Source organism: Trifolium pratense, linkage group LG2, assembly GCF_020283565.1.
Source record: "Trifolium pratense cultivar HEN17-A07 linkage group LG2, ARS_RC_1.1, whole genome shotgun sequence".
Classification (NCBI taxonomy): domain Eukaryota; kingdom Viridiplantae; phylum Streptophyta; class Magnoliopsida; order Fabales; family Fabaceae; genus Trifolium; species Trifolium pratense.
In genome coordinates, this window is record NC_060060.1 from 51,793,650 (window position 1) to 51,861,086 (window position 67,437).

General features: G+C 31.2%; 3 protein-coding genes and 1 non-coding gene across 16 annotated transcripts; 1 reads left to right on the top strand and 3 right to left on the bottom strand.

Annotated features, from left to right (window-relative positions):
* Nucleotides 1-3,674: 3,674 nt before the first annotated feature.
* Nucleotides 3,675-3,756, bottom strand: TRNAS-UGA. Its single transcript has one exon. It is a non-coding gene; the product is annotated as a tRNA-Ser (tRNA).
* A 1,069-nt stretch (nt 3,757-4,825) lies between these two features.
* On the bottom strand, nt 4,826-11,116 carry LOC123908594 (histidine kinase 3). 2 transcript variants are annotated; one of them, XM_045959277.1, is made up of 11 exons: nt 9,909-11,116; nt 9,155-9,436; nt 8,908-9,077; nt 8,305-8,517; nt 8,017-8,203; nt 7,872-7,923; nt 7,549-7,778; nt 7,339-7,437; nt 6,102-7,258; nt 5,409-5,701; nt 4,826-5,234 (listed from the first exon to the last, which is right to left on the bottom strand). In XM_045959277.1, the coding sequence occupies exons 1-10, from the start codon at nt 10,386-10,388 to the stop codon at nt 5,512-5,514; spliced, it is 3,060 nt and encodes a 1,019-aa protein (XP_045815233.1). In that variant the 5' UTR covers nt 10,389-11,116; the 3' UTR covers nt 4,826-5,234; nt 5,409-5,511. The 2 variants fall into 2 exon arrangements, with proteins under 2 accessions (XP_045815233.1, XP_045815232.1); XM_045959276.1 differs by having other exon boundaries at nt 7,872-8,203; nt 9,909-11,055.
* Nucleotides 11,117-39,566: 28,450 nt separating this feature from the next.
* On the bottom strand, nt 39,567-43,537 carry LOC123907886 (F-box only protein 6). Of its 3 annotated transcripts, none has more exons than XM_045958316.1 (2): nt 43,174-43,537; nt 39,567-41,122 (listed from the first exon to the last, which is right to left on the bottom strand). In XM_045958316.1, exons 1-2 carry the CDS (start codon nt 43,320-43,322, stop codon nt 39,874-39,876), a joined length of 1,398 nt encoding a protein of 465 aa, XP_045814272.1. In that variant the 5' UTR covers nt 43,323-43,537; the 3' UTR covers nt 39,567-39,873. The 3 variants fall into 3 exon arrangements, with proteins under 3 accessions (XP_045814272.1, XP_045814273.1, XP_045814275.1); XM_045958317.1 differs by having other exon boundaries at nt 39,567-41,125; nt 43,183-43,536; XM_045958319.1 differs by lacking the exon at nt 43,174-43,537 and adding an exon at nt 42,841-42,862.
* Nucleotides 43,538-63,120: 19,583 nt separating this feature from the next.
* LOC123909648 (squamosa promoter-binding-like protein 12) lies at nt 63,121-67,138 on the top strand. 10 transcript variants are annotated; one of them, XM_045960522.1, is made up of 5 exons: nt 63,121-63,405; nt 65,127-65,806; nt 65,944-66,080; nt 66,197-66,406; nt 66,575-67,138. In XM_045960522.1, exons 2-5 carry the CDS (start codon nt 65,175-65,177, stop codon nt 66,904-66,906), a joined length of 1,311 nt encoding a protein of 436 aa, XP_045816478.1. In that variant the 5' UTR covers nt 63,121-63,405; nt 65,127-65,174; the 3' UTR covers nt 66,907-67,138. The 10 variants fall into 10 exon arrangements, with proteins under 10 accessions (XP_045816478.1, XP_045816477.1, XP_045816476.1 ...); XM_045960521.1 differs by having other exon boundaries at nt 63,150-63,405; nt 65,944-66,095; nt 66,578-67,138; XM_045960520.1 differs by having other exon boundaries at nt 63,151-63,409; nt 65,134-65,806; nt 65,944-66,095.
* Nucleotides 67,139-67,437: the final 299 nt, after the last annotated feature.

Sequence of the window (67,437 nt, forward strand, 5' to 3'; positions counted from 1 at the left end):
TGAGTGAAATTCAATAAATAAGGATATATTTGTGGGGAAAATGATGGATTGATATTGACAAAATTACATCTTTAGATTTTAGTTCTTTAACTTTATTTTAGATAAAGATTTATAATTAAGAGATGAAAACTAAATTGTTAGCTGAAATAAAGTTAAATGACTAAAGGTGCAATTTTGACATTGATATTTTATAGCGATAATTATTTTACATGAATTTTTTTTACTTAATTCAAACTTCTAGTTTTAGGTGTTAATGAACTTCGGTTAAAGATGAATCGTTAGGAGAGATTTGAGTTGAGAGAGAGAATTTGAGTCTGAATTATGAATTAATAGACCATCTAAGACCCAACTAGTCTGGAAAACGATCAACTAATAACCACACACGACTAAAACCTAGATTGAATCTTGACCCTCTGGTGACAATTAAGTAGTGATATGTGATTCACATTAGGTATCTATCAATTGCATAACTATTTTGGATTTTGAGTTTCATACAGGTCACCTATATAAAACGGGTATTCCACTCAGTGAAAGCAATGTTTTTCCGTTCAATTAAAGCTTTAGGCTCTCCTAATATAAGGCATGTCAATTTGATATTTAAATGGAGATCCTCATGAGAATTGTCTGGTTTGGCAACCTGAAGACGGGCAACGTTTCCCGTGGGAATGGGGGAGAAAGTCCTCTCGAAAGATGTTTGAGGATGAGGATGAAATTTTATCCTCCGCCCTGTGGAGACTCCGTCCCCAAATACTTTATTAAAATAATACATATTCATATACTTTATATATTATATTTATTTAGATGTTCACACAATATCTATACTATATATTTTGGTGTGGACTTTTCATAATACCGACAATACCCTTGATTTTTTTTTAGTAGCAACAAAAATCTTTTATTAACAAACTCACCGTAATATAAGTCACATTTTTTTTAGCAGCAAACATTTTTATTAACAAATTCACCATAACATAAGACATATATTTTGTTTTTTGGACATATGTTAGACACATGCAGGCGCGGAACCCGCTAGTGTATATAAATTTGTTAACATGAGATATTTATTATTGTCACAAGACTCACATTAAAGTCTTCGATTTTGTATTTGTATTATGAATAAAACTTTATTTTTCTTCTGCAATTAGTTTTATTTAAAAGGCTTAACTACACATTTGGTCCCTTACGTTTATTTTAGGTTTCAATTTGGTCCCTTACGTTTAAAAAGTATCAATTTGGTCCCTTACGTTTATTTTAGGTTTCAAGTTAGTTTTTTCCGTTAGTTTTGTCACTAACACCGTTTGAACAGTACACGTGTCAGCGTGTACAAGTGCCACGTGTCTGTCCACATATGCAAATTGACTGCCACATGTGACAAAATTGACGGAATGAGTAACTTGAAACCTAAAATAAATGTAAGGGACCAAATTGATACTTTTTAAACGTAAGGAACCAAATTGAATCCTAAAATAAACATAAGGGACAAATGTGTAGTTAAGCCTATTTAAAATAATAAAAACTTGATATTTTTTATGCTGATGGATCTCTGTGGGAACTACAGGGCTCCGCGAGGATATGGATTGAGGAATAATAATCCCCGAAGCGGAGAATGAAGATGGAGAACATTTTAGATGACGGAGAATGATGTGGTAAAGTACTCCCCACTCAATATATGCTTCGTTGACATCCCTACCTACAACAACCGTTAACTGAAGTGTTAGAGTCCTTGTAAATGCACAATACCTCTTTCGATGAGCTACTTCCATCCATCATCCAAATCTCGATCCCTAGTTGTCGTCTCTTTTACATAACCTTCGATGAATGGAAAAAGAGGAAAAAAACATTACGGTTACAAAAACCATAGTGATGAAGAGCATCGTCGACAAGTTCCTCCATTGAAGTATGGAGTGTTCTTGCTAGGGTTATTTTATGAGTATCATGCTAACATGATGCATGTTAGGTATTAATATTAGATATTTGGTGAATATAAAATGTATCCTCAATATGGTTAACCTCCATCTATTTATACCCTAAGTGTTTTAGGGAGTGGTTGAGGAGAAATCGGAAGTAGTGGAGTACGTGTTGCTAGCTCGTGGTATTCGCTCAATCCTACCTGCCCAGTCAACCACATGCGGCTAGCTCACCACGTGGTACTAGCCCAATGCTACTAGCTCTGGCATACTAGCCACTCGCCATGTGGTACTAGCCCATGGTCATCTTGATTAGGTCTTCTTTCTCTGACGGGCTGACTTATTCATTGGGCCGCGTCTAATATGGCCTAAACAACCTTTGGTTGGGCCAGAGAATATTACGACGATACAGGGAGTGATGCTAATTTTTTCCTTTTATGCATAACCCGCTTATGCAAGATTCCTCATAAACAATGGTAGAAAATGGCTTGAGGATCTCTTTGTATTGATCTAGCAAACGACCAAAGATGCCCAACGAGCAGAACCATCGTTTCACTAGGATTGAGGGGAAACAAAATTAGATCTAGACAATCATTGCATCTCATCTAAAGTCACAAAGTGTTGTGCAAGAGTGACGCGACATGTTCAGAAAAAAAAAAGTTTGATTTGTGTGTCACTTGTGTGAAAATTTGTATGCCGCAATCGCCACAACCACATTGACCGTGGCAAAAAGTCAACCTAAGAAAATAGGAACTTTAATTTCGAAACTAACTAGATCGCCTATCAAACAAGTGTGCCATTCCCATCGTCGCGATGAGATGATTCTTACTCGTGTTTGCATGGGGAAATTTGGAAATGCAACCTCTCTTGGTACATCTTGTTTGAAATAGCTAATTATAAAATTTCCTTAATTATGTATAAGAAGATTGTTTACGTAAGGCTTCCTTGAAATATATTTGCGGTCATCCGAAGAAAATCTAATGTATTATTAAAAACGAATTTTAAATTTGATTTGAAGATTAAATTATCTCATTGAAATCAACTTATCCTAAAAAAAAATGTAATTAGTGTGTTGTTAAAAAACATTTTTGTTAAGATTATCCTCAAAATCACATATACAACTTTGGAAATGACATGTAAACATCCAACTCAGTAAATTCACCATCCGAAAAATCATAAAAAAACGCATTGAGAATTTGTTAGAAAAATTAACTATAATCTTTGAATAAAGATTACAGTTAATCTTTATTTGAGTTTATCTACCGGTATAAGTTTTGTGTGAGAGTTTAAATTATTTTTTTAAAATGGCTTATGATATAAACTTTCAATCTAATGGTGAATTTTATAAAATTTATATCGGTAAAATGTTATTGAGATGTGTAACATTTAATGTCAAACTAGTTGATGTCATTTGATCTTGACCCTAAGTAAATATCTATTATCATAAGCACTTGTTTTATAAGTTGTGAATGAAAATTGTTTTTCCAAATAGACCCTAAATAAGTAAAAGTTGTGCTTGTCATTTCTGAAAGACCAAGCTGAATTTTGTGGTTGTCTTTTTCATATATAAGTTGATTCGAAAGTTGTAGAAAGATAAGCATGTTATTTTAATTAATTTTGGTCTGATAAACTTTTTGTTATTTTATAATGGTGATAAAAATGTGCATGTCTCCAACTCCTTAATAATAAATAAACAATAAAACAGAAAAAACCAACAAGCAACTTCTACAATCGAAATAAGGAAAATAATTGTCAAAATTATAAAAACGTCGACAGCAGGGTTCGAACCTGCGCGGGCGAAGCCCAACAGATTTCAAGTCTGTCTCCTTAACCACTCGGACATATCGACTTCTTGTTGTTTATACTTCTAACGTTACATATATTCATTGCATATGCGTGGCACGTCAAAACAAAAACTATCTGACGATGAAGAAGAGTCATTGTCCAATTTGTCGGCAAACTTTGTTTTCCTTTAAATGCAAATTTTGGTGTCTGTTTATCTAAAATAAAATTTTGGTACCTTATTTCAAAATTTGGTTAAAATTAAAAATGACATTCCTATTACTCAAAAAATTGGTGATTTTTAACATAAGCGTGGTTTATAATTGCACTGTTACACGATCTGTGTGGGCTGCTGTGTTCAATTGGTTGGGAATTGGGATGTAACATTAATATAAGAGAGGAAGATTTGTGTCATTTAACTTCTTTAGGTAACATGTTAGTTCCATAAAGAGTTTTGAAAGTTAGACATTTGGTTTGGTTGGGGTGGCGGATGACATGACTAGCTCAACTGGACCGATTAACCTAGTTGAGCTAGGGGTTAAGAAGTTTAAGGTCTAAGCTTTAAGTTCTGATAACTAACCTAACATTGTACTATATTACTGATAACTAATAATTTGTCATTAAAAAAAATGGTTTTTTTTTTCTTTAATGGAGTTGAGAATTGAACCTATGACCTTGAGTATACTACTCAAATCTTTCGCAACTAATTTGGTTAACAACATTTGGTTTGGTTAGCTACTACTTGGAGTATTTAGAAATTGATGAATAACATTTTATTTAGAGGGTGATGTTTAACGCGTCTATTTTGGTAGATAACATCATTGCAATTTCTTGGATTTGATAGTTAACACCTTGTAAAAAAATAAATGTTGAAAACAATACAAACTTTTAAGATACTGAACAATTTTATATCGTAAGATGTTTTTATAAAGTAAAAAGTGTTTTAGTGTTTCCTCTTTCTTTTTCTTTTAGGGCATAAAGAGGGCTGAAGCCCATGGGCCTTAGTGTTTTCTGAAAACTTTAACCTCAGTAACCTCATTAATTTAAATTTAAATAAACAAATAAATAAAAAGCAAATGAACTAAATCAAAAATAAAAAGCAAATGAAAATAAATCAAAAAGTGAAAAAGTACAAATGGGCCAAAAAAATTGTGGATCACTCAAATATTACAACTGTCATTTACATGTCTGAAAGCCAAAGGAAGCAAAGCTGGTAGGGCCAGTCATGAACTACCTTGATTATTGCAATTCACATGGACTATAGTGTATGTTTCACTTCATCACCTATTGTCACCAACAACCTAATTTCTTTCTCTAAATGGATTCAATCAATCTCAATATACATATAATCATATACATCAATACACATAATAAACTAAGGTTATTAGAGTAATGTATGTGAGTACTAATATTACATGTACAATATCATGAGACAAAATATTACTAATTCCCTCTCATTCACTTCCAATTTGCAGTTACCATGGAACAGAGTGAATTTAGATGACCTACAAGAATCAATGAGACTTTTTCTCCTATGTACATTTCCTGCCACAATAAAACACAACTATAAGAAACAGCTGAATTTTTAGGTTAATTGAATAACTAATGTATCTGATCTATAATATACACCACGTCCATCAAATATGCAAGTATTTATTATATAGATAAAATAAGTACTATTTATATATGCAATTTTCATAACTGTTGAAATGAACTTACTATGAACTGCAGAGATTTCTGAACCTATATATTCACATCTACGACCTAACGAGGACGCTGATCCTTCCATTGTTTGGTTTATAACAGCTTTTTATATTCTTTCTCAAGATGATTGGAAAAACTTTGAAACCTCTCTATAAAGTTGTTCTGCTTCAAATGGTTTTGAAACATATCCATCCATTCCATGCTTTAAACATTGCTCGTGCGTAGCCTGGATTACGTCTGCGGTCATAGCCAAAATCGGTAGATGAACAGACAATTCTTTGTCTCGAATTTTTTTTGTAGCTTCAAACCTGTTGGAAAATGGTTGTGTATAAGCTATCTTTGTTCTAATATAGAATGATATGTGTTATTTTATACATGGATTGTTTTCGGTGTAATTCGAAGAGTTTGCTAAGTTTTGCAAATGGATTCCCTGCACTTGAATAGTCACATACTCACGTGTTCACATGATCTCAGCCGTCCGATCTTTAATCAGACAGATTGTATAATTGTATTCCAACTTTACAAAATAGGTCCAAAAGACAAAGTCAGAATGTGAATCGTCTAATCAAGATCAAAACGTTCAAATTCACAAAAATGTGAATGTATGACTGCAGGTAATCCATTTTCATCCTAGAAAGAGTTTTTAATGATATTTCCGATTTCGAATTTAATTCCAGACAATAATTAGAAAGAATTTAAGATGCATACCCATCCATTTCAGGCATTTGAATATCCATAAAACACGCGTCAAACTCATGGGGTGGCGTCAGCATAGTGATGGCTTCGATTCCACTGCTTACGCAAACCACACCAGCTCCATATTTTTTTAAAGCGCCAGCAGCTACCGTACGATTCACACTATTATCATCTACAATAAGAATCTTTCGCCCAGAGAGAAGATGGTTGAGAGACAAAGCTTGATGTTCTCCGTTTCGAGGATTCCCTTTGTTCCCAACACCCATTGCTCTTTGTAGTGAAGCAGCTAGCATACTTGCTCTCAAAGGTTTTGTGACGACCGTTGGATTATAAACACACGATGTCGCAGAACTAGCTTTAAAAGAACTACTAGAATTAACAAGAATGAATAGTTTTGGAGGAATTCCTTTATCAACTTCAGCAATTTTCCTAATGTTATTCACAAAGTGTGATGACATGGTTGAGTCTCTTTCCCAAACCTCTTGTTCAATCAGGACCATATTGATAGCTACATTCCCATCGGTTACGGCGGACAAACCTTGTTTCAAATCTGAAACTATTTCGACTTGAACGCCGAGCCTTTGGATGTGATATCTTGACACTTCAGCTCGAACAGGTCTCGGATCAATAACTAGTGCAGCCATACCAAGAAACTCTGAGGATGCAGGATGAGGTTGGTTGTTGATTTGCTGAGTCTTATTCAACTCATTTGAATTAGGACATGCATTGGTGAAAACAGCAGTAAATGTGAAAGTGCTTCCAATCTTCGGTTCACTCACAAATCCGATTTCTCCATTCATAAGGCCAACCAAACACTTGCTAATGCTTAAACCAATACCGGTTCCCCCGTGTTTTCTTGAGATAGATGGACCTACCTGCATGAACGGAGTGAATATTTTCGGCTGAGACTCTAGAGGAATACCGTCGCCTGTATCCTCAACCGATACAATCAAATTGATGAAATCGTTGGAGGAGGATGAGAAAGAACCAAGAGGTCCTTCATGACTAAAAGCTTGGAATCCTTCCCAGCTCCGGCGAGCATCAGCAATTGGGAAACCACTCAACGTATCTTTTGTATCTTTTGAAGTGGATTCCCTCTCAACTTCTATTGAATGGAAAACCTCTTCAACAAGATAGATAGTGACGAAGATATGCCCTTTGTCGGTGAACTGCAACACAACTTCGTAATTCAGTATACAAAATGAATGAGTTTAAAGAGGGTTAATAGGACTTAATGCTGTTATCTTACCTTAATTGAGTTACCCATGAGATTCGTAATTATTTGTCGAAACCGTCCTGGATCACCTATAAGCTGTCGAGGAACCTGATCCGAGACGTAAACTGCTAACTTTGCTCCCAAAAAAAAAAAACATGAAAAGCCTATTAAGTTATGATTCTGGACATTTCAACATGGCAATAGAAGTACATCGGAAAAATAGACAAATATATTTTATTTTACCTCTACTCCTTTTCCTTGAGATTTCTCAGAAAATAGTGATAACACATCATCCATAATTGCTCGTATATCGAACAGCACAGCCTCAAGCTCTAGTTTACCAGATTCAATCTTTGCCTGGTCCAAGACTTCATTTATAATTGACACTAGAGCTTTTCCACTGCCTTGCGCCGTTCTGACATATTCTTGTTGTGTTACATCTAGATCAGTGTCCATTAGCATATTCATCATCCCTGAAAATCCAATTTAAGAGCACGGTCATGGACGAAAAAGCTGTGGGTATACTTCGGATATATTATGTAATAGAAAGTGAGTTTTCAACTCACCTAAAACACCATTCATTGGAGTTCTGATCTCGTGCGAAACAGTAGCAAGGAACTGCAGTGTTGATAATTGATTCAGCTTATATGATTGGTTTAACTGAAGCTTGAATAAATAAAAACTTAAAAGTGACAGCAAAAAATCACATACTTGGGATTTAGCAACATCAGCTGCCTCGGCTCGTCTCTTAAGTTCAATCATCTTGAGGTAATCATCTTCTACATTAGCAATTCGATTCACAGTTACGTGAAATATATGTCCAACAAGGAGTGCAATAACAAGAATTCCGATCGATGTACCCATTGCCATCCATGGCCATGGTGGTTTCTGTTTGAACCTGCATCAGCATCATAAAACTTAAAATATCATTACAGTTCAATCAATCAAACAACTAATAAATAATTGAAAGAAAAAAAAAATCTGCGGCATATCTTTTACCTGCAGTGCATCTCATGTTTCCTGAAAGGATCTCCAAAGTTAAGAAAGCTCACATGATAGAACTCATCACCTGATACATCAGAACCATACATAGGAATTGGTTGTGTGCGATTTGTTGTATCATACACATTAACGAGAACGGTTTGCTTGCTAGCAAGTTGCTGAAGCAATTTCTCCACTAATGACTCTATTTCAAACACTCCACCAAGATACCTGCATAGCAATTATTTAAAACATTAGAAAGCTTCTCAATAACATTAAGTAGTTTAAAGTTGTACTAAATTATTTACTTGAACTAGAAGTTAACTAGTTTAGATATGAAGCACTTAAAGCATAAACGCTAATCATATAAGTGTTTTATTTATAAGCTATATCTATACCAAAAGATAAAATAAAGTCAAACCATTTTCATATATGCTTTAAGCTATTTTCATAAGTCATCTACGATAGCTTATGAAAATACGCTGAAAACAAATTATATTCATGTCATAATTTGTTCCCATAAGCTCTCAAAAAACAATCTCACAAGTTCTTATGCAAGTAGATAAGCTCAAATAAGTGAATCTAGATAGACCATTAACAAATTCCAAAACGTATACACACCCATCAGTTGCTTGAATCCTTTCATTTGGGGTAGCATTTGATGGAAGATCTCTCTTATAAACAGCAAATGTGAGGATAACCCCTAAACGATTTGTTTTCAACAACCTGAAAGGAGCGGTTAAAACCCCTTTGCCTGATTCTCTTGCACGCAACACATTTTCACGGTCTTCCTGTTGATGAACAAGTTAACAACAGCAAAGACAAAGTATAAACTATAACTCCACATTTAATCTCACAAGAAAATTACCTTCCCAGAAAGCACGTCGATAGATATGACGTGTGAAATTGTATCCTGTGCAAAGATAACAGGAGCATATTCTTCATGAATAGGGGATGGTTCCAATGCATCTGCGACATAATCATCCTCATGAACCGGATTCTGTTCCAAAGTATCCATCCTCTTAATACTCCACCCTTGTTGCTTCTCAAATTGTTCCCTTTCGGATTGAAGCACTCTTACAGCATATGCAACGCCACTTGTAAGTGGCCTCTCAAAAGCAGTTCTTTCTGTATACTTTGCAAAAGTTTTCTGCATATCCAAAGATGTTTTGTTCATTTGTTAACATCACACTACCGATATCGGATTCAGAGAAAAAAAATATACAATCACTGCATTTCTATTCAAAAACAAAAATTCAGATTGTAATGAAGACTTAAAAATTGAAAATCAGAACGAAAGATAAAGCTACTACATACTCCCTCTGGTCCTAAATATAAGAAACAAGTTACTTTTTAGATTCATTGAACAACTAATGTATCTGACTTATAATATAGACTAGATACAATATATGGTTAATGAGCTCCAATTAAGGACAAATTATTTGGGAGAACCCGAGTTCAAATCCTCACCAGAACAATATATGGTCAGACTTTACTTACCCCTTGATTGAACACTAAATTACTAGACCTCCTTTTTTAGGGTACAAGAGGATGAAGACAAAAAAATAGTACACAATTGAATAAGATCCTTAATTGCAATACAGTGAAGAGAAATTATGTACCTGATCAATGGCAGAAGGAGTTTTGGCATGATGAAAAGTTGAGATGAGAATAGACATAGCTTGAATATGATTCATACTAACATTAAACTGATCTTGTAACATCCTAGCTCTTTCATCACACATACTAGCTAAAGTCTCTTTCCTCTTCTCAGTAACTTGTAAATTCATAAAACAAAAGATCCACAAAGACACTATAAACCAAATCAAAACCCATGCCAACAACAATTTCCTCCACAAAACTCTCCTAACTCTCTTAGACCCAATACACTGATAATACTGTTGATGAATTTTACATGTACTTCCTAAGATCTTCTCCCACCATTTAAGCCACATCTTTCCACCATCTCCTGAAAATCCCATCTTTGTATTGTCCATACTAACGAACCAGTTGATATAAATTACAGATACAATCCAACAACATAGCACTAAAAGTAGATGCCCAACTTTTAGACCAAAACCAATTACATGTAACAAACTCATCCACAATAGTAACCAACACAAGAACTTAACTACAAATCCAAAGAATCTTCTTCACACACAAGTTGTGATGGAAGCTCAATAAATAAAGTAGTGATTAGTGAAGAAAAACCACCTTGTAATTCTTGAAAAAACAACTAAATTTTCAAGGTGAATAGAAAAAGAAACATGCTTGAATAAGATGCTATCTTATCCAAGCTTCAGAGTTTAGAACACTAACAACACTATAGAATATGAAATTCAAATTCACACACGCCTTTAAAAGAATCAAAGAATCATTAAGAGTTTCTAATTCCAAACATAAAAATTGATACTTGTTGTTATCTTGTCAGCCACAAGTTACCACCAAACCAAGACGTGGAACAAAAAAGAAGGGCCAAAAAAAAACCTATAAAGATTCTTTTTTTTTTTAGAGCTACTAAATCACACACACAGTGAAGAAACCAACCAACCACTACCTTTGTAGTGTGTTTCTTAGCTGAGATTTCCAAAACCAAACAACAGAAACAAGGGAATGCGTGTTTTGTTGCAAAGGATGTGTTGTTTTGTTTTGAAATAAAGAAAGAAAGTGAAGGTTGAAAGACATAGAAGTTAGAAGCAAGAACTCATTGGAGAATTTGGAAAAGACAGATAATAGGAATATGATAGCAACAATGTTTTCTGGTATTGGCCATTATCTCTTTTCAACTATCCACTCAAAAATAAATAAATAAAATATAAAAAGAAAAAGATAAATAATATTTTAACAAAATGCTCATTGTTGATATAATAAAAAGTATATAATATAATAGTATTATTATTTTTTGTTTTGTTTTCACCACCTGTATTTGATCCACTGAATCGTCTAATCTGATTTAGAAGTCATTTCTGGCATCAAATGATTCTAGCCACATCTTGATCGCAGTTGCAGGGAATTGAACTATGATCTCGTACTAAATTCAGCGTCAATCATCACTGACCCAACTAATAATTGGTATAGTATTATTATTATAATATAGAAGAGAAGAGAACCAAAAAGGTTGGGTTCCACTTCCACTGAGTAGAGAAAACAGTGCTTTGTATTGCTTTGAAGTTGTGTTCACATATCCCTATCCATCCATCCATCCATCCGTGGCACTCACTAGACAAATCCTACACGCTAAGTGTATGTTTGGTTTCAATTCTGGAGCATCCAGAATTGATTCTGGACGTGTAGAATTGATTTTGACTTGTTTGGTTTCTCAAAAGTAGAATTGATTCTGCCTCCAGAATTGATTCTACTTGAAGCTAGAAATCGTAGCTTCTGATTCTAGAATTGATTTTTACACTCAAATTTTTTGTTCAACTCACTTTTTCATGAATATATCCAAACATAAACCACTTCAGCTTAAAATCAATTTTGGCCAGAATCAATTTTACAGAATCAATTCTGCCAAAATCAATTCTCTCCGCCGCAGAACCAAACACACGCTAAGTCGTTAACTCTGAGCCTTCATCAGTGTGGCTTTAGCTTGCATAGCTGTAATTTTTGTTGACAGAAATGCCACTGCATGGAACAAGAATTTCAACAATCAATGAGCATAAGCTTTTTTGTGTAGAATGGCATTAGATACCCTTTACTTTTCTTAAATTGCTATGAGACACATGGTCTATGACTCAAAGTAGGTAGGGAAATAATAATAGCATTGGCATTTTTTTTTCTTTTCATGCTTGGTGTTATTCTCTGAAGGTGTTAGTGTTACAATCTTCATTTTTCATTTTTACTTCTTTTTTTAGTTTTTTTTTCTATATCCTTTAAACTTGGCATTGTTGTGACAAGAAATGGTAAACATCAAGCAATGGACAAAATAGTTGAGTTTTAAATGTGTGCGGTTAATATCGTCTTGTATATAGATAAAATGTTGGATATATAAAATAGGTTTATATATCTAATGTTTTAAGAAAATTTTAAGTTGATATGTGACGTCTCTTTCTCTTATGCTTATGCAGTATTGACTCTCCTGACTTTCCAACAAGTGGTATTAGAGTTTTTGCTTCAATTCAAGCATAGGAGTACTTCATATGCTCTTTAGTTGCAACATTGTCCGATTATTCACGTCAAAAAAGAAAGGTGGTATTGTGAAGTGTTGTGTTGGAAAGGCAAACCACCTCTATTTTATAGTAACTTGATGCATGATACAACCACAATCATAAGTTTTGTTGCTCTTCGTCTCTCTGAATTACTCATATTAGAAAATACACTACCAGAAGATATCTCCCAAGATTTACACTATCGAAAGATATCTTCCGATAAGATTTGCACTACTAAAAAATATCTCCCAATAAAGCTCACAGAGTAATTCTAATAAATTTAGAAGGACAAAGAGCAATATCATCGTTTTTTTACTTGTGAAAAATTCAAATTATGAATCTATTTATTTATACAATTAAAATTACATAAATTGATTAGAACATTAGTATTAATCTCACATCAATGTCATATCATGATATTGTTAGAACATTTTGTGTTGGGGGACTGCTGCAAATACTCGAACAAGAAGATGATGATAAACGACATGATGAACATTGCACAAATTCCAAAGCGTGTGTATCACACTAAACTTTAGGTTCGATTTGCCCCCACCATAAACTGGATGCAAAAGGGTTAACCGGCGAATCCCCTTCAGGATACTTTGGAAACCTTGACATGGATTGCATACACATATCAAGCATATCGATCAATGATATTGTACGGAATAAAGTTTCTTACAATTCCTCTCGTGCACTGGAGAATTGAAGAAATATTTAGAAATATTTTTTAGACAGAATTCTAACTCATGGAAACATAATTTCTGTTATATGTTTCCTGCCTCCTAAGTGTCTCTATTTATAGAGAAACTTATGTCAAATGATGAAGGACACAATCTTTGAAAGGATTTCAAAAATGTAAATTTGAATTTCAAATTAACCATTACAACCTATCAAATATATTTTCGAAAATATCCAACAGAAATATACTACTAATTTCTCTTAAAGATAGAAGTTAGTAAATGGTTGTTTTAATAAAGAGGAGTGTTATTTAGTTACAATTTCATGAACGTATATTTCCTAATTCACAGCAATATTGGAAAAACTATTTCGACATATGCTGTGCTTATAATATTCATTGTCAATTGTTGCAGCTATTCTTCTACATTCATCGTACTTACCCGAATTCTGTCGCAAAACTATACAACTTACATCATTAACGAGATTATTCTAATGTTTAATTATTAATGGAGACAAAACTTGACACTTTATGGGGAGCTTCTTTGTGTTTTGTTGGAAAATTTCACCTTTTTGCCTATGTAAGGAAATATCGGTGTTTATTTTACCAAAAAATAAAAATAGATTTTTTTTTTAAACCATAAAGATGCTAGCTAAGGGCTAGGCATCCCAAAATATATAAATATATAATAACAAGTAGATATAAATGGAGGGGACAATATTTAACTCATGTTCATTGAAATGGTTTGACTCATGTTTCAATTTCTAATTATGAAATTTAATGAACCCATAAGTTGAACTGATATACTTAATAATACAGGACATTCATTCATAAGCCTAAACCAATATACATATATTTTATATGGTGTTATATAAATGGCTATTCATTACCATAATACTTTCGTGCACTAGAGGAAAAAAAAAACAGAAATGAATTTGAAATATTTTAGACATAATTTTATCTCGTGGAAACATGATTATCAGATGATGTCTTTTTTTACTTTAAAGTGTCTTTTGGTGAAGAGAAACAAATCTTGAAGAATTTCTATGATGAGTGTTGAGAACCAAGTAGTACAATGTATCAAACTAATAGTAGTATTTAACCATTTTACAACTGCCATAGATTCCGCTTCATTCGAGTTTTGAACTCCTAGTCCTACTAACTATGCTGCAAGAAGTGCCTATAAATCTAGAGATAACATACAATAAAAATAGAAAGAACTTGTTAGAATCAAAATACACAAATAGTAGGAAAAGAGAAAGAGGGTTGAAGTTTCAATAGAATACCAATAGTTTTTTATTACAAAAAGGTTACCGGAGAATATATAATAAAATCTAATGGACTTTAAACTAACAGGCCCAATAACATAGACTATTATTTTATTATCTAATACCTACTCTCAAACTCACGATGCATCAACAAGAAGCATTGTAAGTTTGTCAAACAAAATACGAAAAACAAACTAAATAACAAAAAATGTTTTTAAGGGACCATTTTATTTGATCTTTAAGGATAGTGCTTAAAGTTTATAGTATTTAGTGATCACCAAATTAAGCTAACGTTTTAGTAATCCAAACACACCAAATAATTAAGATCACCACAAATGAATATTGAAACTAAATCCTTTTTTTTTTCCCTTCAACCACCACCAAAACACCAAAACGTTAGCTTAATTTTGTCTACCAAATGATCTAAAGGTAACTCCACATTATTTTTATTTTTTTGAAGTGTAACATTAATTAAATAAACTATTATTTCTCTCTTTTCGGATAATCCAACATCAAACCACACACACAAGGTAAAAACCAAGACGACCTCTTTCGCAAATAAGTGAAAGCCACAAAATTGAATAGCACGATGGATTACATTGTTAGAAGAAAAAAAAACATAAGAAACCACCAACCAATTAAGAATAACAAACCAAATTACACCAAAAACTCTACAATCAAAGAACAAGTGAGTAGAATTCTCCTCAACCCCGCACCCTATGGACACAACAACAATTCAACATTAGGATACGACGCCTAGATAAAAGAAACTCCACACAAAAAGACAAAGCTTTCAGAAATAATGATTTATTTCACATAATTTCTTTGCAATTAGATGGATCCTCATGAACCGATGTGGTCAAAAAAAGACAAGGCTCTTTGACCGAATAGCTTTCAATGGGATCAAGAGCCCACCTCTATTTTTCATCAACATGAACATGTAAAACAACATTAGCCAACAAAAGTACATCACTCGTTAACTCCCTCCTTCTCACATGCAAAAAATCTCATGCGGCATGTGCTAGGCATGGCAACAGAACCCGTACCCACGGGTACCCGCCCGAACCCACCCCGAGTTTGACGGGGAAAAACCGATTTGACTGGGTTTGGGTTCGGGTTTGGGTTTTCCCCGATTTCAAAACATGGGGATGGGGCGGGTAACGGAGATATTGGCACCCACCCCGAACCCGTCCCCGAACCCGCCCGTTTATATAAAATTACTATATTTTGGAATATTGGTTTGTACCGGTACTATTTTATGGTTTTCATAATTTTGGTTTGATATTTTGGAATATCATTTCATTTGTATGTTTAATGCATTGAAATTTTGGTTTGTACTTTATTATTTGAAATTTTTTGTATTGTATGTATGTCAGCGTTTAGGAAAATTTTGGGTTCGGGTAAGATTCAACAGGGCAGAGCAAGGTTCGGGGATACCCGAACCCATTTGGGTATACCCGAACCCATTTGGGATGGGGATTGGGTTCAATTTTTCATCCCCGTCGGGTAATGGGCGGGGAACGGGTATTTATCAATGATTCGGGTATGGGGAACGGGGAAGGTAAAAACCGTACCCGCGGGTACCCATTGCCATGCCTAGGCATGTCTAACCTTCCCCTCCCACTATCCCACCCTAACTTGTCATTTCTAGACAACCCAAAGAAGAGTAATGTTATGATAACACACTTTTGTTACACAAAAGTGACACACTAGTATAGTATGAAAATAAATGTATAAAAAAAATTATATTATGGTGTCACTTTATATAACAAAAATGTGTTATCATAACATTACTCTTGAAAAAAAAAACTCCTTCCAATCACTTATCTTTTCAAACAACCATGGTTTCTAATCACCACCTGCTTCAATTATCATCAAACTATCACTCTACAACCCTAGTGGTTATTATGACAAATTAAACCACTCCAATGATTGTTGATAAAATATGTACCACTAGTACAAAAATGACAACATAGTATTGACAAAATACCTATTGAATCTAGGATAGTTACTACCTATAGGAAGGGTATTTTATTTTGTTAATCATTGTATTAGATTATGCTGCTCCGTACTATTTTATTTTGCATCACATTTTATTCGCAAACAAATCATAAACTACAATGTAGGAGCCAACTTTTTTAATTAAAAAAAGGAATATAGCATATGGAATTGGGTATAAATTAAATTAAATATGAGAGCTTGAAGGGCAAGATTGGTAGTGGAAAAACAAGTTACGGCAAAAGTGTTGTATTAGGTTGGGTCAGCATCTAAGTCTAAGTAAGCATAAAAATAGTAAATTAGAGATAAAGAGGTGACAAGGAAAAAGTGGCACTTTAATGTGGGACAAATGGGAGGTTCTTGGGGAAGAGTCGTGAACTTGTGAGGAAGTGATTTTTTGGATATCATAAATTCACATCCTTAAATATATTAATAATTAAAAAATATAATGGTTTGTATTTTAAACAAGAATATGACAATTTCATCAAATTGTTGACTCTTATGTACGTAAAACATTATTATTAGAATTTTAGAGGCCTATACTCAACCACAAAAGTTAGCTTGAGAGTTGATGTTTGCACTACACTTATAAAGGCTATCTTTGCCATATCTCTAGCCAATGTGGGACTTCTAACACACCCCCTCACGTCCAGAACTGAACAAGCTGGAACGTGGGATCAACAACAACGGGTGGCCCAAATATGGGAGGTCTCCATAACAAACAACAAATGGATCTAGGATAAGCTCTGATACCATATTAGAATTTTAGAGGCCTATACTCAACCACAAAAGCTAGCTTGAGAGTTGAAGTTTGCACTACACTTATAAAGGTTATCTTTGCCATATCTCTAGCCAATGTGGGACTTCTAACAATTATGTACAATGTTACCAACTTACCATGTTTTAGTTGCTCTTTTTCCAACAAGATCCCAAATGACATGACGATCTTGTGAATAGCGGTGTGTAATTAGGCATTGGTTGATACCATGTATAATTTATAAATTCATTTTGGAAAGAAAAAAAAATCCGATGTTTGATAACATTTTTCTCATGCACTTATTATAACTTATTTTTATTAGCTTATAATTTAATTTGATAATTTAATTCAATTATCTTATATCTTAAAGTTTATGGTTTTTTCATCTTTTCTTCTGATTATTCTCATCTTACTTAAAAAAATTAAATATTAATTAAACATATATTTTTCATTCATATTTATAAGTTAGTTCAACCTTTAATTTTATTAACCATTGGTGGAGCCAAGGCCCAGCAAGCCTGGGTAGTTGCCCGGGCCCTGACAAAAAACTTTGTAGTTTTAGGAGTTATTAGTTTAGGACAAAACGAAGATTTTTAGGAGTTAGTTCATATCAAAATTGAGATTTTTTATTAGATTATTTATATATTATGTCACATGTAATATTTTGCATAGACTCTATAATTTTTGTCTCTGCCACTTAATTCAAGCAACTAGCTCAAGGCAGAACCAACATAATTAGAGGATTAAAGCAGATTTTATTATAACATCTTATAAAATAAAAAATAATTACAACAAGCTTTATGAAAAATAAATAAAAAGTTAAATATTGTTAAGGCCAATGGTTTGACGTTAGTCTTAAGAATTTGTTGCGTCAATTTTACCGATTAAACTAAAATATACTTAAAATTTAAATGTCATATTTTATATTTATTATTAAATTGCATTTTTTTAGATATTTTTTAACCTAAACTTTTAGATCTAAAGTTCTTTCTTGAGTTGTTTGATCCTTGAATCAGCCTTGAACTAACTTATTTTCAATAAACTGACTTTTCAATTATAAAATTATAAATTCATCCATTATAAACTATTTGTTTTTTTTTAACAGAGTTTTTGACGTTCTATTTGGAGTTTTTGTAGTAGCTTAGGTCTTCTTCAATATTGCAAATTCAAATAATAAATGGAAAATGTTAAACAGTGTCTGTCGGAGTACTGTTTAATGAAGCAAATATAGTAATATGACATTGAATTTTGTGCAGTCAACGTTTTGAAAGTCTAAAAAATATTATTTTCAATTTAAAAAGTTCTTTTTTTGGTTTCCTTAACCAGTAACCCGATATACCGGTCAGGATAACCCATAATAAATTGAGTGAAAAGAAACCATTATAACATGAAAAATAATTATGGGTACCACCACACCACCTAATATGATACCTCACCCTTAGACATGGCCCTTCTTTTTGGTGTCGTCCTTCTAACAATACCACGTAAGCTCACTCAGTTATGTCTTTGTTTGTTGTACCATGTTCTTTCTACATTCATGTGTGTAAGTGTAACTTCTTCCTTCATAATGGTTTTCTTTTATGGAGAATGTTAACTTGTGCCCTTAAGGGCACATGTTAAGAAGATAAATGTGGAAAAAATTTATTGAACTTGTGGTGTATTCAATTATCTAAAAATTAAATTCTTTGTATCATTAAATACTATATTTCTATTTTAGGTAGCTTAACATGTGCCCTTAGGGCACAAGTTAACATGACCCTTCTTTTATTTGTGCGACATCTCCTTAGTTGGGCTTATCACATTACATGATTGGACAGACACTCCACAGAGATAGATGTGTTAGCAAATGAAATGACCAATATTAAAAGCTAAAGAGAATGCAGATTTTATGTCTAGCTAAAGCTAGGTAGATCGATCCTACAAGGTTTTAAAGGAATCATATAGAATTTAATGCAGTAACTATGTAACTGTGTAATGTAAATGTGTTCATGCAGTAATAATATCGGTCGTCTAATTTAAATTAGTGGTTAAGATCAATTCATGATAATTTACTCTTAAAAGTTAGACTGAAAAATTGTCTTATAAATTACTGCAGCAAATCTAGATCCGTAAAGACAGTTTGGAGTTAAAATTTTCTAATCAACATATATAAAGAAAAAATCTCGCTTTAAGGGGTTTTTTAACTACTTACTTAATAATTTGAGGATATTTATCCAACAATAAAATAAAAACAACATATATATGTAAAGTAAAAGTTAGTTAAAAATTAGTTGTAGTTAAATACCAGCTCACTATAACGTCATTGTAAATGTTTAGAGGACAATATTTGATCCAAAAACATGTTTAGAGAATATTCTTTTTTTTTTTAATATAAAATGAGTATTTTCCTGTCAATTTATTTGGGTTTTGAATATTATTATAAGTTTGGGTAAATAGGGTTTTACCCCCCTGCAAAATAAGCCAATTTTGCATTACCCCCTGCAAAAAAAAAAAACTTGGGATTACCCCCCTGCAATATTAAGATTCTCTCTTTTTACCCCCTGCTTGACAACTTGGCATAGAATCTTTATTTTTTATGAGGTGGCATGCATATGTGGCATTTAATTTTTTTTTTAATTTGCACATGTCATTTTTATTATTAAATAAACTAAAAATTAAAAAAATAATAATAAATTATTTTCTAATTTCCCCTTCATCCCTACCACGATAACTTTCATCATTCAACAAGAACAACAACATCAACACCACCAAGAACAACAACAACATCAACAAAATCATCAACACCACCAAGAACAACAATTCAAAAAGAACCCAATTTTTTTTCTTCCAAAAATCAATCTCGGTAAACCCAGAAACATAATCATAAATTTCTTTTGTTCTTCTATTCTTCATCCCTTTGCAACAACCCAATTTCTTCCTAACCCAAAAACATAATTCTTCTTCCCAATTCTTCATCCCATCAATTCAATCCCTAACCCATAAATTCAAAAACTCAGTTTCTGCCTTTATAGGAAATCCGGTTCCTAGTTCCTGCCTTTGTTCTTCATCAATCATTTGTTTCGACGAATTCGGCGGAGTGATTCGGCGGATTTCTAGGTTTTATTTTAGAGAAAAATGATTCTGGGATTCTGAGTTTGTGTTAGAGAAAAAATAATTTTGAGTTTTGAGAAGAAGAATGAGAAGGAGAAAGATTTGTGTTATGTTACAGGAAAAGATTGTGAGTTTTTTTTTTTTGCTTTTTTTTTTTTTTTTGCGTTAGAAACAATGGATTAACATATCTTTTTGAATTAACATATTTTATTTTTAATAATTTTTTTTGACACAATATTTTTTATTTTTCTAAAAACTAATTAAGTGGAATTTTTTAAATATTTGTCACCAATTTATTTAATAATAAAAATGACATGTGCAAATTAAAAAAATAAAAATGAAAAAAATGCCACATATGCATGTCACCTCATAAAAAATAAAGATTCTATGTCAAGTTGTCAAGTAGGGGGTAAAAAGAGAGAATCTTCATATTGCAGGGGGGTAATCCCAAGTTTTTTTTTTTGCAGGGGTAATGCAAAATTAGCTTATTTTGCAGGGGGTAAAACTCTATTTACACTATAAGTTTTGATATTTCATACTAAAATTTGTTTTACTTTTTCACCAAAAAAAAAAAATTATTAATTTCATGATAGTCACGTTAAAAATATTCGTTAATTAATTTATTTATTCTAAAAGTGAGACTATACATCTTACATTAAATAAAGTATTTCAAAAAGTGTGCCAATAGTGATCTCTTTTAATAATAAATAAATACTCCCTCCTGTAACCAAAAATAAATAAAAAATACTTCCTCAATCTTTTTTATAAGGAATACATTGAAAAAATTATACAAACCAAGAAAACACATTTTACATAGTTATTTTCATTTAATACTCTTATAAATTTAAATATATTCCATGTATACCCTTATTTAATTACTCTTAATTCAAGTAACTTACTTATTTTTAATATTCTCTCATAATAAATAAGAGCATAATAAGTGAAATTAAACATTAAAAATATTTAAAAATTGGTCAAAGTTTCTTATAAAAATGACCAAATTTTTTCTCAAAGTAAAAATTTGAATATAAAATAATTTATGTTTGATTTTTCCGAGTTTAAAAAAAATGAAGCTAAAAATCAAATATACAAGTAAAAGTTTCAAATACAAGCTTTATATAAAAATAAATTATTGAGACAAAATTAATTTTACTCGAAAACATCAAATTATGTTAAACTCAACTATGCGGCAAAAGTATACACAGTGTGAATATGTTTTATCTTATTACATGATGAGTCAATTTATTAACTCCGGTTCTATATAGATAACTAGGGGTAAACCCGTGCGTTGCACGGGTTCGATTAACTATATAATTAAAATATTTTTATAAATAAAAAATAATAATTGTTATAAATATAATAATATTATATAGTTAAATGATAGATATTAAAATAGCATATTTAACTCATCTTCGATGTATTATTGGTCATAAAAGAATAAGAAAATATGAGACATAAGAGCAATTTAAAGTTCGCTTATAGATATGTCGTAAAATAAATTATAACCTTTAACTTCTAAACTTTTGCATAGGTCATATACATTCAAATTATTTCTAATGTAGTTGAGACATACATTTTTTTTTTTTTACAAAACATATCAAATCCATGGTTTAAATAGAAGGAAAACTTCCGATCAAATGGACGTGCTCCACAATCATCACACTGCAATGACCACATTTATTGCATAAAGCAATCTTTAAACTTCAGTCCTTAAAAAGATGAAAAATGGATATTGAAAATAGAATAACATTCATATATATAGACATAATAATTTGCTAAAATATCTATACATAGAAAACATACAAAATAATTTAAATACAAAAAATGAGAGAGCATGACTAAACAAAAAGTATGTGATACATGTGAATAGATATTAGTTATATAAGGATCATGGTTACATTGAGAAGCATTCCAACAGTCATAAGATTTAATTGTAATGAGTGTTTAGTTATCATTGCATTATATTTTTACAAATTAACTATGCAAATGTTAATTTATAGCATAAGAAATTAGATCTCTTTATGCAAAAACCACAATAACACATGAAGTTTAATTCTTTTCATTTTAGTGTGCTGTTTCTTTTGCAGATAATCAAAAGTCACACTATTAATTGGTGTTTCAAATTATTTGCAATTAAGCATAAAATAAATCTCATAACTGATTTCAATTATTTTTTCTTCTATGGACCAATAATAAACATGTTATTGTTCTCATATTTATCAATTCTCTTTTCTAAAAAGTCCGGTATCAAATATAAAATTATATTCATAGTTATACAATAACTTTAGTAAAATTGCATATTATTAAAAAAAAATCTCTAAGGAAGATTTTTTTATTTTATTTTTTATCAGAAATTTTTTTAGTAAAGTTGGACGCAAAAATAATATGGCGCAATTCAGTTTTTTCTCAATTACATTATATACTATCATTTATCATTATTGATATATTCTCTAAACCATAACCGAGATATAAATTTGTAGGTCTTATAATATTAGTTGGTCACTTTTAATTAAATTTTTCATTTTTCATTATTGATATATTCTTTTGTAAGAAATTCTCTTAGAGGTGCCACATCATCACAAAGAAGGCCTAAAAACAATTCAAGCTTCCTTTTAATAGTAAAAGATGTTATGTCAATTTTCAAGATATAATTTGGCCGATCAATATAATAGATATCCAACCATAAAAAATATGGATTAACATATATGAAGAATATGAAATACAAAATGGATAAATAATAAAAGGGTGAAACTGAATATACAATAGATGATAAAATATTCTTATATGAGTGACTATTTGTTTTACAAATTTCTCGTAAGGATGCATGAAAATCAATAGATACTTTAGTCAATATTCTGCCATAGAAATCAATAAATTAGTGAAGGCATACATGGAAAGTAAGAAAAGAACATAAGACATTATTAAAAGTTGAAGAATACGTACCTAAGAGTTATTTTGGAGAAAGTAAATGATGACTAAAACAAAAAATTTATAAATTAGTAAATACATTTTTCTTCATCTGGTTCTATCACATGGATCTGGAGTAAGTAGACTAAAATAATATAACGTTCTATGTTCTCAATAACAAATGAACAACCAATATCAATAAATAAATGAGAAAAATAAGATTGTTTACTTACAATCATTGTTATAATAAAAAATATATTTTAAAGATAACTTTTAAATGAACAATATAATTTGATAAGAGTAATTGAGTATACCGGCCTTTTCATCCATTAACATTCTATTGTAGTGAAAAATTATTTCTTTCAACCTACACATGAAGAACAAAAACTAAACATTAGTACAAATGAATATTGTTGGATATCAATACATAGCACCATGGTAGAAATACGCTCAAAGATTGAGTGAAAATATCAATTATTAAGATTTAGAAATAATAAGTAGAAAAAGAATGTGGGGTGGTGGTTATAAAGAGTGAGAGTGAACCTATTAGTCACTAAACTTTCTCATTTTATAGTAAAGTGTTTTTCTAGCTCATACCACTTTCTAGCTCTAGAATTTGAAAGAAAAACCTATCATAATACATAGCACATACCACTTTTTTTTTCTCTTAGTATTGAAAGAATATATTTTGTGGTTATATTGGTCCCTTTTAATTCATTTAGGAACCAATTAACTTGCAATGAAGAGAGACACACGTTTTTTTTTTATTAAATTCAGCTCTTTAAGAGATTGATCAAAGAGGTTTGGAATATCAAAGTGACTCACTTGCTTGAAATATAATGATCCCTTTTTTTATTAGTATTAGTATTGAAAGAATTCCAATAGTCATGAATATTTTGTGGTTATATAAATCTTATATATTAGTTGGTCCATTTTAATTTAATAATTTTTCATTTTAGTTAGTTGGTCCCTTTTAAGAAGTTATATAGTGATAATTTGATATATTGATAATTAAAATTAAAATGATTTAATTAAAGATAATTAAAATTAAAATGATTTAATCAAAGGAGATGATGAAAAGGTTTTTTAATAGAGATTGTAAACTTGATAATTTGATATATTGATAATTAAAATTAAAATGATTTAATTAAAGGAGATGATGAAAATGTTTTTTAATAGAGATTGTAAACTTATCTTGTAGAGTGCCACATCATCAAAATACTTGATTGTGAGCAACTCAACATTCCTTTTACTTGTAAACTAGGGGTAAACCCGTGCGTTGCACGGGTTCGATTAAATATATAATTAAAATATTTTTATAAATGAAAAATAATAATTGTTATAAATATAATAATATCATATAGTTAAATGATAGATATTAAAATAGTATATTTAACTCCTCTTCGATGTATTATTGGTCAAAAAAGAATAAGAAAATATGAGACATAAGAGCAATTTAAAGTTCGCTTATAGATATGTCGTAAAATAAATTATAACCTTTAACTTCTAAACTTTTGCATAGGTCATATACATTCAAATTATTTCTAATGTAGTTGAGACATACATTTTTTTTTTTTACAAAACATACCAAATCCATGGTTTAAATAGAAGGAAAACTTCCGATCAAATGGACGTGCTCCACAATCATCACACTGCAATGACCACATTTATTGCATAAAGCAATCTTTAAACTTCAGTCCTTAAAAAGATGAAAAATGGATATTGAAAACAGAATAACATTCATATATATAGACATAATTTGCTAAAATATCTATACATAGAAAACATACAAAATAATTTAAATACAAAAAATGAGAGAGCATGACTAAACAAAAAGTATGTGATACATGTGAATAGATATTAGTTATATAAGGATCATGGTTACATTGAGAAGCATTTCAACAGTCATAAGATTTAATTGTAATGAGTGTTTAGTTATCATTGCATTATATTTTTACAAATTAACTATGCAAATGTTAATTTATAGCATAAGAAATTAGATCTCTTTATGCAAAAACCACAATAACACATGAAGTTTAATTCTTTTCATTTTAGTGTGCTGTTTCTTTTGCAGATAATCAAAAGTCACACTATTAATTGGTGTTTCCAATTATTTGCAATTAAGCATAAAATAAATCTCATAACTGATTTCAATTATTTTTTCTTCTATGGACCAATAATAAACATGTTATTGTTCTCGTATTTATCAATTCTCTTTTCTAAAAAGTCTGGTATCAAATATAAAATTATATTCATAGTTATACAATAACTTTAGTAAAATTGCATATTATTAAAAAAAAAATTCTAAGGAAGATTTTTTTTTTTTTATCAGAGAATTTTTTAGTAAAGTTGGACGCAAAAATGTCAATATGGCGCAATTCAGTTTTTTCTCAATTACATTATATACTATCATTTATCATTATAAGTCCAAATTTAGTAGAAAGCTGAGATAAATAATATAAGAATACATCATTGTTTGTTGATATATCTTCTTGTGAGAATTTCATTTTAGAATTCCAACGATCATGAAAATTTGATGGTCATAGTATCATTTATGTCTCTCTCTAAACCATAACCGAGATATAAATTTGTAGGTCTTATAATATTAGTTGGTCACTTTTAATTAAATTTTTCATTTTTCATTATTGATATATTCTTTTGTAAGAAATTCTCTTAGAGGTGCCACATCATCACAAAGAAGGCCTAAAAACAATTCAAGCTTCCTTTTAATAAAAGAAAGATGTTATGTCAATTTTCAAGATATAATTTGACCGATCAATATAATAGATATCCAACCATAAAAAATATGGATTAACATATATGAAGAATATGAAATACAAAATGGATAAATAATAAAAGGGTGAAACTGAATATACAATAGATGATAAGATATTCTTATATGAGTGAATATTTGTTTTACAAATTTCTCGTAAGGATGCATGAAAATCAATAGATACTTTAGTCAATATTCTGCCATAGAAATCAATAAATTAGTGAAGGCATACATGGAAAGTAAGAAAAGAACATAAGACATTATTAAAAGTTGAAGAATACGTACCTAAGAGTTATTTTGGAGAAAGTAAATGATGACTCAAACAAAAAATTTATAAATTAGTAAATACCTTTTTCTTCATCTGGTTCTATCACATGGATCTGGAGTAAGTAGACTAAAATAATATAACGTTCTATGTTCTCAATAACAAATGAACAACCAATATCAATAAATAAATGAGAAAAATAAGATTGTTTACTTACAATCATTGTTATGATAAAAAATATATTTTAAAGATAACTTTTAAATGAACAATATAATTTGATAAGAGTAATTGAGTATACCGGCCTTTTCATCCATTAACATTCTATTGTAGTGAAAAATTATTTCTTTCAACCTACACATGAAGAACAAAAACTAAACATTAGTACAAATGAATATTGTTGGATATCAATACATAGCACCATGGTAGAAATACGCTCAAAGATTGAGTGAAAATATCAATTATTAAGATTTAGAAATAATAAGTAGAAAAAGAATGTGGGGTGGTGGTTATAAAGAGTGAGAGTGAACCTATTAGTCACTAAACTTTCTCATTTTATAGTAAAGTGTTTTTCTAGCTCATACCACTTTCTAGCTCTAGAATTTGAAAGAAAAACCTATCATAATACATAGCACATACCACTTTTTTTTTCTCTTAGTATTGAAAGAATATATTTTGTGGTTATATTGGTCCCTTTTAATTCATTTAGGAACCAATTAACTTGCAATGAAGAGAGACACACGTTTTTTTTTTATTAAATTCAGCTCTTTAAGAGATTGATCAAAGAGGTTTGGAATATCAAAGTGACTCACTTGCTTGAAATATAATGATCCCTTTTTTTATTAGTATTAGTATTGAAAGAATTCCAATAGTCATGAATATTTTGTGGTTATATAAATCTTATATATTAGTTGGTCCATTTTAATTTAATAATTTTTCATTTTAGTTAGTTGGTCCCTTTTAAGAAGTTATATAGTGATAATTTGATATATTGATAATTAAAATTAAAATGATTTAATTAAAGATAATTAAAATTAAAATGATTTAATCAAAGGAGATGATGAAAAGGTTTTTGAATAGAGATTGTAAACTTGATAATTTGATATATTGATAATTAAAATTAAAATGATTTAATTAAAGGAGATGATGAAAAGGTTTTTTAATAGAGATTGTAAACTTTTCTTGTAGAGTGCCACATCATCAAAATACTTGATTGTGAGCAACTCAACATTCCTTTTACTTGTAAAAGATATTGGAGAATTCTTTTTTTTTTCCAAGTAATTTAGTAATTATAAATTTTAACTCGTATAAATAAGAAAAAAGTCACAAATTTTAAAATACGTATATTTATTTAGTCAAAAAAGAAAATACATGCATTCATGTCTATTAAGTCTTATCACTTTTATACACTTTTGGATATATATTTTTGGTGTTCTCACACAGTGCACGCTTTCGTAAATATAATTTATCGTAAGCAGAATACCAAAAAAAAATAAACACATAAGCATGCATGTAAATTATAGAATTTAAAACATGTTGATCTATCATAAAAATTTAGGGATATTTAAATTCATGGAGAAAACTCTCAATGCAGTATTCAGAAATATATATATATATATATATATATATATATATATATATATATATATATATATATTTGTGCATGCAACGTAGTATTAAAGATATAAAAAGTTAATTTTCTACCATTAAAAAATTGTTGGTACTTTTATTTATAAATGTAATGTTTAAAAAAATGTTTGTTGTAAATAGATAAATAAAATCAAATCAAACCGATTAATTTAATTCAATTTTATTTTTAAAAAACACTAAAAACCAATCAAACTGATGAAACTTTCATCAATTCAAACACTTTTTTTAACTAAAAATTAACCTAAACTAAACCGATTACATCTCAATATCCTATTTTACTTTGGCTTAATTAGTAAAATGGTCCTTAAAGACATTTTTGGTTTCAGATTGGTCCCTTAAAGAAAAAAAAAGTCCGAATAGGTCCCTTAAAGACATCTCCGTTAATCAGTTTGGTCCCTAAAAAGAGGTCTAAATAGGACCAAACTGATTAACGGGTATGTCTTTAAGGGACCTATTCGGATTTTTTTTTCTTTAAGGGACCTATTTGGACCTTTTTTTCTTTAAGGGACCAATCTAAAACCAAAAATATCTTTATGGGACCATTTTACTAATTAAACATTTTACTTTTATATTAATTAATGTGGGTCAAACTGAACCGACCAGCTCAAGTTCAATTGTCTCTCAGACATGGAAGAAGCAGTCAAACTCAAAACACCAAAGATAACCTTTTTTTTATCCATATAAGAATTGTCTTTCACAAAACAAAAACAAAAAAAGACATGTGTTTATATATCATACACCGCCTCCGTCTCATTTTAAGTTTTGGACAGAAATTAAAAAATAATAAGTTAAGTTATTTTTACCTTTAATTTATTAAAAAAAAAAGAAAATATATTTAATTATTGTTTTAATTTTAGTAATGGTACAAATAGTAAAGTATTACTAATTGTGTATTGATTTCTTAAAATGATTAAAGATTCAGACAACACTAAAAACTAAAAGGATAAAAAATTTGGGACGGAGAGAGTATTTATATTATATGCGGCTTAGATAATTATTTTTTCAACTACTCTATATTCTTTTTTTTTATGACAAAACTCTATATTCATAATTTAACCTGTCAAACTATTCTAATTTTTTTCTTCAAATTCGATATTCGATTTAAGAACAGACTAATTCAAAAAGTTTAATTTTAACATAAGGTCTCGTTTGAAGTAAAAGCTTTGTTCTGTAATGTTTTAACAAATATAAATTTTTAAAATATACAATTTAACTGAAAATTTATACTTACACATATCATTGTTGTTAGTTGTATATAATAATTAAACATTTATCCATCGATCATCTCATGCGTCACTATTTTTTATGAAGCATACTTCTTTAAGAAAGCAATCTAAATTCTAAAGACTTCAACATTTAATTATTCTCTGTTTCTTTGATGGAATATTTATTCATTCTTTGTACAAGTATTAACAAAAAAATTGAATGAACCACGTGAGATGCAACGAACAACCGTTTGCCACAGCGTCACCGACCCATGACCGCCGTTAAGGGAGCTTAATGTGTCCTTAATTAGTGCGACAATACCCTTAAGATCATGCAGCTTAATTTGACTTTCAAACGATAAAAACTGAAAACAAATTAAACCACCAATTTATACTTTGTTGAGTGAGACATAAGACCAAGTATGTGCAATGGCCACATTAATAATTTAGTATAAGGAATGATGAAAGAACATTGAACTTGTTATATATGGAGAGTTATAATATAACACGGTTCCACGTGACAGTGCCACATTCATACCTTATAGCCACACGTGTCGAACTTACAACTACTCGTAAATTTTAGTTTTCATTTTGCTAAACAATCGATATACATCTTATTTGAATATATTTTGGTATACCGTTCAAATGAATAATTTTTATAGTTTATAAATAATGTTTAATATAAAAAAATAATAAATATTATTTATAAACCTATTAAAATTATTCAATTCGACAGATATATTGATAAAAATGTAAACAAAAAAATTCACTTTAGTTTTTCACAAACAAAATGCATATCAAATTTTTAAAAACAAAAATCCTTATGATTTTATAATATAAACTTTTTAGAATTGATTTTATTTTTATTCACACCGACAAAAGTCTTCATGTCAATATTTTTTGTAGGAGAATGTTAACTTGTGCCCTTAAGGCACATGTTAAGGAAGCAAAAATAGAAATTATTAAATGCTAATTTGTGTATTTTGACTTTTGAAGCATTAAATTTCTTGTATCATTAAATGTTAAATTTCTATTTTGGTATATCTTAACATGTGCCCTTAGGGCACATGTTAACAAGACCCTTTTTTGTATTATACATTTATAAACTCAATATTTTTTATACATATACAACAATAGGACATTCTTATAAATTGTTTGACGCATTGTCTAGGAATATATCCCCCTTATGAATAATGCATTTGAATTTCTAAGTGTGAAAATAAAAATGGATATACAAAACTATATATGTTGTGTCAATCATTGTTGAATACTTTGTGAATCTATAAAAGGGCAGACAAGGTAAAAAAGAAAAAGGGAGTAAGTAAACTAACAAGGAAGCAATGAGTACATGACTTTTTACTGTTTATTAGTATATGACATTGACATAAATTAGTGCTAATTAAACAAAAGGAAAAAGAAGCGTAGTATGAATTAGTATTTGTGTTAGTTTGTCTCAATTAGAACTTAAGTGTAAAAGTCTTTGTTTAGATCGATGTAACATAAAGTTAATGAATGTTTTAAATCATAGTTATGGAAATATTTATAGAATTTGGATTGAGTTATATAAACTATAAATACATTGCCAAGTTATTTCTCATATATAATGTGAACTCTTAACCACAATTAGAAGTTAGAATCATATTGTGCAATTATTAAAAAAATGTTATCAAATATTATGATCCAATTGTAATTGCAGTTTCAATGTAATAATAATAATAAAAAAAAATCCTCATATCATAATTTAAATTATAATTACAAAATGATTCGGATAAGATCGAAGATGAAAATCGAAACAGGTGTGTTACGACAATAGTACGATTCTTTTTTATATGTAGGGTTGTGGAGTAAGTTCTCCATGCACTTAATTGAAGTGTTTATTTGTTGGTAAGAGTTTAGGGCTCGTTTGGTGCGCATGATAGGATAGTGACAGGATAGAATATAAAACAGGATAAGGATATGATAGGATATCAACAGGATAACAATTATTCTCAGTTATCCTATCATATGTTTGGTGCACACATGATAACAAACATGATAACTATTATATCATATTTTTAATACATATTTACTCAAAATTACCCTTGTAAAACAATTGTTATTTTTTTAAAAAATATTTATTAATACTTTCAATTTTATAAATAAAAAATATAAATAAGTAATCAAATAAGTTTATATAATTTTAAATAAAAATCATGAGAAAATAATCAAGTTTAATATTTTATATGAATCATGATCAAATAAATAACTCCATGATATATACATGTTAGATAAGCTAAAAAAATATGTGATATATCTCATACGTAAATAATAAAACTACAATTGCAAAAATATTATATTTAATTTGTTATAAAATTTAAATTAATATTCCTATTTTATAATTTTTTAGTAATTATTTTACTTTAAAATATTGTAATTTTAGTAGAATTTTGATTTTTTAGATTATATAAATTACAATTACCCTTTTGAGAAAATCGCATATATACTTAAAAATTAATTATTTTATTATTAATTTACTATCAAATTATTTTATTAATTTAAATTTTTATTTAAAAATATATTTTATAGAATAAATCGATAATTTTTTTCTTATCCTATCCTGCTGGTAACCCAGCTCAAATTCAGGATAAGAATTTTAACTATGGATGCAGGATATGATAAGCTTCATGATTAATTTATCATATTCTGATGTCTCACCAAACACTGAATTAAGACATGATATGATACAGTTATCATATCATGTCTTTTATCCTGCGCACCAAACGAGCCCTTAGACTTGTAACTTCAAGATAACGAGTTCAAATTCTTTTGGAGATGATTGTCAAACAACTACTAATGTCATTTTAATTAATAAAATTTTCCATCTTCTCAATTTTTATTTATTTTTAATTTAAAATGAACTTAGCCTCTCACCTTAAAATCTCTCCTAAAGAGATCCTAAGTATAACTAAGATGTGGAGTTTTTTTTTTTTTTGTCAAATTAACCGGTAATTAGATTCATATTTTAAGTGTGGAGAAATAAAAAATTTAAAGTATAAATTTCGGTCCTCTATTAATAAATTACATTTACATAAATAAACTTTTTTTTTGTCACAAGAGAGAAAAAGGAAAAACAAACAAAAGCAAAAGAAAAAGGATTACTCCCTAACAAAAGCTACTCCTTGAGCATTAGCAAGGAGGGACAAGTATAATTCAGTCAGAGGTGTATCAAGAATCACAAGCGACAAGTTTGATGAAGCTCCCATCTTGGCCAAACAATCCGCACAAGCATTCCTCTCCCGAAGGATATGCTCAATCACAACACTTCAATCTTTGCTTATCAATTGCCGAATACTTTGGATTTCATTCGCGAAACGATGATGCGGTGACACACCCTCTTTAATCAAAGTCACGACTTGCAAGGAGTCAGAAAAAACAAACAATATTTCTAAAGTCATTCACCCAACACAAATCAAGTCCGTTAAGCACAACCAATATTTCTGCGAATAACACACTTGCTTCAGATGCAGTGCCATAAAAGCCTTTAAAGAACAGTCCGTTGGTATCGCGAATAAGACCACCAAAACCTGACTTGAATCTAAGTTTAGATTAATTGTGATGTAATTCTACCTAATCAATGGTGATTTATTGACAAGGTCCTAATTAATTTGGCAAAAAAAACATCTCACAAAGTTCCCTTTCCTCCAAAAAGGGTTAAGTCATTGACCAAAGAAGCATCCAGGTGTAAGTAAAATCCCCAAACAAGTAAAAAAGGCCAGCTTGTTTGCATTGAAAAAAAAAGTTATTATTATTATTATTATTTTATTGATTGGTTACCGTATAGGACAAAACATATTGGACAAAAAGTGTCAACATTATTGAAGAGCTTTAACATTAGTGCAATGCAAACTGGCTCCAGATGTTGATGTTTGAAAGATGAAAACATCAGCACAAAATTATTAAACTCTTTCTTACTAATCTTTCTCTATATCATTATTATTTAAAAATAACAATAGTACTAATTAACATCATGTATTAGGCCTTAGGCTAAATAATTACAAATTTTGTGACATAGACTTTAAATAGTAATTGCCAGCCACGAAAGTCCTAATTAATCTTCACAAACTCATGTTAATTAAGGTTAATTATATTTTCTCCAATTTTGTTTTAGTGGGTTTTGTGTTGTATTGATTGATATGTAAGTAAAGTTTGGCTTACGTGCATAGCGAGCTGTAAAATTAGGCACGGCACGGAATTGAAGTGGGTCAGAATTATTATTATTATGTGATGTGATGTATATAAGTGATTAGGTGCACTCACGGCTTGCTTTTTAGTTTTAAAGTTTACTTTAAACCATAATAATTATATTTAATATTTAAAGACCAAGTATTGGCTAATCTTACTACTTACCAATAATGAAGTAGTGTTTGGTAAGAATTAAGGTGAATTTACAAGCAATCAGGAATAATGAAACTGCTTATGTTTGATCATACAGCTGTGTTCTCTTCTATGTTTTACCTTATTAAGAATCCAATATCAATATGGAACATTCTACCTAGGTAGGACTACTCATATAAGGTTTTTTTTTACATCCATGGATAATTTGAAGATATTAAGTAAACAATTAATGAGAATAAAAAGATAAATATTTTAAAATTATCGTACGTACTGTATTAGATAAATATTTTTAAATTATCGAAGGATAATGTAAGTCTCACACTATCATATATAAATAATCGGTAAAAATTGCAGATAAAACTCAATAGTTTAGACACACATATTGATGGACATATATGATAAATGAATAAATTAAACCCATTTTTTCTTTACATATTACACCGCTTAGAATTGTAATAGAAGATATATAGAAACTAAGGCTATATAAGCACTAATTTTTCGTTATTAGATGCATTGGTCAAGTGGTCGGAAACACTTTAAGTGTGTATTTTACTTTTGCTTTTATCTTATACCCTTATTTATTTTGAAAAATGTGAGATTTAAATAGTTTATGTCTTGAAACAATTTTTACGTAATATTATTCTCGTATGTCATTAGACAATAATCATAGTGTGTTCTCTGATTTTAAATTTGCATGTTATATTATTATATGTACTTTATCTTCTATCTGCAATTGTTTCTGAACAATATCTTATTATCTTTTAAATATGATTTTAATTGTGTTAAAATTATTTTTATTTAAGTTAAAGGTACTAAACCTAACTTCAAAATATTAATAATGTGGTGATTAAAGTACTAAGTTAAATTCTAAAAAAAAAAGTACTAAGTTGAACGTTTAAAATATGTTCGTTTAAAATGTTGTTAAATTGATTTTTCTTTTACTTAATTTCAAAATAGTTTTCACTTCAATCTCAAAATATAAGATAATTACACTTTGATGAAAGACAAACGAACAATAAGTTACGCCGTTAGCCACCAATTTGATCATTTTTAGCCACCACTCTAACCATCGGTCATCGGTGACCACCTATTTGGTCATCGGTGACCACCACTTTCACCACCTATGCCTAGCACTATATATGACAATCATTGATGAACACTTCATCCATCTCTAATCACCAATACATCCACCACTTACTATCACTATAACTGCCACAACATCCACCAATCAATGCTTTGAACGCCATTACAACATGTTCATTGTCACTTTATCAACCTCTAATCTTCCATTTAACCACAATCCACTACCGCTCTAACCACCACTACGACCACCATCAACCACCACTATGTCCACCACTCAACAATCTTCTGATGCCACCTCCGACAACCACCACTTTAAACTACTATTACTACGTTAGATGGAAAAAAATCACGGAATAGGTGTATTTAATTCTTAATGTGCAATTTACATTTTAAAATATAAAATATAATTATGTTCCCGCATAAGAGAACACTAATCTATCCCAAAAACAATACACAATAGTGACAAAAAGAACAACTTGAAAGACAGACAAAGCTATTGTGAACTTAAAACTATGGATGTATTATTTTCAAGATCACACTAATATGTCCAAAAAATATATACACATTTATATATAATGACAATAGTAAAACAATTTAAAAAACAAACAAATCCAAAATGTGACTTAATAGCCGTGCCCACTTCCTGATAGAGTAGGCCTTAGGTTTATGAATGATTGAGTGTCGTTTGTGATGTTTTGTTACATCCTAACTAAGTTTCAATGGTTTTCTTCTTTTTATTTGTCTTAGCTAAGGGCCTCTTCAAGTTAGGATACCCTTTTATATTCCAATGAAAGATGGTGACATAGCCTTGTGAGCACTGACCACATTGGTTTAATTTTGGTCCAAAACACACAACTAAGCTTATCTGTTTTTTTTCTGACCCAATTCATGCATTTAAGCAATTGAGTTGTAATATTTGGACTTGACGAATTAAAAGCTTATCAGTACGTACGGTACCATTTTGTTTCAAATGTATAGTCCAATACATATACTATCAACATACACTTCAAATTTTCAGTCCCAAAACAATGTATATGAAATTATATTGGACATTATTGTCATGAAACCTATCAAATTTTTCCTTAATAATTTTATTTTATTTTTGAAAAAATTTATGTGTTACTAAGTGATTCTTAAAAGTAAGTGGTCAATCTCAAGTGACTAATGAATTTTACGGTGTCATAAGTTGTTGTGTTTTGTTCAACATACGAAGCATGAGGGATATTTTAATGGAAGATAAGTGTAAATTTATTCTCTTTTTCATCCTTTTATTATTAATATCTCATTAAACAAAATGATATATATAGTGAAACTAAAATAACACTAACATGTCATGAATTCATTGCCATCATTGGATCTTTTGTGGCGGAAAACATGGACGATTGGATAAAAAGAAAAGAGTGTGCCGTGGTTGGTTGCAAGTTACAACAAGGCAATGATGTTTCGGTGAAAAAAAAATTGTGATAAGTAGCATTACTCTAAAAAAATCACCACCTTTAAATTCCTCCAATTTTGCTCCTCGTTCTATCTCCTCCTGCACAAAATATGTAAACTAAACTATTAAATTCAATTTCCCCTCCAATCAATACTTACCATCCGATTAAAATTCAAATTACAATAGTTATTTTTTCAGAGAAGTTAAGAAAACAAGTTTTATAATTGTTGGTATCGGTCTAACAATGACAGAATTATGGGGTATGAATATTAGTTGTAGGGGTACACTAATAGATTTACATATAGTGTTTGTTACCATTGCTCAACAATACAGCCCAATAGAGCAGAACTAATGCTGAACCAAACAAACTCATTGAATCACATGCCCACAATATCTTGGCCGATAAAAGAAGATAAACCTTTGATGTTTTCTCTCCCGACCCCCGGTGATTCTTTTATACCCCCAATATTCCAATTTTGTCCTTGCAGAAAAATTCGGTTCGCAAAAACCGAATCTTTTCTAGTGAAAATTCAGAGTAAATTTCGGTTTTAAAAAACCAAAATTTGTTTTCAAGGCAAAAAAAAAAAACTTCTGTTTCTACAAACCGATGTTTTTTCAAGAGCAAAATTGAAAATTCAGCGTATAAAAGGCACACGAGGTCGGAAGATAAAACATCTAAACCTTTTCGTGTGTCGCTGCGGGTTCATTCGCGCGTTCTTTTTTATGTTTTGTTCAAAGTAATCTGTTATTTACAGTGAGTAAATGTGGAAAATTATTCATTGTAAACAATTGTTGAAGAATAATAATTGTTCCGACGCATACTCCAGTTAAGATGTACAATTGTTGAAAATGTTTGGTGTTAAACTATAGTTTGTGGTTAACAATGCCGGTTATAGGATGTGGTGATGGAAGAAGATTAATAGCCAAACTTAATTTTCTGACATTATAAAATTGTGAGTGGTGGTAAGGGTGTTGAGTGTTAGGGTATACACCTATCAAAGTTCACACTATGGTACTAGTAAAAAGTCACAACATAAAAAGATTAAAATTGGAGGTTTGAGAGGTGAGTTTAGATGATTTTGAGACAATAAAGCATAAGATCCATAAATTAAAATTGCATGTGCTCCGATTTAGATAATTTTGTGTCATTAATATAAGGAAAAAAAATACGGTGTCACAGTAGTAGATCAATAGATGTGATATGATAGAAGAAATATGATATTGTGTTATTTAATATATGAAAAAAGATATAAGGTCACAGTAGATCAGTAGATGTGATATGACAAAGAAGAAACATGATACTGTGTTATTTAATATATTAGCACCGCTATTTCTTACGAAAAGTCAAACGACGAAACACAAGAAATGTTATATTTCATAAAAAGTCAACAAAATTTTAAATTGGTGTTGGATGTGCCTTGAAATCTCAGTTACAAAAATTCAGAAAAATTTGTGTTGAATCTTTGCATCTTTGCAGATTTTGTGAAAAAAAATCTTTTCTTGGAGGACACTCTGACTTGGATTTGTTTTATTTTAAAAACAGATTTGTTACTAATTTTTAGGTATATATTTTTCTATAATTTGGGAGTGCTTTATTCATAGAAAAATAAGAGAGTAGAGATGTAGAGGCAAGGATTAGGGTTTGCCACCACACAAGGGCTAGAGTTTTAGAGAGGAAAAAGAGTTTTTCTCTTGGTACAACTCTAGGGTGGACGAACTATCTTTGTGGTACACCTTGGAAGATATTCGGGTTTTGGGTAGAATTAGGATGAGAATTTCTTTGTAAGGTTACTCTTTGATATAGTGGAACAGAGGGGTTGCTCTCTCCCCCATACTAGGTCATTATTGGACCGAACTGAGTAAACAAACATTGTGTTCTTTCTTCTCCTTTATCTTTTATCTATTGTTATTATTTTTGCTTATTCCGCTTGTTATTGGTTGTCGTTCTATTGCTCCACACATCAAGTTATTTGTTGGTGTGATTTTGGTATTTGAGGAATAGTGTATATATATGTTATTACCATTATACTTGCATTCTTCGCTTTCCTTAAAGTGACATTCATAAAAAAATACTCCCTCCGTCCCAAAATATAAGCAAATATTGGTCAACAAAGTGAATGTATGTGGTCCAAATTCTTAACCAAATACATCAAATTTCATCGACTCATTTTTGCTTATATTTTGGGACGGAGGGAGTAGCATTTTTCTAAAATAATTCTAAATCAATATTTCTAAATTTTTCCAATCGAAATATTGAATGCAAGTCTTGTTAGAGTCACTTAAATTTATCTATCTTAACCTAAACGTCTTAAATTTGTCTGTTTGTGCCTGAAAATATAAAAAGATGACCGTGTAAACCCTAAACTCTAAACTGAAGCATAATGTGTTCAAATGAAATCATAACATTTCGCAGACAATGTCCAAGGCTCAAAATGTCACAATGGCATTGGAATAAGTCTCCATTTCCATATGAATTCTCATCAAACGCATGTTTGATTTTGTGGCAAGTTTAATAGTATCACTGAGGGCGTGGGAGGAGGAGTTGTTGGGGGAGTGTCAGGCTTTTCTACTTACCATCTCTTTGCAGGATCATGTTTCAGACAGGTGGCAGTGGCGAACTGACCTTGATGACGGTTACACGGTTCGTGGTGCTTATCAGCTCTTGACGAGTCAGGATGACGTTACTCTGGATGCTGCGTCAGGTCTTATCTGGCACCGTCAGGTTCCTTTGAAGGTTTCCATTTGTGCATGGCGACTCTTGCGGGACAGGTTACCTACAAAAGCAAACCTGGTCACTCGAGGGATTTTATCTACGGAGGCGCATCTTTGTGTTTTTGGTTGCGGGGAGGTTGAGTCGGCTCAGCACTTGTTCCTCTATTGCAGCTCTCTTGGTTCTCTTTGGTCACTGGTCAGCTCATGGATTGGTTCTTCTTCGGTGACTGCTCAGACTCTTCCAGAACACTTTGTTCAGTTTACGGATTCAGCAGGTGGTTCTAGAGATCGACGTTCTTTCATGCAGCTCGTTTGGCTTGTTTGTGTTTGGGTTGTGTGGACCGAAAGAAATCATTGATTATTTACAGGCTCAGCAAATTCAGTGCATCATATGGTGGATAAGATCAAGACGTTCTCGTATAGGTGGTTGAAAGCGACGAGTATCACTTTAGCTTTGAACTGCCATAGTTGGTGGTCTAATCCTTTGCTTTATTTGGGCCTTGTATAGTTTTTTTTGGTTCTTGTACTTTTGACTCTATTTGTAACCTTGTTTTAGTCTTCTTGGCACGTCTTGTGCTAAAAGACTATTATATATATATATATATCTCATTTTGGCTTGTTCAAAAAAAAAATAGTATCACTGAGTCGCCGTGTGTTTTTGTCAAATCTAACAATGTGATTCCAAACATACACTAAAAAACATGTGCAAAAATCTGTACCATCAAACCACAATTGTACTAAGGCCTTAAATCTTGATGACTGGATCCTCCGAAGAGTCCGAATTTTGTTTCAAAATCTTTCACAGCATAACACAGCTATGTTCTGTTCCAATCTGAGTATCTGACAATCAAACTATTCATAATTTGTTACATGAAAATAATAAAAGTTAAACGGTAACTTTTCCATCCAAGAATCCTCTCACTACCCTCCTGACAGCACATATATTGTATAAGAACAAGAAAACAATTTGCTTACTGAATACAGAAAGAAACTGCAGTTTTATATCACCTTTGCCAAGGTGTTACAGGATAATAAGACATTTGTAAACATGAAACCAAAATAATGTTTACATGCTTGCAAGCATGAAGAAACATGAATCACCACAAACCCACATTATTTTTCATCTACTTTGCTAAATAGTGATGATCGTTGGGATTAGGTACAACAACACTTAAGGCCTGAAAATAGCAAAGAACCACAAGAATGGAGGAGGAAAACGGCAGGCCATTGATATACAATACAATGATAATCAAGCCACAGCAGTCAGGCATGGATAAAATGCAGTGCCACATGCTATCCACTGCCGTTTCTTCCCATGCGGTACCACACATCCGGGAACCTTCAGCCATTCCTTCCTAGCTATGTTGTAAGTAACCAACCTATTCATTTGTTTTGATCTCAAGGACAACATGAGCAAGCCTTTGTTCCCCAGGCAAGTCATTCTAACGTGCTTACCATAAAAGTCCAAGCACCATATATTTGGCATTCTGTCTACCTCCTTCCACAAGAGTGTCATTTTCTGCAGCTCCCATATGCACACGCACGTGGCTGCATTCTTTGTGAGCAACCCCACAAGCATGATCTGACCATCATACTCAGCCAGAGTGTGATCAGTCAGATGCAGCGGCGCTGGGATTATGTACTGTGTCCAAACCCTTGTTGCCACATCATAGGAAACAACCCCTTCTGGATCTGAACGCATGAAGTAAAGCGTGCTGTCAATAGCGACAGCTTGTGACCTAAAGTTAAGGGACAATGGCAGCTTCACACTTCCAGGGATGTTTCCTGGACGATTCCAAGAGTTTTTCACTGAGTCATAAACTTCATACTCTCCATTGCAACCAACCCATAGGATCTTGTAGCCTGAACCAGCTGAATTTCCATTTACCGTCATCCCTACAGCAACGCGAGACCAGACCTTAACCGACCGAGCTGGCAATTCCTTGAAGGATTGAGTCAGCGGGTTACACACATAGAAGTTACGGTGGCCAATGTCAAGAAAGCAAACTAAACCCCCTGCTGAAGCCACTGGCAAAACGATCAACTTTGTGGGCAGTGGTGATATAGATGGGTGATGCCACTTTTTCAAAGAAGGATCATACATGGCTCCTGAATTCACATTTTCATGGGTTATGGTGTAAAACCATGGATTTTCTTGTGGGACTTGGGCACAGTGCTGAGAAAAGCTTTGAGAAGCCAGCAAAGAATCCCATTGACGGCACACAGAGCGGAAGCGGAAAAATGCCGCAATGGGAAGTCGTGCAATTACAGCCTCAAATAAATCTTCAGGAAAATCTTTCCAGATTTCTTGTTCCATAACTTCACTTGAACAGGATCTTCCTAACGATTTGCCCCTACTTCGATCTTTTCGAGGCTTCTTAGCGGGTGGAGGCTTTAGAGGCTCCGATATCCTGAAACTATGAGACTTTCCAGCTGCCATTACAAGGTCACAACAGTCATCTACAGAGCTATCTTCTTCACTATCAAAGGAGGTCCATCTGCAAAATAGACATACAAAGATTTTCGTAAGCTTCCTCATGTGAAGTAGAAAGACCGACATTCATAGGGACATCAACATGATTTTCACCAGATAATATAAAGGTAATATTGAAAAGAAAATTACAGAACAAGACAACTAAAGTACAAATTGATATTTTACTCAAACACACGTAGGCTGAGCCCGTGTGATCAGGATCATTTATAACCAAGTAATTTTGCATGCAAGCTAAAAGATATAAAAGTAAATGACATGTTAGATGAAACTTCATATTTCAAGGATCAAGAAGACTTTAAAGAACATCAATTCAAGCATGCCTAAAAAATTAGTACATGCCTCAATTCAAGGATCAAGATGAAACTCTAATTATTATCCACACACTATATGACTCTACTTAAGGAAAAACAACATAGAACTTTCCCAATCAACCCTCTGATCTGAGTTCACAGAGATTCCCTAGCTGCCAAAACAGACATTTTCAGAACCACCTTTATACAAGAAATATAATTTTACGTTAGTATATTTGTAGCATGTTTGGATTTGTGTTCAAACACGTCAAAATCATGTCTGATCCACTCTACTGTTATTTTGGTATAAATATAAATATTTGGTAACTTTGAAATTAACATTGATTTCACCTCCAAATCTCAATTTGATTTGATGTTGTAAAATATTACTTTTGCATTAAAGGGAAAAATTTTATACTACAACCTTGGTGTAAGAGTAACATATCTAAATTTAAATCACTTCACTTCAATCTCAATTTTAACCAAATTAAATTTTTGTAAACAAGTTAATTCCAAACAACTTTTAGATACGCTCGCCCAAAAACCCCAACTACACATTCAATTTGTAATAAAAGCAAATTTGTTTATTCTCTAGCATCTTATTTTCTAGGAGGAGTAAATGGAAAGTGGTACTCGAGAATCCCATGTTCATTACGACAAGATCAAATGAAATCCACAACTTCAATATAGAGGAAGTTGGATCTGAAAGGATGCTTAGAATGTACAAGTTCCATCCTCCTTAAGACCTCAACACTTGAATTTTTCCTTAAAAAATCAGTAAAAGTTCCATCCAATCATACGAAATTGAGTACACAAGGAATGTGAGTAAGGTACAAAACGGCAATAAAAAGGGTTTGTATGTAAGACATATGACACATAAACAACACATAAAATCGAGTAAATTGCTCTTTATGGAATAATGACAACCAAAACAAGCAAGATACATAGATACTCTAAGATATATGTGACAGACAGTTAAACCAAACAACCAAAGAAATGGACATAATCTAGCAATGATCTTTGATCAGCCAAACAAGATTTTAAAAATGTATCAACAATTGCAATTGTGATTGCCGCATCAAGATTTTTATCTCTGTTCTGTAGCTTTGCAAATGGACACAATTACCATGACATTAAGCAAGCGTAAATGACAGTAATTCTTGATAATATCAAACAAAAAAGGTAGTATCCTAGTTCTCTCTCTCAGTGATGATTATAAAGTATAATAAAAACATGTAATTAGCATCCAACATCCAAGTTCTCTGTTTTTATATCAAATTCTTCTCCAAGTCCAAACCCAAACTACCCAAGAACAAGGAAATTCTGAACCAATAGAAAACAAAGAACAACAAGTAGAAGAATATAAATATTGAAAGAAAAAAACAAATAAAATTGAAAAAGTAATTGCAGATAATTTGAAGAGAAATCTTACAGAATTTAGGGCATCCTTTATTTATTTATTTTTGTTCCGAAAAAGAATGGAATGGAATTATTATAAGCATAATAATAATAGTAATAATGGAAATGGAGAGTTGAAATCCCATAGTGACGCATTAGAAAGCACAAACAACCTAACTTACCTAACTGTTTAATTCGCTTCAAAGATAAATAAAAAATTAACAATAAAATAAAATAAAATAAAATGAGGCAAAAAATATAAAAACGATTCAGTAGAATTAAAATAAAAAAGAATAAGATGATGATGATGAGTAATTTGAGAAACAGTGAATGAATTGAGAGTGAAAATAGATCTAGAGAGAGAGACCTGGTGGTGGTGGTAGTGGGAGGAGGAGGGTGGAGGAAGATGGTGGTGGGAAGAGAAGGTTGTTGTTGTTGAAGAAGTATGGAAGAAGAATCGTGGAAGAGTTGGTGAAGCTGAGAAATGAGGTACTTGAGCATGGCCAGGCCTTCCATCCATATGCCCCTCTCTCTCTCTCTCAAACACCACACCACCCGATGATGCTAGTAGACAGTAGTAAGTAATAATAACACCTTCATCCACTTTTTTCCTTTTTTTTTTTTTTTTTTTCTCTTTCTTCTTTTTCTCTTATCCTATAGACACAATTTTTACCCACTCGCAACCAAAACGGAGTTTGTTTTGTTTTACTCACTCACTCCTCTAAGTCTAAGCTGTGTAACTATATATATAGTATTATTAGTAGAATAATGCTAGCAACACACTCTTTAACAAACACACTCCAACACACTCTCTTTTATTGGTTGAAATTCACATTGGTCCCATAAAAAAATGTGGACCCATATAACTTTTATGGGACTCATATAAATTTTTACCAATAGAAGAGAGTGTGTTAGAGTGTGTTTGTTATTGGAGTGTGTTGCTAGCACTCCTCTTATTAGTAACATATTCCTCTCCCCCGTGCGCTACTGCGTAACTATATAGTACAAACTTTGTAATCATGATATGACTTTCAACAATGGGAGGGAAGGAAAAGAAGGAACGAATGAATAGATTAGATGCCATTCCATTTTTTCTTTTTAATTAATTCTTCAACTTTTCCGTGTCCTTCCTTCCCAGTTACTTCAATACTATCTTTCTTTTTTTATATTCTATTCTCTTTTTTAACTACATTTTCACCATAATAATATTGTTCCCAGATTTTTTTTATCACTTTCTTAAGAGCCTTAGACTTGGTATCAAGTATCAACACTCAACACCACTTTTTTCACTCCACATCATTTTCTCTTTCTTCCATCTACTCATTCAACACTCATTCAATTTTTACCCTATCCAATAGCTTTTTCATTCAACACTCTACCCCACCACTTTGTCTACCCTGTTGGAATATATTAGGAGTAGTACAAAACAAAAAGAGTGTAACACAGATTGGAAGTTTGTTGTGCCGTGAAAAATCACTGCCTTGAAAGCAAAATTCGGCTAGACCTTGATGCAATCTAGATTGCCGACTGCTTCCCAAGGTTAACACAACGAGCCTACGAACACGTGCACTCGTGGCCTTAGGCTATGGAAATCACAGAACAATTGCTCAGATTCTAGAAGTAGAAGATAAGAAAAAGAAGTGAAGTAAAGAGAAGAATGTTCTCCCCTGTCACAAAACTATGACAGTCTTTTAAATAGAAAACCAATGAAAATCGTTCTATATTTTTTTCAGTAAAACAGCTCCTCTTATTCCTTAATAATAGCCAAACAATTGAAATCAATTGACAGTTAGAAATATGCTAATAAATTGGAGGTTATGCAATCTGATTTATAACTAATCAAGAGCAATAAAATGAGAGATTTGTTAAGGAATGAAAATCTTAACTGATGAAAATCAATTAAGGAAAATATGGAATAAAGTAAAAAATATTTTCTACCAATGTGGGACATCACAAAGAAAAGAATGGCTTCAGTTTGCCATTGTCCAACAATCCCCCACCAATGGTAAAACTGGAGGTAAATAAGAACAAGTTTCTGAGCAAAAGAGGGAGTAACACTTAAGTATCAATATCATAATGATTGAATTGATACATAGTGAAGTAAGACAACAAATGTGTCTAGGTAGTGAGTTACTCTTGAACTACCAAGTTTTCAAATGAGACCCTTACAACACATGTATTTCCCTAAAATCTGTGATATCCGCGATAGTATAAACAAGCGCTTTTAATGGCCATGCGCACACCTTGGGTACTAATGAGTGCTCTAGAAAGACAGCCTAATTCTTTCATAGAAGGCGGCCTACCTTCACACTCACGTAGATGAATCCATCAAGTGCATCTCAGAAGCACCACCAAAGAGGCTATGGATTCATTAAGAGCAAAAGAATGCTCATCTTTCAAAATAACAAGCGGTGAGTCCATCAAGTCCAATTCACACGGACCACCCAACAATTAGGGCTATGAACTCATTAAGAACTAAAAGTTCAACCTATCAACATTGTATTACCACATGTCATGGAGATGGGAAATGTAATACAATAGAGCAATCATATGGTTTCGCTTGACCATTGATGGGATCCACCATACTTTCCTCAACACAAAGGCTTAAGCCCCATCCCCCTCGACGATTCAAGTACTACTTTCTTTGTTAGACCTTTAGTGAAAGGATCCGCCAAGTTTTTCTCAGATCTAACAAACTGTAAAGAGATCACACCATTTTTCAACAATTCTCTAACTGAACTGTGTCTAATGCGTATGTGTCTCCTTTTTCCATTATAAACACTGTTCATAGCAACTCCAATAGCTGCTTCAGAGTCACAATGAAGAGAAACGGGTATAGACCGTTTCCCCCACAATGGCACATCTGCCAACAAGTTTCTCAACCATTCAGCTTCTTGACCTGCTAAATCAAGAGCAATAAATTCTGATTCCATAGTGGAACGTGCTATACAAGTTTGCTTGGAAGACTTCCATGATATGGCACCTCCACCTAAAGTAAAAACATATCCACTAGTGGAACTTACTTCATCATTATCAGTGACCCAATTTGCATCACAAAATCCTTCTAACACAGCAGGAAATTTATAATAATGCAAACACCAATCCATAGTACCTTTAAGATACCTGAGTAAGCGACGAAGTGCAGTCCAATGTTCATTACCTGGATTGTGAGTATAAGTATACCTGCTTAGTCTACTTACAGCATATGCTATGTCAGGTCTAGTACAGTTCATGAGAAACATAACACTTCCTATGATTTTAGCATATTCGGTTTGTGAAACACTAGAACCATTGTTTTTCTTAAGATGTATGCTAGGATCATAGGGAGTTTTCACAGGTAATTCATCATAACAATTAAAAATTTTAAGTATCTTTTCAATATAATGTGTTTGACACAAGGAAAAACCATTATCACTTTTTCTCATTTTAACTCCAAGAATCACATCAGCTTCTCCTAGATCTTTCATATCAAAATGAGAGGATAAAAATAATTTGGTCTTTTCCACTACAGTCACATTAGTACCGAAAATTAACATGTCATCAACATATAAACATATTATCACACATTCTTGTCCAAACAATTTAGAGTAAACACAAGTGTCAGATGAATTCACAATATAACCATCACTTACCAAAGTTTGGTCAAATTTTTCATACCATTGTTTGGGAGCCTGTTTAAGGCCATATAATGATTTTCTCAACTTACACACTTTGTTCTCTTGACCTTGAATCACATAGCCCTCAGGTTGTTCCACATAAATTTCTTCTCTCGAGTCACCATTAAGAAAAGCTGTCTTTACATCCATTTGATGCACTATAAGTCCATGAATAGCAGCTAAAGCAACAAGAGAACGGATTGTGGAAATTTTAGTAACAGGAGAATATGTATCAAAATAGTCAATTTCTTTCTTTTGAGTGTAACCCACAACTACTAATCTAGCCTTAAATTTATCAATGGTTCCATCAGTTCTTAATTTCTTCCTAAATATCCATTTACATCTAATTGGTTTACTTCCTTTAGGCAAATCAACCAAATCCCAAGTATGATTCGACATGATAGAATCTAATTCACTATTAATTGCCTCTTTCCAAAAGTTAGCATCAATAGAAGTTACAGCCTCATTATAAGTTTTAGGATCTTCCTCAATGAGAAAAGTAGATACAAATGCATCATTTACTTTATCAACATCATTGTTTTCAATCAAGAAGGCAGTAACAAAATCTGGTCCAAAACTACTTTCTATTCTCTTCCTTTTACTTCTAAGTTCTTTAACTTGTTCATGTGCAACAGAAGAATAAATAGGCAAATGTAAGGGCACTGAAGTAGTATTAGAAGAAGAACTTAATTCATTAACATGTTTAGTTAAAGGAAATTCTTGTTCAAAAAATTCTGCATTTCTAGATTCACAAATAGAATTATCATTCAAACGCAAGAACCTATATGCAGCACTATTTTGAGCATATCCAATAAACACACAATCAAAAGTTTTGGTACCTACATTAGTCCTCTTAAAATCTGGTAAAGCTACCTTAGCTAGACACCCCCATACTTTTAAAAAATTTAAATTTGGCGCAAATCCTTTCCATAATTCATAGGGAGTTTTATCTAGTCGTTTATGAGGAACTCTATTTAGAATATAACAAGCCGACAAAATAGCTTCCCCCCACATTTGGGTAGACATACCAGAACTTAATAACATAGCGTTCATCATTTCTTTAAGTGTTCTATTTTTCCTTTCCGCTATGCCATTTTGTTCAGGAGTATAAGGGGCACTAGTTTCATGGATAATCCCATTCTTTTCACAAAAATTCTTAAGAAAAATAGTTCCATATTCACCACCCCTATCAGACCTAAGTCTTTTAATTTTACGGTCTAATTGGTTTTCAACTTCTGCCTTATATTTTAAAAACATTTCTTCAGCCTCATCTTTTGTCCTTAGAAGATAAACTTTGGCATATCTAGAAAAATCATCTATGAAAGTAATAAAATATGCTTTACCTCCTCTACTAACAGTGTTTTTGAAATCAGCCAAATCCGTGTGAATTAATTCAAGCAGTTCCGTAGTTCTATTTGTGACAGGTTTAAAAGGTTTCTTTGCAAACTTAGCTTCCACGCATATAGGACACTTAGAAAAGTTATGTATATCTAGCACATTAATTAGATTCATATTTCTAAGTTTCTTAATAGAATTCACATTCACATGTCCTAGTCTACCATGCCACAAATTAACATACTCAGCAATATAAACAGAACCAACAGGTGATATAGCATTAGATGTGTTAGGAATGGTGTTCAATACAAATAAACCATCAGCTAGATATCCCTTCCCCACAAAGTTCCCATTTTTAGTTATAACTACTTTATCAGCTTCAAAAACCAATTTTAATCCAGCTCTATTTAGACAACTACCAGAAATTAGGTTCCTACGCAGAGAGGGAACATATAAAACATCACTCAAAGATAATGTTTTTCCAGAAGTAAGTTTAAGGAGAATCTTTCCTTTACCAAGCACTCCAGTTGTAGCTGAATTTCCCATGAAAACACATTCTCCATCAACAGCATCCTCAATCTGGTGAAAAAGCTCTTTGTTGGCGCATAAGTGTTTAGAAGCACCGGTATCTAGAATCCAGTCCACCTTGTTGTCGACCAGGTTTGCCTCGACTACCACAGCAGCTATCACTTCTTCATCTTCTGCTAGATGTGCTTGAGGGACAGATGGAGCAGCAGACTTCGAGTTATTATATTGTTGTCCCTTCCTCAATTGGCACTGATAAGCTTTATGACCTGTTCTGCCACAAACATAGCAATCAACCTTTCTTTTCTGAATCCTGTTGTCAGCTTTGTTGATATTAGTGTGTGTTTTCTGTTGTCCATTTTTCTGTTTCCCATTTTTCTGGAACCTTTTTTCTTTTCCTTTTGACCTGTTTTGATCAGCAAACTCAACAACATTAGCATTAACTGAATTTACAGAATGTAAAACATGCTTATCTTTAAGTCGGTTGGCCTCCTCTGTCTTCATATGATTTATTAATTCTTGAAGTGACAAGTCTCTCTTCTTGTGTTTCAGTTGGTTGCGGTAGTCACTCCAAGAAGGTGGAAATTTTTCTAAAAGCACATTAGCTTGTAATATCTCACACATCTTCATTCCTTCATTTAGTATGTCACCAACTAGATTCTCATACTCATGAATTTGCTCCATGATTGGTTTGTCATCTGACATTTGAAAACGCATCCAATTTCCTACAACATATTTCTTTCTTCCAGCATCGTCATCGCCGTAACGTTTCAGCAGAGTGTCCCATATTGCCTTTGCAGACTTTTGATTAATGAAAAGATCAAACAGATTATCTGCCATATGAGTAAGCAGATGACCTCTAGTAGTTTTGTTGTCCTTTTCATATTTCTTCTTAGCTTCTTCGTCAGCTTTCTTGGTTTCTGCAGGAAGCGGTGTGACGATAGGGGTAGCAGGAGTAGATGATTCAACAGCGTTGACAGCAGTGTTGACATCAGCGGGAGGATCTTCAAATAGCACATAATCAACCTCTAAGGCTTCAAACAAAATCAACAGTTTTTGAGACCATCTCCTATAATTTGAGCCGTCTAGAGGTTCCATTTTCGACATATCCGGAATGATTCTTGATAGACTTTCAGCCATTTTTGTTTAGTACTTGAATAAAAAGGATAATTTTGCTTTCAAATTGTTGGAATATATTAGGAGTAGTACAAAACAAAAAGAGTGTAACACATATTGGAAGTTTGTTGTGCCGTGAAAAATCACTGCCTTGAAAGCAAAATTCGGCTAGACCTTGATGCAATCTAGATTGCCGACTGCTTCCCAAGGTTAACACAACGAGCCTACGAACACGTGCACTCGTGGCCTTAGGCTATGGAAATCACAGAACAATTGCTCAGATTCTAGAAGTAGAAGATAAGAAAAAGAAGTGAAGTAAAGAGAAGAATGTTCTCCCCTGTCACAAAACTATGACAGTCTTTTAAATAGAAAACCAATGAAAACCGTTCTATATTTTTTTCAGTAAAACAGCTCCTCTTATTCCTTAATAATAGCCAAACAATTGAAATCAATTGACAGTTAGAAATATGCTAATAAATTGGAGGTTATGCAATCTGATTTATAACTAATCAAGAGCAATAAAAGGAGAGATTTGTTAAGGAATGAAAATCTTAACTGATGAAAATCAATTAAGGAAAATATGGAATAAAGTAAAAAATATTTTCTACCAATGTGGGACATCACAAAGAAAAGAATGGCTTCAGTTTGCCATTGTCCAACATACCCCACCACTTTTTATTTCATATTTTTATTTAAATTTATATTTTTATTTTTATGATTACATAAAATTACAATTCTCGATTAAAATTAAATTAAAATAATTAATACTTAATGATTTATTTTTTAGTTTTTTGTAATAAAAACAAAATTTGAAAATTGTTGGAATTTTGGTAATTGTTCGGATTTTGATAATTGTTGGGATAATTAGAAGAATTTTTTTCCTGTGTCCAAATCAAATGAACCAAGTCTCTATTTATAGACAAAAAAAATCATGAATTTTGGTGAAAAAAATAAAAAATAAAAAATTAATTTGCAACGAAAAAATTCAGCCAACCAATCCCATCCAGCCACGTGGCTGGATCTTATCAAGTAACACTCTCTCTCCTCGCGTGTGGCACACGCGCTTGCTGTGAGCCACAAGAAACCTGCCGCGTGTCTCTCTTGTCTTCCTTCAAATGTGTTGAACAATTTCATCTCCTCTCCCCTCCATGTCATGTTCAACATGCCTTTCAACACACCATTGGGGCAATTTTTATAGTTGAATGATGTTTCAACATGACCATTGTGGATGGTCTTAGATAGCCCTACTTATTTTTCTCTTTGCGACCTCATCACTTTAAAGCGTAAAATCATTTCTTTCCGAGTCATCAGACAAAGCACACCTTTGATACTTTTAGCTTCTGAACTTTCAATTTTTCCACTCATAAGTTAGATAGCAAATATGTAATAGGAAAAATTGAGGACAAAAAAAAAATTCAATCAGATATATTAATTTCTTTTTTTTTATAAATGATATATTAATTTCTTTAATGTATGTAAAAAACAAGTTTTTTTTTTTTAAAAAAAATATTAACGATGAAAGGGAGCACTAGTAATTTCTTGGGTAGAATTTCCCTCCCGCCGAAGCTATTTTCTTTTGTTAGTGAAACTAGAGCTTCGACCCGTGCGGTGCACCGGTCTAATAACCTAATATGTAACAAAAAAATTATAATATTAAAAGTTATTTTAAAAAAACTTTATTGTAAGCAAATGATGCGAGTTTGATTTCCACTGTAGATATATTTAAAACTGCAATAAAAAGAGAGGGAATATAGAAGAGAAGATTATAAATGCATTTAATATTAGGTTAACATATTAGGATTTTAACTTTAATTACAACTAGAACTTTGACCCATGCGGGCATGGGTCTAATTAGGTGTAATATGTAATAATAAAAAATAAAATACAAAAATTCTAAGAGCATTTTCAATAAGAGTAGTATAGGGAATTTCATGGACTAATTATTCTATATTTGTTTATGTGCTTATTTTATATTTTATATATTTTTTAAATAATTTTTGAACCCCATCGTTTTGTTTACTTATTAAAAAAAAATTGCTGATAACTAAAGGTTCAAAAATTGATGATAATTAAAGGTTAAAAAAAAATTAAAGACGTAATCAAGAACATAAACTTAAGTAGACATCCATAAATAAATAAAAATTGTGATTAATTCCGCCGTTCAAATTTATTGAAAACAGGGTTAACATATTAGGATTCCTAAATTCTTTCATAATTGAAGCACATGTTTTAGCGGTTAAAATGTTTTATTGTAAGTAAGAGATGCAGGTTCGATGACAAATCTTTATATTTTTAATATAAAGCTGCAATAAAAACAAAGAGAAAATGAGGGGAAAAAATTTTGGTTTAGGGTTAACTTATGTTAGCAAGCTTATAATATAAGAGATTATCGGTTTTTAATTGTTTAAATTGTGCAATGAAAATTGATGGTGCTTAATTGTCGTATGAAATCTTTCCTATGAAAGTTGATGGAGCTTAACACTTTGTGGACATAATTTAAATCACAATTGGTCTGCTAGTGCATATTATATCAATTGATCATCGGTTAATATTAAATCTGCAATATTAAAAACAAAATAATGAATGTGATTAGTGACATGACTATGGTTGTGTTTGTTTGTATTGCAAAAAAATTGATTTATTAGAATTGAGTTTGATAATAACTTTTCAAATTACACGTGATAATAACTTTCCAAATCTTACATGATAATTATTCTCTAAATTTATGATCCGGTAGAAAAAAAATCATTGATCAGGAAAGACATAAAAATATTTCGCGATGAATAATATAGTCAACAATAATTTTGATATGATATACTTTTAAAATTGATGGTGCTTATCAATTATTGCACATAATTTTAATCATAATTGGTATACTTGCCATAATGGTTGGAAATATTGCCTTGCATTGAAGGGTTACGGGTTCGAATCCTAGTCAAGACAAAATTGTATTATTTTTTAATAAAAATTGCAAGTCTTGCATTGAAGGGTTACGGGTTCGAATCCTAGTCAAGACAAAATTGTATTATTTTTTAATAAAAATTGCAAGATAAAATGGAGGGAAAACATGGAAAACAAATTAGGGTTTAGAGTTTGCTTGTGTATACAAGCTTATAATATAAAAGATGTCCCTCCAAAACCACTCGATGCCATTCCCTTTTTTTTTCCATTCAATTCAATGGTCTCATAACTCATAAGTATCACGCAATTGAGTACAATAATAAGTAGTGATTATGGTTACACACGCTTCCCTTTTTTTCTTTTTTCTTCTTTAATTTAATAATAACAAAAACTAATCCACTTTGTTTGCAGCCGAAATAAATTAATAAGGATTAATTCATATATATATTTTTTTTTGGTTTAAGGATTAATTCATATTTTAGTTCATGTACTCCTAATATAAGTGAAATTCATATTTTGTCCCGGTAAATAAAATAAAATTTGATTTCATTCTAATAATATTATATTCTTCAAATTACATCATCGATTAACATTGTCATTAGAATTTGATGACATGGCAAGGTGATTTCGATTATTCTATGATTTTTTTCATTTGTTTTATGTTCATGTGCCATCTAAAATGGACTTAACTTAATTTAAAATGTAAGTTTATTATTATTATTTAATTTTCTGTTTAAATTAAAATAAATAAAAAACAGTATTTTCTTCATCATCTTCATCAAATTAAATTTTCAGTATCATGCGACAGTAAAAAATTCATACTTGAAAATGTAGTGTTGAAAAATGGTAAATTTAATTTATTTATTTTAAATTGTTTTTTGCGATAAAAAAAAAAAAACTTTTGTTTTACTTAAGTAGTACTCTTAAAAGCCATTGTTAGTCTGATTAAAATATTATTTAAAAACAAGTGAACAACACATTTAATTTGCATAGGTTCCAAGCTAGCACCCAGAAGGAGCAAGTCATCATGAATTAAACTTAGGATGAACTATAAGTATAAAAGTATAATTTAGTAAACAAAAAATAATTAAATATTGTCTCAGAAGCTTAATTTAGTTTGAGAGTGAAAGTTTTTAACCACTGGACTACTTGTAAAATAAAATATCAAATATTGAATAACATATACTCTTTCCGGTTCTAAATATAAGAGAAAGTCTATTTTTTATATTCATTAAGAATCTAATTTATCTGATTCATAATATAGATTAAATATATTAGATTCTTAATGAATCTAAAAAATAAATTTTCTCTTATATTTAAGATCGGAGGGAGTAATGTAAAACTATTTTATACTAACGTACATTTTTTATTTTCTCTAAAAAAAAATTGAAAAGGTTTGTATTCCATTACTTTTGTTGGTTTCTCTTTTAACTATCCTTGCACTGCACAATTGAAGCTATAGCAAAAACATCAACATCCAACAACCTGAAAAAGCAAAAACCAATGCAACGTATTAAAAAAGAAATTAAACAAAAAGGTGTGGCAGAGTGGGGAATTTGATTTGCAGTTTAGAAAAAAGAATACTACTAGATGATTTTGATAAGAAGGTGTTCATGATGATCATGATAAGAAAGAAGATATTAGAAAGGTTTGGACTAGAGTGGTTTCTTTTGAATGATTAGGTTTCTGAAAACCAAAGAAGGAAAAATGAGATGCATATTTTGCGGTGAGTAATGATTTCATTTGGCTTAGGAAAATGAAGGAAAGATGAGAGAGATTAACACGGTTAAACAACCACATATTAATATAGAAATTAGAAAAGGATGACAACATGTTGGGGATCACATTTCGCACCGTTATCATAGAGTGTTGTAACCGATCTTAGTTGTCCTATTTCTAATTGACGATTGAAATTATTTTGCTTTATAAAATTGTATTTTAAATCTGAACTGTTTGATCTCAAATTAACATCTATGATTGATTACCACATGAAATTGCGATAATTTTTGTTATTTAACATGTGCCTTTAAGACACACGTAGCAGGAGGGTGAGATGTTGTATATAGGAAACTACATTTTTAAGATAGAAAAATGCTAACTAGTGTTTTGAGGACATAAGGAAGCAAATATAGTAACAGTATTTTGAAATTTATATAGGATGTGTTTGGTAACACAAATAAGTTAGCTTATGGTTTATTATATAAGTTTATAAGCTTGTTTCAAAAAATTAGAGGTGTTTGGTAACAAGTTTTTTTTACTAGCTTAGAGTTTTTTTTTTCAGATGTTTTTTCAAGTAGTGTTTGAGCTTATAGCTTATAGCTTATAGCTTTTTACACTTTATTTCATTTTTACCCTTTAATTTAATAACTACCTACTCTAAAAAAGAAACTAGTCACTATCAATTATGTCATTTTATATTTATTAACCACTTTAAAAGCTAATTTTACCAAACACTTTAATTTCAATTAGCTAGCTTTTCAGCTATAAGCTAATTTTTCAGCTATCAGCTAGCTTATAGCTTATTTTTACCAAACAGACTCATAGTCAAATTTTTAAAAGGAAAAAGCTATGTCTCGCGAAAATTATTATCCCGACAGCATCATGACTAGAGACATGGTATTGCATTCAACTCTCTAATATATATCAAACCACACATGTATTCTAATAAAAGGAAGATCTAACGGTGGAAAATGATTCGTGAAGCATTCGTGGAATTGTTTTCGTGATGAATAGCAAAGCCCTTTTTAAAAATATAAAAAAAAAAAAGTTACTTTTAATATAAAATTTATGTTTATTAATTTCTTAAAGAACACTGGTTAACATAATAACCCTTTAAGTTATGATGTGTTCCTAATTTTGTTGAATAACAAAAAACAAAGTTTATGACTAAAATATTAGCAATGAATATATTTACGTATCCAAATCACTAACTAAATAAATATACGAGGAATTCATGAATATAATTCAATTGGTAACAACATTATGATTCAAATTTCGATATTCATGTATTTATCTTGAAAGGTAAAATTACAACGCTTAATTTCTTAAAATAAATAAATATATGAGGATATATGGTTTTAATTTTAATATACTTGGGGGACTATGTCGCTGGAATAGGATTTCCTGCAGATAGTCCCCAGAATAGGATTTCCTGCAGTTACAGCATCCTGCTCTAATTGATCTTAGCTGTCCGATCTAAAATTAGTAGTTGAGATTGATTTGATCATAAAACTATATGAAATATTATAACCGTTTGATCTTGAATGAATGACTGAGATTTAATATTGCGCGAAACAACGTGTAAAATGAACTGCAGCGATTCTCAATCCCTATGTCGCTAACCATTCAGATATTAAAATCACTCTTCTATCTTTGGTGGGTATGTAATGCAGCATCATTGCAAAATGGCCATGATGATGATCATGATTCATGATGGATTCCCTTCTTTTACGTGTGCATAAGTGCTTCCATTTGATTTTCACTTTACTTTTTCACCTTATCATTCATAGTCATACCCTACCGGGTTATATATTATGGATCGATCAATAGATTGAGATTCTATGCGGTTGAACCGCAGTCATGTAGAAGTAGATTTCGGGCCGTTCGATCTTGATCAGACAATCTCGATGTCATTTTAGAATTTTATATTGAACAAAAAAATATTATTTTAAGATTTGAACCATATAATCCTAATCAACCAATCCTAATTGCCTGCAATCATGCGGTCCGACTGCATTCAATCTAATTTCTAGATGAAGTTCCATCGAGCTTCTTCATGTGCATTCACAATCACATTCTTTCTTCTGCATCCTTTGCCCCCATTCTCTAACAGGAGTGAGATTCATTTTCTTTTTTCTTTTGCATATTTAATAGTTATTTGATCTTAATCGAACAATATAAAAAATATAGATTTTTATTTTTACTGAATAATTTAAAATTATAGAATTTAAATTTAGTCATTTTAATCTTGATCAAACGCTTACAGACTTTATGACAAATTGGATATGTAGTGGGAGAATACTTTGAAATATATTTGAGAAGGTTGTGTTTAAATTTAGATTGCAAAGTATTAATCGTCCCATTAATAAAGTGTACACAAATGAAAAAATTATTGGTTTATTTACTAATAATAGCATAAAATGCAATGTACTATATAGAAAATATTAAATTAAGAATGACAGAAGTAAGAGTACGTAGTGTTTTTTTTTATTTTGTTTTGAAAATTATCTTTTTGAAGGAATATTTTGAAAAATATTAACAAGGGTCATTAGCATTGACGAAGATACAAGTTAGCATTGACAAAGATACCGATTGTCGAATGGAACATTAAGTGTGACTTGATCGTGAGACTCCATTAAACATAATAACACACTATTTTTAAAGTATTTGTAGTCAAGTTTTACTGTGATATATGCTTGTTCAAAAAAAAAAAAATTACTGTGATATGATATAGTAGTAAAACATAGAAATTATTATGTGAGTAGACTGATGATCATATGAGTCATGAATATGAGATATAAGTCTTCACATTTTTTTTGAATATATATATATATATATTATGAGATATCAAGTTTTGTTTACTTATTAATGAGCCCGTGATGAATCTAAAAAAAACATTTGGCGGTAGTTATTAGATTTGTTGATGAGTTTGAATATGTTAAGGAGTGTTTCTTGGATATAATTACATGTGGACGATACAACATCATCCACTCTTAAGCAAGGGATTTGTTCAATAATGTCTCATAACAATCTTGGCATTCAAAATGTTCGAGGCCAATGATATAATGGTACTAGTAATATGAAGAGGGTTGAATGGTTTTAAAGTTTTGATTATTTAAGAATGTCCTTATGCATACTATGTATATTGTTTGGCTCATCAATTACAACTTGTTCTTGTTGCATCAGCTAAGGAAGTAGCAGAAGTTCGTATATTTTTTAAACTTTGAATAAGATTGTTAATGTTGTGTGTTCTTCTTGTAAACGAAATGATGAGTTGCAAACTGCATATGGAAAGAATATCATTCATTTGGTTGAAAATTGTGTGATTGAAACCGGAAGAGGGGCTAATCAAATTGGAACGTTACAAAGATCTGCAAATACTAAACGGAGTTCCCATTTTAATTCAATACGTAGTGTTTTACGCATGTATAATGCAACTATTTTAGTTCTTGAAAAATACACAGTTAAAGGATCTAATGCTGCTCAAAGAAGTGATGCTAATTAAATATACTTTTAAATGAGTACTGTCATTTGAATTTGCTTTTATTCTACACGTGATGAAAGATTTTCTTACACCATGAGATTGATCAATCTAAAGGTGTAAAATGTTTACCTAATTTTTTTTTCTGGATTTTCACATATATGAATGAGCCAATCCTGATAAATTTTGTCCAAATTGGTTAATCCGGAGAGAGACAAAATTGGAAAAATAAAAATGAACATTTGGGTCTTCTTTTTTTAAAAAAACAAACATTTGGGTCTTTTAAAAACCATTTGGGTAAAAGGCCTTTCTCTAATGAAATTTATTGACCCAAAAAATAAGCAACATTTAATTCTCACATTTGTACATTAGTGACCCAAAGCATAACTAAACGAACTTTTTTCTCCCGACCCCCTCATTTCTTTTCTACCCCCCAAAAATTCGATTTTGTCCTTTACGGTTTGGAAAAATTTTGTCAACAAACTTCGGTTTTTACGAACCGAAGTTTTTAAACATGGAAAAAAAATTCGGTTTATATAAACCGAAATAACATATACCCCCCAAAAAGAAGAAAAATTTATGTGAAAATTCGTGTAGAGCTACATGTGGTAAATTTAGCATATCTCTCTGAATATACGTCGTATGCTAATGATTTTTAATCCAGTGTAAAGAAGACAAAATTTACTACAAGATTGACACCGGAATTGTTAAATTTCATTAATTATAGTATGCGAAACGCTACCTACAAGTTTGAGAAAAGTTTCTGCAAAATGTTGTAGAGATACATGTGGTAAATTTATCATAACTCTTTGAATATAAGTCGTATGCTAATGATTTTTAATCAAGTGTAAAGAAGACAAAATTTAATACAATATTGACACCAGAATTGTTAAATTTCATTAATTATAGTATGAGAAAATCTACCTACAAATTTGCTAAAAGTTTATGCAAAATGTTGTAGATATACCCGTGGTAAATATATCATAGCTCTCTGAATATAAGTCGTATGCTAATGATTTTTAATCCAGTGTAAAGAAGACAAAAGTTACTACAAGATTGATACCGGAATTGTTAAATTTCATTAAGTATAGTATGAGAAAATCTACCTGCAAGTTTGAGAAAAGTTTATGCTCTGTTTCTGTACCAGTACCCATTATTTGGTCAAACTGAACCAATTGGATAGTTAACCCTCAAAACAAAAATTATATTTGTATTCTTGACACCCTATGCTTTCCAACGAGTGGTCTTTTACTCAAATCGGACATCGTTTAGTATTTCAAATAAATTGTGGAAGTTGAGGGTCTCATACAGAATTTATGTAGGAAAGCTGGAAAAAAATTTGGAACACAATATTTCGGTTTATATAAACCGAAATTTTTTAGCATGACAAAAAAATTCGGTTCGTATAAATCGAAGTACCCCAAGGACAAAAACGGAAATTCAGGGGATAAAAAATAAATGAGAGGATCGGGAGAGAAGAGTTCTAACTAAACATGTCAAAGATTTCTCTTCCCCTATCATTTTATTATCTTTCCGAAACTCCATTTTTACCTATAAAAATAAAGTTCAAAACGTAAATTTCAAACTTTACTTTTTACCGTTATGAACTTTATTCTCACGGGAAAAAATGAAATTTCAGGAAATAAAACATGCCTTGATAAATCATAGAACTCTCTCATTCATTTTGATTCCTAAAACTGTACAAGCATGTGGACTATTTGATCAATTCATTCATTCACACCCACCACTTTATAATGTATACTGTACATGACAATCACTCTAACTTCCAAACGTTCATAAATAGTTAGCTATTAAATTATTAATGTAACTAAATATAAAGGGGAAAAGGACATGGCAAGAGAATTGTACAAGAATTGAAGCCAGAAACATGTGTTTGTAAGAAGAGCAACAGTGAAATTGGTTTTGTAAATTGAATGAATTGTTAACAATAATAAGCACCAATAGGGTAAGAATAATAATCTAAGAAATCAATGCAACCTACATTTTACAATCAATCAAAGAATGCATTTGTTGAGTACAACCTACTAGTTAAATAGTTATAATCAATCAAAGAGTGCATTTGGTGGGAAAAATAATAATACGATATATATATATATATGATATATATATATATATATATATATATATATATATATATATATATATATATATATATATAGAGGTTTTTAAGAAAAACAAGATTTTCACTTTGAAAAAATTTATTGCACAATTTTTGAAACTAATTTTCTATATCAAGTACTTTAACATGTGTCTTTATGGTATATATTAGTTTTCTCGTTGATAAAATCATATAGAGGTATTATTGTATTCACATAGATTTCCTGAATTCACTGTATTCTAAATTTATGGTTTCATTGAAATGTTGATTCAAGTATCAAATTGAAAAAGTGGCTTAAATTATCAAGTAAAAAATTGTGATGGGATTAAATGTTTTCTTGTACTTATTAACTTATGATGTCTCTCTCAATTAATCGATACAATAACATTACGATCCAACATGTACCGTAAACCTAGCCCTATGTTTAGCAACTAGAATTCACATATGAATTTATTTCAAATTCTTTAAATAAAAAGTCTATGTCTTGCATTTTCTAAATTAATAAAAAAAAAATTCAAAATTTAACGTCAGAAAATTATTACATGCAAAAATAAATATCAACATATTGAACATGTATTATATATAACTAGTCGGATCAAGAGTTTACATCCAAATCCTAGCTAACTAAACTTAATTCCAATTAAATAAATCAAGAGTTTACTCATAATAACTAAACTTAATTCCCCCGCCTCCCATGATGGAAAATTGATTCTCCCATGTCTTCAAAACGAGTTCTAAGATACAAAAATTGTGTTTCTCAAATGTTTTGAATCTATTTTTATAAAAGACTAAAAGTGTAAATTCGCTATAAGCGGATGTCTCGCTTAATACATGAACGTTTCTCCAGGTGGAGGAAAATGTCAAATGTCAGCTCATCCTCCAAGTCACTAAATTCGCCTAGATTTGCTAAGCGAAATATGTTCGCTCAGCGAATGTGCCATTGCATGATCCTTGGAACTTCCTGAAACCTCTTGCTTTGAGCTCAGTTCTACATTTTGTCTTGGTTTGCTTCAACCTTGCTATGAACTTTGACACTTTCTATCTTGCCTCACTATTTTCTTGCTTTGGTTGCCTAGCTAGCATACATAGACTCAATTTTTTTCTCTTTATCTTTCTTTCTTGTTAAACTAAAAATCTACAAAAGTGAAGAAAAATTGGTGAAAGTAGCTTAACTGAAATTTTAATTATAAAAGGTTGACATTTACATAAATTTGGTTTTTTTTCTTCTTCTTAAGATTACTTGTAAAACAAGTTAATAAGTGCCTTAAATAAATACATAAAATAACTGAAATTTGGCACTTATGATCCTGCAAATAGGGACCACTTGAATTTTAGTCCCTGTTATTTCAAATCTTTTTAATTTGACAGCGTAATTTTAATTTGGTCCCTAAATCCATTTTTTAAAGTTACACATTTTGCTAATGTGTAATTGTTGACGCCTCATTTAATTTTGCAGTTAATGGACCAAATTGTCCTTATGCGACAAAAAAATCAACAGAGAAAAGAAGTTTGTATTTTATCTTCAGTCTTATACTTTTGCAAACTTTAAATAGAAAAAAAATGATATTTTAGTTCTCTCCATCTTTTTTATTTGAGGCATAATGGCAATTTGGTCACTTAAGACTTAAGTGATGATCTTATTAAAAAAAAAAACGTGTTTAATATTATATAAATATTAAAGCAGAGCTTTTTAAGAATAATTGAAAAGCATGGTTCCATGGTTAGGTGATTGTATTGCAACATAAGTCTTGCATGTTCAATCCTCTTATGTGCCATTTCTTAAGTCGATAGTTTTGACTGCATCATACCGATTCACACCGGTTTGAAAACATGGCCGGTCTATCATGCATCTCACTAATCACCACATCAATTTTTGACCGAGTCAATCTAATTTTCTGGTTCGATTTTTAAAATTGTGTGTGTTTTTTTGTAAATGTTGAAGTATTGAGTTCTTTTTATGCTTATAAAAAAGATTGTAAACAAAAATAACAACTATGCTACTATTTTTTTTGGAGGAACTCTTGAATATAAATTTATGTGTAAGTGATATTAAGCATAGGATTATGTTTTTCCTGCTTTGAAATACTCCTTAACTCTTATTTTTTTCATAAAAATATAACTATTAACGAGGCCATAGAATTTGGTCCTTTACTTTTATAAATTATAATACTTTCTCAAGTTAAAATACATTGAATAATATTTCAATATTGACCTGATCTAACCCCTATGGTAAGAAAGAGACCAATTTGATTCTATCAATCCAACAATTAGTATAAAAATTTCATGACTATAATAAAAAATAGGCTTTGGTCCCTTAAAGATATTTTAGGTTTCACAATGGTCCCTTAAAGAAAAAAAGGTTCAGATTGATCCCTTAAAGACACATTTGTTTCTCAATTGGTCATTTCCGTCAATTTTTTACAAAAAAACGTTAGTTTAGTTGACTGAATTGTGGATGTCATTAAGTGTAAGTGATTCACTAAAAACCTTATTAATTTTTAAAATTTTAACCATTTGAATTTTTTGTTATATTTGGAGTTAAAATTTAACGGAAAGGATCAATATGACAAACATATATGTCTTTAAGGGACCAATCCAGACCTTTTTTTCTTTAAGAGACCATTGTAAAACCTAAAATGTCTTTAAGGGACCAATTGACTAATTAAACCTAAAAAATAAAAAAAAACGTTCCCATTTAATTTTAACCCATAATAATTTCCTCGATACAATAATGTCCAACACTCGAACTAAGTAAAATCAAAACAAAAAACTGTTTTCTAATCCAACTTTTTTTTTTTTTGGGTACAATTTTCTAATCCAACTTTGTTTTATTAAACTGAAACAAACAGTTACATCCAGGTTGTTTGATTTTGTTTTCATTCGATTTTCCTTTTTCTTGTCTCAAAAATTTTGTTGATTCTTTATATTCAAGCTGAGCTGTCCCGGATTTAGATTTTATGAGGTCGAAAAATGGTACAATCATCCTGTGAGTAAGTTTTAGGGGTCCGATTTTGATCGGACGGTTTAGATTTCATCACAGAATTTTATATTAAATAATAAAACTTCTTTAAGATCTGAACCGTTTGAATTGCAAAATTTTATATTGAACAAATAAAAAAATTGTCTTAAGATCTGAACCGTCTAAATTGTAGAATTTTATTTTAATAAAAAATAATAAAAAATCAAACAGTTCTAAATCGCATACTGCATATTGACTGCATGTAATCCAATTCCTACTACAATATAGAATTGGACAAATCACCATTTTGGTCCTTGAAAATGTATCTTGTCACATTCGTTCTTAATGTATCAAAATTACAATTAAGCCCATAAACATATCTTGTATTAATTATTTTGATCCTAAATTTGTTTTTTAAACCATTAATTTAGTCTTCAAATATATTTTTTGTTAGTGAACTTCGTCTATAAAATTCCTAACAAAAATAGTGGTTTGCTCATATAAAGTTATAAACAGCTGTGTTTTTTTCTCTCTATTTTGTTTTTTTCACACTGCAAAATCACCACCACACACACACACACACACACACAACAAGTGTGTGAGTGGAAAAGGAAGAGAAGAGTGAGAGTGAGAGGTACAAAGCCTCAACCATAAGGGCTAGTAGTCTAGTACTATACCACTACAACTCTATCAGTACGGTTCAACAATTTCAATTTTTGTTACAAAACAAAACAATGAGCAACACCAATGCAATCCTTTCATTACATTCTTTCTAGTTCATTCTCTATGTAAGTATGTTTATCGATCTTCTAATCTTTTTATTCCATCTATTTGTTTGTACTTTTCAGTGTAAAAAAAAGTGATTTATTTAAGCAAGAATCAGAAAAAGGAAACAAAAAACAATGATTTTATGTATGTTTATAAGTTCCGTTTTTCCTGATTTAGCTTACAAAATACCTCGAGCTCTGTGTTGATCTGTAAAGAATGACTATTTTTGTTGTTTGTTTTCAACCCATTTATGGTTTATATCTTCTTTTGTTGTTTCTGTGTCTTTCTGAGATTACCATAGAAAAAATGGGTATAGTTGTACCATATACTAGTAACAAAGCACTATTTCCAATACCCTTTTTTGTTTATGATATAAAGATGAAAACTTTGATACCAAAATGACAATGACTTGGTGGTTTTCTTTTTTGGGTCATTTTTTATTTTTGTGGATTTATGATTGGTAGTATTAATTTCGATGATGATTCTTAGTACTATTTTTGTTCAAGTGTTTTTGCTTTATACTGTTATTATTATTTCCTTTTGTGGTTGCAATATCATTTTTTTAAGCTTTCATAATGCCTTTTGGATTAGCTAGCTTATGAAAGAAAATATGCTATTTTTTCCTTTCTTTCTTGGATCTTTTTCTTCTTTGTGCACTCATATGGGTTGATTTATCATATTCTTTGGAAATTAGCATAGACGAGGAAGCTTCTGAGAAAGGTTCATGGAATTTTTCTTGGTCAAATCTTTATGCTTTTTTAGGGTAAAAGGGAAGGGACTAAATTTTTCTCTATGTACCGACAAGTCCCTAAGAAAAGAGACTCTTCTTGTTTTTTTGTTTTGGTCAACTAGTCTAGTGGTTAGAATATCACCTTTAAGTTGAATAAGTGGAAGTATAGGGTTTGAACCCCGGTCCCTGCATATTACATGCAATGTCTCTACTAACTGAGCTAAGCTCACGGAGACTGAAAAGAGACTCTTCTATTACATAATGGATTGATCTTTGCTTCTATGATGGTTTAAACTTCAGCACCAAAGCCAGCATTTAAGATGTTAGAAGTAGGTTTTTTTCCCTTCTTAGATTTGAGCATTAAAGATTATGCTTTTTCAGGTTTAGGTTGATTGGTTTCTGGCATTTATGATTTGAAGGTTTGGTTGTTGGTCTTTTAATTTTGTTAACTAAAATAAACCATGTGCCAAGATCTGTGTATTGTTGGAAGCACAAATATGTCACATCATTTTTGGGGTTGTTGTTATTGTTGTGGGGTCTCATTCAATGACTGACTCATGGCATTGCTGTGATAAATGTGAATTATTGGAATTGGAATCTGAAGGTTTCTCATGTTGAAAGTGAAGTTTAGTAGGTAGTGCATGTTAGGATTCAAAGGTGGCATCGTGATTTCGTCGAAGCTTCAAAAGCGAAGCTTTGTTAAAATTTACAGTGTTGCCGTGATTTCGTCAAATTTAGTACTAATCACTTGTAGGAAGAGTTCAGGAGTGAATTAGACATCACACGCTTATAGAAGTAATCCTCTACAAACATGCATTGATTAAGTTACTGATAAACATTTTACATCAATTAGGATTAGAATCAATAAAATTGTAAAATGCATTTATAATAGTATTATTTCTATAGTAGTATTATTTCTTTCACTTTTTTAATCTCTCTGATAGAATCTTGTATGGTTTTTCTCAGCTTCTATAGAAATTAAATGAGTGACTATTATCATTTGATTGGTAGTTTGCAGATTATTGTGATCATTTGTATATGAATTTGTGAGTCCTGGAAATGGAGTGGAACGCGAAATCTCCCGGGCAATGGGACTGGGAAAACTTGTTCTTGTTGAATTCAAAGGCAACAGAAAATCACAGGTTACAGTCTACTGATTGGAGTGCGGAGACAGACCGAGAAATCAATGTCGGAGTGTTGTTTCCATCAGGTGATAATGGTTATTCCATGTCGAAACTAGCACACGGTTCATCCTCGAGGAGCTCAAAATCTCCTTCCAATAATTCATCATCAAATGGAGAAAGCAAGACCTCTATGTTAACTCAAGAAGGTTCTCAAGACAATTCCACCGGTAAGAAAGAATTGTCTAAAGGAGATCCATTTGAAACTTCTCCAGCAGCAGAACCATTGCTCACACTAAAGCTTGGTAAAAGATTCTACTTTGAGGATGTTTGCCCTGAAACTCATTCCAAGAAAGCCTCTTCCTCTGCGGTTCCGCTTTCATGCAAAAAGAAAGGTAAATCGAAAAGTCCGGACTTACTACAGCCAAGCTGCCAGGTGGAAGGCTGTGGCCTTGACCTATCTTCTGCTAAAGAGTACCATCGAAAACATCGTGTATGTGAAAGTCATGCCAAATCACCTATGGTGGTTGTAGCCGGTTTAGAGCTACGATTTTGCCAGCAATGTAGCAGGTACATGTGATTTTTTTTTCTCAATGCAAATGCCATTTGAGTACCAACGTTATTTTTCAGGCAGATTAAGGTTCCTGTCTTTCTGGTTTGTTTTGAATAAATTGGTTAACGATTTATACCTAAACTTGATTTTGAAGGTTCCATTCTGTGTCAGAGTTTGATGATAAAAAAAGAAGCTGCAGACGACGTCTTTCAGATCACAATGCAAGGCGCCGCAAACCTCCGCCTGAAGCAGTGCAACTGAATCCATCAGCTCTGCATTCTTCACCCTATGGTATAACTCTCAAGAGTATAGACATTCCCTTATGATATTATTATGATGGAACTAAAAATCCATATCCACCTAAGAGCATTACATAGCCACCTATCTAATTTAGATTTACTCTGCAGATCGGAGGCAAATAATGGGCTCGTTCGATTTTTCAAGGACTGCTACAAATTTACCATGGCAAGGCATACTAAGTAGCAAGCTCCCCCAAACAAAAGATTTTATGCTCAAACCTCCAAAAGCCACCTTCAACAAGATTGTCACTATGCTTTCTGATGATTCCAATGGCCATCTTGCATCCAAAGGCACAGGATCCAAGAGTACATTTCCAGGTTGTTCTCTTAAAAATTTAGCGTCATGATTTCTCATTAAATAAATTTACTCTACCTCAATGGTTTATTTAACATGTAGATCATAATTGTTTTGATCATATTGTTTCCTAACTAAGTTGTAGAATTTCTAACTTTGTCTTAACTTATTTCTGCATGTTACTGGTATAGAAGATCAAGCTACCTTGTCTGATCCAAATGCTACACAAGATGTTAACCGTGCTCTCTCTCTTCTGTCAACCAATTCATGGGGTGCATATGATACCAAGTCCCTCTCCCTCGATCACTCCAACCGAACAACCGGTACTACTCAGTCTATAACACACACAATTTCTCAGCGCTCTCCATTTCCGTCGTCCGAATACTGGCACACTGATCAGCAACACACCAACTCCAGCACCTGTATCTCATTCTCAGGTTACGACAATAGCAGTCGCTTTCAAGACTTTCAGCTTTTCAATGCACCCTTTGAGTCAAGTTTCCCTTGCAGCCAGCTGGATTAATGAGTATGCTTATTATCTTTAAACAAACAAAATGAGTATGCTTATTTAAATGGTCCCAACCCCATTATGTCACTGTGTTACATATGTTTTGTAGGGCCTAATTATCTTTTGCAATGTTGGGGTTTGTTTTTTAAGAGTACTAGTCAGAAAACTTGTTTGGATGTTGATTGTTAACTCTATTTTCTGAATAGCTTATTGCAGTGATCTAAAAATTGACTTTATTTACACCAAACCATGAATGTCTTCCACCATAATTTCTTTTTATATTGCCACCTTGTTGGTTTATGCACATTATCTGGTTGTGCAAGTCATGGCATTAATAAATAATCCCTCCGGTCATTTTTAAAAAACAATTCACTTTTTAGATTCATTAAATAACTGATGTATCTGGTCTATAACATAGACCAAATATATTAATTATTTAATGAACTTAAAAAATCAATTGTTTCTTATAAATAAAAACCGAAGGTAGTATGTTATTATGAATATAAAAATCCACAGTTGAAGTATGTTGTACACCAAATTTTGAAT

Bases quoted from the DNA above. Each gene is read 5' to 3' on its own strand.
- LOC123908594 (XM_045959276.1), bottom strand. From the start codon at position 10,388: ATGAGTTTGTTACATGTAATTGGTTTTGGTCTAAAAGTTGGGCATCTA. The intron at 9,437-9,908 runs GTACATAATTTC...TTGGATATGCAG, and splicing joins CTCCTTCTGCCATTGATCAG to AAAACTTTTGCAAAGTATAC. The intron at 8,518-8,907 runs GTGTGTATACGT...ATTGCTATGCAG, and splicing joins AGGATTCAAGCAACTGATGG to GTATCTTGGTGGAGTGTTTG.
- LOC123907886 (XM_045958316.1), bottom strand. From the start codon at position 43,322: ATGGAAGGCCTGGCCATGCTCAAGTACCTCATTTCTCAGCTTCACCAA. The intron at 41,123-43,173 runs GTCTCTCTCTCT...TCTATTTTGCAG, and splicing joins CCCACTACCACCACCACCAG to ATGGACCTCCTTTGATAGTG.
- LOC123909648 (XM_045960520.1), top strand. From the start codon at position 65,175: ATGGAGTGGAACGCGAAATCTCCCGGGCAATGGGACTGGGAAAACTTG. The intron at 65,807-65,943 runs GTACATGTGATT...TTGATTTTGAAG, and splicing joins TTTTGCCAGCAATGTAGCAG to GTTCCATTCTGTGTCAGAGT. The intron at 66,407-66,574 runs GTTGTTCTCTTA...TTACTGGTATAG, and splicing joins ATCCAAGAGTACATTTCCAG to AAGATCAAGCTACCTTGTCT.